Consider the following 72,089-nt stretch of genomic DNA (forward strand, 5'->3'; position numbering starts at 1 on the left):
GAACCCATCTTACATGTCTCTTGCTTCAATGGCTTGTAAATATGGGGGAATTATTTTAGAGTTTTCCTTTCCAGATTAAGCCCTTCCCTAGGTCCATTCTGGGGGCAATTGTTGATAAGAAAACCAACCAGTAAATTTGTTAATAAAACCTTAAATTACAGGTTTCTTTCTGAAAACTGAGAGCACCACAATGCAATATTTTTAATATTGATGAGCTCGATTGACAAGTAATGTTTTTCTGATTTTTAGCCCTATATGTAAGCACCATCAAGTCAACGTGATTTCTTTTCATCTCATTTTTAATAGAATTTTAAATTCTATTAAAAAGTAAATTCTATTCCAAAAGTAAATCCACACAATAATCATGAGGGTGACAAAAACAAATAGCCACCCAAGCAAGTTTAGTCAAGTTAAAGACCACAACTCTGTTTTCATATGGAGGCAGATTTGAGTAGTGGCTAATTTACCACACCCTGGTAACAATTTTAACTATGAAACATTTTGGTCTTCAGTGTGGCATTGACTTACAAAGTCTCTTCCCTTTTTAATTGCAGAGTTATAAAAATTTTTCAGTAGGAATGTAGCACATTTATGTATTTAGAATTTTTTTCCAGAAGGAAAAGTAGCATCCCAATATTTTCAGTGTCATATTAACAAAAGCAAGAGATAAGTATGGAAAACAAACCCCACCTATAAGTGGTTATGTTTATGTTTGCCTTTAGCATTCATTGCCCACAGTCAAGATAAATTCAACATAAATCAAAATTAGCAATTTACAGTACTGACTTATGGCAATCTAAGATTAACAACCCTGTAGAACAGAGATTAAATTCAACTATTCTTGAGAGATCATAAATTCAACTAGATTCCATATTTTATTGTGAAAAAAATCAGCAAAGTTTTCAAATCCTGGAGAAAAATTTAAAGATTAAATTGTACTGGAAATGTTCTTACAAGTCTGTGAATTGGTTTGCTTTTCAGCCCAGGACTTTTAAAATATGTTAATATGTTTGCTTATTTGTAAGCCTCATTTTGGCTTTGGTGAGGTTTTACGTTTGTCCTTCAGAAGAGTAGAAAATTTATAACTAAAAAGCATGAAAAGGTTAAGAGAAACATCCCCTTCCCTATTGCCTCCATCAAACCAGCATCCCAAAAATGTTGATGGTTTTGATTTTGGATGAATGTACCCAAGAAAGGAACAAGGAATAGGCAGAAAAAGTTGTAGCCAACAGTACCAAATCTTAGCAAAAAAAAAATCCTACATCAAAACATAAATAAATGTTTGAACAAGAAATACTTGTCAGGAGATAGAAATTATCATAATGGATAAAAATGAAAAAAACTTTCTGGCGTAGAAACTGAATAAAGAAATGAATAAATGTCATTACAGTTATAATACCTATAATTCAGCATGAAATATCATTTGAAAGACATGAGACTGAAAAAAACATTACCAGGATAAATTCTTTCTAGTGTTCTGGTTACGTTATTGTTAAATGTAAAAATTGAGTGGCAAAACTAAAACAATAAACATCATTTAATCACTAAATATCAGCTTCTGGAGGTCACTTTTGACACGCCTCTAACTTTGGTACAGGTACATCTCAGAAATCCATAAAACCAGCACAAGAAAATTCAAGCAGGTTAAAAGAGGCTATGAGTTAGTTTATTAATGTGTCATGTACTACTTTAACATCAGTTTCATGACTGGACACTCACGATGGTTTAGGCTGGTACAGAAGAAAAAAGAAAATCCTCAGTCTCAATATCTCTGTTCTGGTACTGAACTACAGGTTTGTGTTTAAGGTGTTTCTTAGCAGTTGTTTCTTACTAGCTCTTATCTCTGCTATATTTAGCTCCTGAGAGTTTGCCAATCATTGTTGGATAATCTTTTGGTTCCTCGATCAGCTAAATTTTTTAAGAGCAAAAAATCATAGAATCATAGAATCAATCATAAAATCATAGAGTCACAGAATCATAGAACATGCTGCATTGGAAGAGACCCATCAGGGTCCTTGAGTCCAACTCCTGGTCCTGCACAGGACACTGCAAGAACCACACCAAGTGCATGACAGCATTGTCCAAACACATCTTGAACTCTGTCAGGCTTGGTGCTGTGACCACTTCCCTGGGGAGCCTGTTCCAGTGCCCAGTCACCCACTGGGTGAAGAACCTTTCCCTGATATCCTACTTAAACCTCCCCTGACTCAGCTTCCTGCCGTTTCCTTGAGTCCTGTCACTGGTCACAAGAGTGGAGAGATCAATAAAAAAGATGGCAGAGTAGACATGAGATACTTGGAACTGCTCATTATAAATCTCAGTATTCGCAATAGAGTCTCAGTAGTCTCTTCAAAAGCATTTCCCATTTTTAAAAAACATTCATCCCTATCTTTTTAGTGAAATTTCAGTAGTCTACAGAGCCTACAGAAAATACTCTTTTAAAGACAATAAGATATTCAGCTGCAAATATAAGTATTTCTGTGATTTTCAATTATCTACAATACATTAAAACCATATGATTTCCATCAGCTTACCTTTATCTTTGTCTCCATATTTGCATCTGCCCATATGACAGTGAGGTAAGGAGTACATGTTGTGTTTTAAATCCTGCATTCTTTAGGCGTTTTCTAAAAAAACTGACCCATTTCTAATGGGTGCCTTCTAACTCTTACCTCAGAATTCTCACACACCATATGAAAGGTAAACCACATGTGAGAGATGATATCAAACTAAACATTGAAGGCCCACAGCATGCCACAGAAGACTTCAGGGTTACCCAACATATTTCTCCAGCCACCTCAATGCTCAGAAAGGTCAAAGTTTGCACATATGGCCCTTCTGAACTGCTGCATGTACCTACAATATATAGCAGAAGTGCCTGCAGAGGAGCCAGAAACTTCAACAAAATTATGCAGTTTTGAAGCTCCTTAAAAAAACAAAAGGAGTATGGCAAAGTAAATAACTCATCAGCATTTGGAGGCATAAACACCAGAAGGAGCCCTGAAGGAGTTGTGTCTTATTGCATTTTAAACAAATATCAATGTAGGTAACTTGCATGACAAATACACTGCAATTTGATTTCAGTAATTTATTAAATTAACAAAACCATATTTGTTTACCTCAATTACCAAAATTTCAGAAGTTGCCATGTTATTTTCAAGCACCATTTCAGTCTCAAACATGAATTAGAGAGGAGAATTTCAGTTGTATGTCAAAGGGTTTTGTGCCACAGTCCAACATACAGAATTTATGCTCCATAAGTTTTCTGAGCAGAATTAAGGTTATGCAAACACATCATTTAACATATTTTGTCCCATCATATGATAGATAATGCCTTACATTCATTTCTAGTAATAATTGGATTACTTACAAAAAACCCATCAGGTTTTAAATCATCAGTTCTGTTTTCTAGGAACCCACTTACCTCCATCCCATCACTGCAGTATCTGAGTCACACATGATTTTCTTATGTAGAAATGGGCTTTTACAGGCATTTTCTCTACCTCTCTCATAACAGGTCTTGGTTCACACTACCAACCAGTCACCATATACCCCAGGCTCAGAGCTCCTGTTCCAACCTTCTCATCACAGTCAGACCTATACCATGACCGTTTCTTCAACCAGCAAGAGATGGGACCATTACAGATGTCAAGTTACTTAAATCCTATAGACCATCTTTGTAAAGGAATCTGAAACAGCAGATACGCCTTCAGTGCTGCTTTTAAAACATACTGGCATCCAACTCCTCTTGGAGTCAGCTGCCTTAGCATTTCCAAATTAATCTTGCTTGAAACTACGTTGCAAATTTTGCCCACTTGATTTCTTTATCTCACAACAAATACCTGGGACAGTGTCTGGGACCAAGCTCCAGTTTTCTAAATGTTAGTTAAGGGTACCTGCAGGACCATCTTTCCAGTCTTGGAGCTGTTATTGCAGAGTTAGACTGTAAGCTTTGTAAGGGAGAAAACATTACCAGCTTTTTATTGGGTTTTTTTTTTTTTTTTTTGTAAGTGCCACAAGTATACTAATAACTTCAGCTAAAAGGAAATTTGGAATTCACAGCCAGTTTCCACCAGGGCAAGTTTCCCATGGATACTATTTATCTTCACTTTTTCAAAGGAAATTAACAGTACAGTGTGGAACAGAGCTAGCACCTTCACATTCATTTATGTCCAACATCCTGAGCTTTGGCATGTGATACATTGAAGTATGAATTTTTACACCATCAAGCCTCAGATAGATCAAAATATTTCCTTCATTAACTCTTATTAACAAAGCAGAGGGTAAAGAAATAAAGAACTGTAAAAAGAGGATAACTCCCTTCAACTGAAAGCAGCTGCTCAGGCTGCATGAAAAACAAGAATTTAATTTGTAGCAACAAAACCCAGACCGCTAGAAAATGTTCAGGAAGGCACAGAAAAATCTTCAAACAAACCTGAAAAGCCTCCCACGCTTGGAGAGACACTCATCCAGCTGGTTCCCTACTTGAGTTCCTTCTCCAGCAGAGCTGTAGCCCACTTTTTCTGCAGTGCTCCCTCATGGCTTCTCTCCTGTTTCGTGCCACTCGTGGCCTTGGGTATTGGGCCTGACACAGTAGGTGTGACACTGCCTAGGGAGGGCCCACTTTCTGAGGAACACAGCTAAAAGGCTGTGTCCTGCCTTCCCACCCTCTGGCAATAACATATCTTGCCCCAAGCCCTCCATGCAGATCATCTTCACCATGGTGTTAGCCATACCTGGGTCGCACATCTGTCAAGATGTGAGGTCTGTAAAACTCAAAAGGGAGTGCCAAAGGGTTTTGTTTCAATCAGAGATGAAGCCACTATCTAGGACAAGGGACATCCACATTTCAGTCCCTGAACACCCCTTTTCAACCATACCAAACTCTCTCTCCTCCTCTTGCTCATCTTCAGTAAGCACAAAGCACCTGAACTGCAGCCCTTCTGGAGGCTGTTGTGTTTGTTTTCACTAAAAAATTCACCCTAAGAAACCTCCCCTGGAAAAATTTTATTAGAGCAAAGGCATTGAGAAAGAATTTCACTTTTGACAATACAACAGTTCCCAGTCATGAGTACAACTCTCACAGTTGCATGCTAGGTCATCATTGTATGCTAATTACTGGGATGTGGTGAGCTCTGTTTGCTGTTTACAAAAATAAAAGCATAGGCAGGAACTTTTTCTGTCAGCTGTCAAAATTAGCAGTAAGCTAGTTTTCAGTGAAGAACTTTCTGGCAAGCTGTCAACCAGAAAATTGAAAATCAGAAAGAGAACATTTATCAGACATGAAAAACAAGAGTAGCATTTAAGCGTGCTTAATGCAAGGCTTGGTTTCACTGCATAGAGCTCATCTGTGTAGAGTGGAAACAAACAGAAATGTGTATCTGTTGAGAGAGAAGGAAGGGAAGAGATGACAAGGGGGAAAGTGCTGTGGGAATTTTCAGGCAGGTCTAAAGTATCCAGTTTAACTTGTTTATTAAGTTGGAAAATTATGGATATGGCTCCCTTTTTAATCTGCCTTTTTTTGCATATCTGCAAGGAAATTCACCTTATGCTCACTGCACGAGTGTATTTGTCTCTTCTGAGGAAAATGGAGAATGCTGAACTGGAAAAGATTTAATCAATACTTTGTAGGATTCACCATGTCAAATTGGTGGGCTGCTCTAGCAAGGTCAGTGTCTTTCTACCACAGAGGCAGTGACAAATGACTCTGTAGAGTGAAAATCACCACACTTCTGAACCCATCACACACATCAAACATCACATTTAACCTCCTAATTTCTCACTGACTTTTAACACCAGGTGCATTTTGAAGCATGATATCAGATAATAGTTTTCTAGAATTGGTAACTACAGCAAGAACATGCACTGAGGAAAACAGGTATAAAGAGCCTTCACACTATGAGCGTGGGACAAGTCAGGAATATATGCACAGTTTACAAATAACAATCCAGATGAAAGCAGTCTAAGACCACTTAAAGAAAAATTCCATTATTCCCATATGAATCCTTCTTAAATGTCTTAGAAACACACACTCATAGAATGGCTTGGGTTGGGAGGAGCCCTAAAGATTGCCCAGGTCTAACCCCTCTGCCATGGGCAGAGACACCTTCCACTAGACCAGGTTGCTCAAAGCCCCATCCAACCTGGCCTTGAACACTTCCAGGGATGAGGCATCCACAATTTCTCTGGGCAATGTGTTCCAATGCCTCACCACCCCCACAGAGAACTTCTTCCCAATATCTAATATAAACCTACTCTCTTTCAGTAGCCATTCCCCATGCCCATGTCATAAGTCCCTCTTAAACTCTCTAGTAGGCTCTCTTTAGGTACTAGAAGGCTGTCCCAGAGCCTTCCTGTCTCCAGGCTGAACAGCCTCAACTCTCTCAGCCTGTCCTCATAGGAGAGGTGATCCAGCCCTCTGCTCATTGTCATGACCCTCCTCTGGATTCTCTCCAACAGGTCCACATCCTTCTTATGCTGGGAACCCCAGAGCAGGATGCAGCACTCTAGGTGGGGGAAAGGGGAGAATCACTCTCCAGAGGGGGAGAATCACCTCCGTCAGCCTACTGACTGCTCTCCTGATGCAGCCTTGGATACAGTTGGCTTTCTGGGCTGCAAGTGCATCCAGAAGGTAAGGAGGGAACCATCTGGCAATTTCATACCAGACTAGCACCATAAAGCAGAAATTTCCTAAGTAGTTCATTTCCTTTGCAGTTTAACTGCTATTTCTGGAAAAGACCAACAGGGAAAAGACTGGTTGTCTCACGCTGCTAATATGTGTGCTCTCCTCTGTCCTTGCAAATAATATTGTGATTCCTCAGAGGTTAGATTGAATGGTTTTCAGATTTATCTTTTAAGAGACAGGTAATATTGAGGTTTCCAAAGGCACATTCCTCTTCCCAGAGGCTCAGTACCAGTATGTCAGGCTACCAGCAAGATACCATTTTCCCCCAAAACATTAAAAAAAAAGACTGTGTTTTCCTATCCTCTTTTTTTCCCCCTCCATCCATCATAATGTTTTTCCAAAAGGAAATCCATATTCAGATCAGCTCTATTAATAAACAAGGCAACTTTTCCCAGCTCCCTATTCCTTCCCTGCTAAGTAGCAAATTTCCATTCCTTTCCTCCATTTGTTAAAGCAATGACTCAGAGGGCCCTTGCAAGGCTGACACACCCAGGATGTGTGAAATGTTCATATCAATTCAAGTCAGCTCACAGATTCATAAAAAGCTGCTAATATCATAGTAACCCACAAATATGTCTCTCACTGACAGATTTTGACCCCTGTGTCTATTTGTAGCGGGAAGGAAACTCATTCCACAGAGCTCATCTCATGAAGATCTCTTTTCCCAAGCAACCACTTCTAAAAGATTACTCTCTAGGCCTTGTGTGAGTTTTTTCTAAGCTCTTAAGACCAATAAAAGAGGTGGTGGAGCTAAAATAAAACATATTTGTGTTATCTTTTGGAAAAAAGAAAAAAAGTCTAGCAAATAGGGAATATACATCAACAGAACAGGTATGCAGAGTCCGTGGTTTGTCCTAACCTTTCCTATAACATCTTCTGGCATGGCATTTGCTCCCAAACACACAGTGCCTTAGCTGGCAAACAGATAAGTCCTGGGGTGGGTTGACCCTGGCTGGACACCAGGCACCCACCAAAGTTGCTCTATCACTCTCCTGCTTCACTGGGCAGGGCAGATAAAACATAACAAGAGGTTTGTGGGTCAGGATAAGGACAGGGAGAGATCACTCAGCAGTTACTGGCATGGGCAAAACAGACTTGACTCGGAGGAATTAATTATATTATCAATCAAATCAGAGTAAGGTAATAAGAACTAAACCCAAATCTTAGAATACCTTTTCCCATCCTTCTTTTCTTCCAGGGTTTACATTCACTCCAAATTTTCTCTGCCTCATCCACCCCTCAATTGCACAGGGGGAAAGGGAATGTGGGCTCTGGTAATTTCATCACATGTCTTTGTGACTCCTTCCTCCTCAGGGGGAGGACTCTTCACACTCCCCTGCTCCAGTGTGGGGTTCTTCCCACAGGAGACAGTCCTTCTGAATTTTTGCAACCTGAGTCCTTCCCACAAAGTGCTGCTTTTCATAAACTGTTCCAATGTGAGCTTCCCACAGGGTCACAGCCTCCTTTCAAGCATCTGCCTGTTCCAGTGTGGGTCTTCTCCACAGGCTGCAGGTGGATCTCTGCATCCCTGTGGTGCTCCGTGGGCTGCAGGGGCACAGCTGCCTCACCGTGGGCTGCAGGGGAATCTCACCTACAGTGCCTGAAGCACCTCCTCCCCCTCCTTGGCCACTCAGGTGGGTGTTTGCTGGCTGAGCTGTTCCTCTTACATATTCTCACTCCCCTCTCTAGCTGTGGTTGCACAGTTTTCTTTTTCCCCTTCTTAAACATGTTACCCCAGAGGTACTTCCACCATCACTGGTGGGCTCAGCCCTTGCCAGCAGAAGGTCCATCCTGGGGCCAAATGGAACTGGCTCTGCCAGACATGGGGAAGCTTCTGGCAGCTTCTCAAGAAAGACACCCCTGTAGACCTCTGCTATGAAAACCTGGCCATGCAAACCAAATGCATACCCCCATCAATATCAGTGCTTTGTCTAGAAGGAGCTAAAATCTCTCAAAATTCGTCTACATTAAATTCTCTGGCTTTACACTTAAAAGAAGAGTTCTATTCCCTTCTCTCAATAACCAAATAGCTTGCTGCGTTTTCAGAAGGAAAAGAATTTCTACTCATTGTTTGTATTTTTAAAGTACCTTGGGATCCCTCCAAAGGAAAAGGGCTACAAAAAGATACTGTTTTATTATTTTAATTTATTTGTAAGCTCTGCACTCTCTAGTGAGACAAAATGCTTTCTAAGGAGCAATGTAATGCTTATCCAATTCTTTTAAGCCATGTAAATGAGAAATATTACTCAGTTAAACCTTTCTACCTTTTTCTATACCAATTTAGAAACAAACACAAATGTTGTACAGTGGTTGTATGAGGGAACCTGGCCTGTATGAGGGAACATTACATACATGTTATATGTAGGAGTCCAAATTTGTTTGCTTCTGGCCAGAACTTGTATGAAGCATGTAAGTTCATAAAAAGAGCTCTATATTACTCATCTGATGCTAATGGGGTTTGAGTTGCAGCTGTGATCTTCATGGGTTTGTCATTAGGTCTATGTGACTTAACTGTATTTTATTTTCTGTTTAAAATTCATCTATCAGGGTAAAATCAGAAATGTGGATTCTGTCACACATAGAGCAATTATTTTCAGTACAAAGCCTGTGGAGAGAAGGACCAGCTGTTCTTTAAAGAATAACTAGAATTTCACAGAAGTTTTTACAGCAATGCCACACTTTATTTTGCCCAGCTGCCATTTACTCCTACAGAAACCTAAAGGCCTATTCATGTCCAAATTTTTGCTTTGTTTATGACAAGCCTGTGCCAAATTCAAGCAACTCCATGCTTAGCTCGTTCTTTTGCCTGAGAGTTGTGGCCTGGAAGCCTCTTCCACAAGCTTATTGGGATTCAGCATCAAGTGCAGTTGCAGCTGCTACTATTTGGTGTTCAAGCAGGTGAAAATAACATTGTAGTAAAAGCATTAACTTGGGGAAAGAGCACTAAACACACACCATGCTCGAATGCTGATCTGAGTTTTCTACATAAAGTTCAAATTTGTATCAATTGCTCAGCTGAAAGCACCCTGAAAATGCACAATGAAACTTCTCTATGTAGCAGAAGGTTTGTTGAATGTGGAAATCACTGTTTTGTTTGGAAAACTTTTGTTTTCCGCTGTATAAAATCAAATAAAGCCCATGGCCATAATTGAAGTGCTCGCCTGGGATGAGAAGACTTCTATTCTTCCCTGATCCCAGAGACAGTACAGGCTTTTATTTTCAATAAGTGAATGAAATTACTCTAATGCCTCATTTTGTGAAGAAAAATGTTATTTTCATAACGTTCTATATGATCCTATTAGTAGTAGTATTATTACTTCTCACTTTTATGGCTGCCACTCTGAGGAATCAATTTGTATGTACATCTGGGTTATGGCACAATCAGCAACAAAACACTTTTTAAATGCACAAATGCAATTTAGAACCAACTTCAAGGTGCAGTAGATTGGCTAAATGTTACTTTGCCCTGTGAGACAAGAAAAGAAAAACTCCATACCAGGGAGCACTGTATGTGCATACTCACATATGGGGCAGAATTGTAACACCTCATGAGGTCTCATGAGGAAAAACACCACATTTTAATGTGATTCATATAGCTGGAGGTAATTTCTGAGTTTTAGGCACATATAGGAGTTGCTAAGATGGAAGAAAAAAAAGAAGCATAATATGGATTTCTACATAATTTCTGTGTTTTCTTTTTTTTTCAGTGAAGAAGAAGACTGAAGCTCAAGCAGGAGTTGAAAAAAGAGGCGGAATGATACACTGGGTAAGCCTAATTTCTATGCAGGGGCTGTCCACCCCAGACACTTCTTGCAGCATGACAAAAAACAGAGATAAGAAATATTATCAGAGAGAGGAAAAAAGTGCTCCAAGAGCACAAAATACCAGCTTACCACTACAAATGACAGCATATTCATGCTAGTTCTCAGCTGAATAAAGCTGTCTTTCAATAAGGGCATTTTTGGACATAAAAAATCTTCTTCAGGGAAGACAGAAGGAGGTACGTATCCCTAAAATGCATTCTACCATTCTTGGGGCTAATTAACAATGGTTTTGCCAAGTACATTACATCTTTACAACACAAGGGTATTTTCACTGATCAATCAAATGTTTGTCCAACAGATGCAGACTTTCAAAGCTGTGTTTCAGGTTTCTAGAAATAGAAGATAAATATAGTCAACAGATTTTTGCCCATACTAAGCATTAACTAAAGAGCAAGACTGAGTTGCAGGTCTATCATCAGACTGCCTTCATGACTGCTTCCTGATGTTGCTTTCTGAGAACCTACTCGTACAGAAAAATATTTTTAAAATTATAGTGGCTGTTTTGGAGTCAGACAGCTAAGTATTTTCTTTAATGAGAGACAGTCTGGAAGGAAATGCATCAGCAGTAATAAGCACTTTTATTCCAGGAAATGATGGCCACTACCAAGAAAGTCTGCAGTATTTTAGAGTAGTTTCCAACTCCTCCTTTTATCTTACACCCTTTTCCCACTTTGTCAATTCTTTTGTACTTAATACCCATCTTGTCTACTTTGTCTCCATACATTAAGGCCCTCTAAATTGTTTATGTTTTCAAACCTTTTAGAACACATTTCTTCTGATTTGAAGAGACATTGTTTGTTTTATTATATATAGATGCATAAATATATAAAATCAGGGTCTATAAATTAAAAGCAAAAAGAGATTTTGTACACCCAATTGAAGGTAGACATGTTCTCACAATCCCTATGTTTCACATCTCCTAGCTTTTATACTCTTTTCCTAAGCAACTGCTCTCACTGTCAATACCATATGAATTTCTCATACTTTGTACCCACTATCAAGTCTTCACATCATAAAATTGTTAAGAGATACTAACACCTCCAGGACATTCACTACCGGGTTTGCTGCAATTTTGCAGTGGAGTACAAAGCAGCAGGAATTTTTGATATTCGTTTTAGCAGGGAAGTAGCAAACTAGATTCCTACAGCCATCAGTCTGTCCCAGGGCTTGTTTACTGATGAAGGAGATGAGTATTTCCCTTCTGGAGACCTCTAAGCCCATCTGAGATGTTGCCATTTGTATAAACCAGTCTGGGAATTGAATAAAAGAACTTGTATTTGCTGCAACATTGGACGGAAAGCAGACCGAACAGGCTTGTAACTTCCATGATTTTCCATAAATAGTTGTCCTGGTTTCAGCTGGATTATCATTTATTTTATTCCTAGCAGCAGGTACAGTGCTAAGTTTTGGATTTAGTAAGAGAATATGTTTCTAAGACACTGATGTTTTAGTTGTTTCTAAGCAGGGCTTACCCTGAGTCAAGAACTTTCCAGTTTCCCATGCTCTGCCAGCAAGCAGGTGCAGAAGAAGCTAAGAGGGAGCACAGCCAGGACAACAGACCCAATATTGCCAAAGAGATGTTCCATACCATGGGATGTCATGCTCAGTGTATAAACTGGGGGGAGGTGGCCAGGAGGAGCCAGGCACTGTGTGGGATGGGGTGGGCACCGCTCAGTGGGTGGTGAGCAATTTTATTGGGCATTTTATATCTGTCTTGGGTTTTATTTTATTGTCTCCTTTTTATTACTAACAGTATTAGCATTAGTATTAATATTAGTTTATTTTACTTTGTTTCCATTATTAAACTGTTGTTATCTCAACCTACAAGTTTTTTGGAGGGGTGGGAATGGGCAGTGAGAAAGCAAGCCATAGTTCTTTGTTGCCAGCTGGGGATAAACCACAGTGGTGCAACATAAAGCTGAGCAATCCTTGAACAAGTTTTACTCAAGGCAGCAGGAGAAGCAGCTCCTGCTCTCAGCTGCTTCTCTCCAGCAAGCAGCTTCTAGTGCTTGCACACTCCCTTGCATTAGCCACACAGATGGACATCAAAACACTTTTCACTAAGTGATCAAAATCCGCAGTCTCAGATTGCTCCACCTTGCAGCAACACTTCTCAAGTCTCATGCAGTCCAACAAAAAAAAAAAAAAACAAACCCACAAACCAAAATACTTTGATTGATTCAGTCAGTTGAAATATCTTTCAGTCTATCGCTCTGGCAATGACTAGATGTACTCAATATATTGTACTACACACCTGCAAGATACAGTTAAAAATTATCCAGGCAAACTAATTTTTTTTATTTTACAGATTATATAAGTTATCACAAACTTAATCAATTTTTCCACATTCTTTCTGAAGAAAAAAACCCTAGTCGGAAGAAAACAGCCAGATTAACCATTATTATATTTGATTAAGAATTGAAAAAAATTAGGGAAAAAAAATCCCACCACAATCTTCCTGTCTTCTTTGTAAGAACTACATTAATTTACTAGCACCAAGAGAAATTCTGGCTCAAATTAATGAGTTTTCCCCTTGTCTTTCACAGGACAAAAATTTCATTTTCAATTTTCCTCTGAATTTGTCAGCATGTTGAGGTATTTCTCATTAACTAAACTTGGGGTTTCTCTGCATTTGAGCATCATTTGTCTGTCGTCTGTGGGTCTGCACTGAACCAGAGCACCAGGTATATTTTCCAAATAAAAGATTTCTCAGTTAAAAGAAGCAGGAAAACACAGAATGTGCCATATGAACTATCCACACTGGTTGACTGGAATTTAACCCCACAGGTTAATTAAAGCAGGTCCATGATCATGTTTTTGCAGTATCGGATTTTTGGAACCTCCAGAAAGAAGGGAGATGAGAGTGTCTGCAGGAAGCACAGCTGATTCCCAGGCTGCCTACCTGTGTCTGCCCCATGTTGCCTTCCTCCAGGACCCAAGAGATACCACAGCCTCTCCCTGCTGCCTCATTGCCTACCCAGAGCTATCACTGGGCCAGGCAGCTCTCACCCTGCCTTCACCACTCACTGCCACTAGAACCTACACTAGAGGGAAGGCAAGCCGATCGCCTGGAGTTACATAGAAAGTGAAGGAGTTTAATCATCTGGAAGCAGATTCCATGAGTAAAACCATAATATTATTTTTAATATACTTTCTCATGTGTTTATTATCTTGGCCAGTTTTCTTCTGTTGTTCAGTGAAGAGTGGTAAGCTGCCCAGTTTGACAAGCAAACTTCCAAGACACCTTTCTGCTGCATCCAGACTAATTTGGCTGTTAATGTTCCCTGATAGAAATAAACCTCCAGGACACATTCTTATACCTCTTTGCAAGCTTGTTAGGATGTTATACTTTCCTCCAAATGTGATAGAGGTGATGATTTCCTTACTAAAAACATAAAACCAAAAAAAAAGTATTATTAGAAATCTCCTTTTGGCAAATTAAGAACATTGGTTTTTCATTACAATGCAGAGCATTGCACATAATTCATAGAACAATAACTCTATTCAAGCACAGATATACATATGCAAATGGCAAGTCATGAACAAGAACACGGGCTATTTTGAATGAAAATAGTTCATTAGAGTCTAGTTCCTTCCATTTCACTTGCTCCTAACTTGATAAATACCTTGAATTTTCAAATTTTACCTTAAACCTTCTCTTTCTGTGGCCATTTAAAGGTCAGGACTTAATTTAGAAAGGTCTATGCATGCTAAAAAAGTTATTTAATGAGGGAAAAATAGGTGAGACTCACTTGTCAGTTGTGTAAACATGATTCATTTCCCCAGGTAAAGCAAACATCCTGAGGTCGGCTATTCATTCTTCATGTAAAAGAATCAGAAAGTGCTAGATTTGTCCAGAAAAAGTTATCTTGAACATTTCAACAACTGCATTAATCAAAATACCTGATATTAAAAATATTTGACATACATGATTGTTTTAAAAATAAAGCATGTGGAATCCTGCAGAAGGCTGAATTCCTATAGCACTTCCATAGGAACTGAATTGCCAGCTACAAGAAAAAAAATCTCATAATTTATACTGGTGTGCATAAAGAACTTTTGGTCTGATAGGACCAAATCAGATTGTGTTTCTGAGAGAATTTGCCATGCAATGAAGGCACACACCTTAGTCATTATTTGGTATAAAGAACAAAATTAACAATGTATATGGTGTGTATGTTCAGGGTGAAGATAATGAGAGCATTCCTCCAAATTTCAGCAACAGTAGTGGGAGTCATAATACATAACATCAGGAAGACAAAAGACTATAGACTGGAGGTTAGGCTCAGTTTTACCATAAACTTACCTTCAGCAAGCTAGTAACTTATTTATCTGTGCCTTGACATTTCCATCTTCACAGGAAAACAGAGAAAATTTCTGAATTCATGGGAGTGTATCAAAGAAAATGTATCAGCATCAATAAAACAAGAACTTTTTCAGTCAAATGCCATTAAAGCATCCAGTAATATTTAATTTCCTTTGTATCAATCCAGTTAGTTCATGTGCTATTTCACTAGTTTCTGGTTTGTCAAATATTTATTCCAGTCTGCTTACAAATTGTCCAGAAAAACAAGTTACATGTGAGAGTGCTTCCTCTATGTAATGAATGTAACACAACTTTCATCAATTTTATAACAAGTGAAGCATTTGAAGTTTTCTAGCCTCTTGTTCAATATACACTCTGAAAATGCATATTATATTATTCAGACTCAATAAAGAAACAATCACCTTGGAAAATCACACATACAAAACACTACACACAGGTGATTAAACATGTGCTAACAATTCTCCTTAAATTTCAATGATTTTTGAATGCCAAAAGTCTTTACCATACAGAGACACAATAAAATCACTTTGGTGTGTAGGTAGATCATGCTTAAATTGGATTTTCACAGCACAGACAAGGGTTACAGATATATTAATTGAGAACAATATTGATTATAGCTCTGACTTTGTTCAGAGAAATCTAACACTCTTCACTGTAAAAGAGGGTCAAGTTGTCAAACTCCATACTTTAGAAGTAATCACTGTTGGGGCAGAAGTTTCTGGTATAACTCAGTTTTATGACCAAATGTTGCTTAATATAGTACTACATGTTGTAAAGAGAAGAGCCAGAGCTTTTCTTATCGAGAATCACTTGGTGCAACATTATCTCTTCACTCCATGAAAGTGCTCAAGCACAGCAAACATGGTGCTAAAACCTGACCATCAGCCAGGTCCTTTTCATTTGAGCTCATTTTCAGGAGGTTCTTGTTTATCAATAATAGATTTGCTTAAGTTTAAACTGCTGGGATTTCTGAAATATTCCCAAAATGTCTGTCTGGGTGAGCTGAGTTCAGACTGCGGTGGTAATCTGTGTCAGTCCTAGGTCGTTGGACTCCTCTCTCTCTTGAGGACAGTAAGATGACATTTCCACGACTAGTCATACAGGTTTGTTTGCACCACCTGCCTCCCTCATATAAGCTGGGTCTTGCACAGTGTTTCTGACTCTGGTGGTGCTCTGCCTGTCCATCCTCATCTTGAAGGGGAAGCAGAAGTCCTTGAAGCATCTCTTGAAGTTTTCATCCAAAAACGCATAAAGGATTGGATTGAGGCTACTGTTGGTGTAACCCAAAGCAATGCAGAAGTAGTAGCTGGAAATGGCAGCAGTGCTGTGGGACACATCTCCTAAAGCTTCAACCAGCACGAAAATGTGGATAGGAGTCCAGCAGATAATAAAAACTGCCACAACCACAAGAACCAACCTGGTGATGCGACGCAGGTTTCGATCTTTTTCTCGAGACCCTGAGAGAAGTCGCACGCTTTTCAGGCGCAGGATCATCAGAGTATAGCAAACAATTATAATGAGAACTGGAATAACAAATGCAAAGACAAAGACACAGATTTTCATGAAGATGTCCCACCACACATAATCTCTGTCTGGAAACTGCAGGGAGCATTCAGTGCTAGCAGTATCTAGGAATGAAGCAAGAAGAAAATTGCTTTGTTATTAGATATTCTAAACAATGCAGTTATCATAGCATAAGCTAGGAAAAGTGATTATCATGTACTGTGATATTAATAAACGGAGTTATCATTAAATCATTCCAAGGAAGCTTTCAGTTACAATTGAAACTGCTTTTATGCAGCTGTCTCTAGAAATTACTGAAGTTTGGGCTTTTTTAAATACAAAATATTGTATGATATTTCTTTCCCATGGGAGGATCTAAAAAAGCAGTGCCCAAAACCAAAACCTGTGAAGTTGTTTCCATTTGAATCTCACTGAGATTTAAAACCAGACTGAGTACCCTGTTCAGTGAAGTAGAAATCTCATCATTATTATCAAAGTATATATGTTTTTGTCTGTGAGTGGAGAAAGATTTTTGATAACACGAATGGTAGAAGCTGAAGGAAGTTTTGATAGTATGAAAATTTTGCCAATGTATGATAATATATATATAGCCAATATATGATAATTGTGTAATAATCTTTCCACATGTGCCTTTTATAGCATAAATAGAATACATATAAATTCTTACATTCAGAAAACCTCCTGGCAACAGCTTCCTTTCTGTTAAATAGAAGCAAATAAAAGACGTGTCCATGGAATCAAATGGAAGCTACTCTTTTTGCAGATCATGCCATTGAAAATGCAGCCTGTGCACAGAATGCAGGATCTGGGGCAAAGAGATCAGCCCACTCCTTTTCCCATTTCCCATGCCAGGATTTGGAGCCACAGACTGTCACTTGAATATATGTTACAGAAATTCTTCATCTGACAGACAGCAGATAAGGAACAATATATTTGAGGTTTCATTTGCCAACCTCATTGGAGCCTTCCAGCATATAAAATATATGGGAAAACAAGCAATGAGATAAATGAAAAGGCAAGAGAAGGGATAAATTTACAACTACTATCAGCAGTTAAACTCCATTGAAGATAAGTCAGGGTAACGCAGGGATTTTTCATTCTGAATCATAGCTTAGATTTTATCCTGTAATGCACTGCATTGTTCTTTGGATTTTTATAATTATCCCTACTGAATTTGTCATTCCTCTACAAATTATTATGTATTGTCTTTCATCGTTTCAGATATAAGAGTGGAATGATTCAATACACTCCTGGACATTACTTTTCATATTTGTCTCCATCAGGACAAGTCAGAAGAAAAAAAATCAGGCTTTATTTTCCTGCTATAAAAATGCTTCCCAAATCAAAAAGATATTGCAGAGAATTTGTTTTGAAGAACAGTTAGGGGAGGAAGTTATCATTGTAGCATCATACAGACATTTCCATTGTTAGATATCAGAAAGCTGTTACCAGACAATATTTAATAATGAAACATTTCAATAAAAAGGTTACAGCTAAAAAAGCTAAATATTTTGAGGTTTTATTTTAAATAATATGTATGATTGTAAAAACTGAAAATTGAAAAGACATTTTTCAAGTCTGGTGCAGGATACTCAGATGACAGGTCTTGACTCTCAGTGAACTTGTCTAAATCCTTTGTGATGGTTTTCATAAGCATAGTTGCTTTTACTTAATTTCATTCTGGAAATGCCAACAATTGTCTTCAAAGCTTTCATGTCAATTATTACTTTATTTGTAGTATATCAGGCTTAGCAGCAGCAAGAAAATCAGGATGCAGCTGTATTATCTAAACTAGCAAAGCTGCCTCCAGATGTGTGGGACAAAAATGAAGTGTGATCATGTTGGCTGCTCTGGATCAACTACTCCACATCCAACTACTCACTGAAACCCACTCCCAGGTGAAACAGCCTCTTCAGATCTACTGACATATCTTCACATATTTATCAAAATTATTAGGTCATCCTTGTTATATTTTGCTATATTTTGTGGTCAGCAATGGTATTTTAGAATTCCAAATTATCAAATACAAATTTAATTATTATCTTACATCTCATTGGAGTTTACCTTCTATGGAAAAATCTTATTCTAAATTCATTAATATCCATGTATTGTACTTGATATATGCAATGCCATAACATAGTACTTTATGGAATCCATTTACATTTTTCCAGCTTACAGGTAGGAAACAGTCAATAGAAATTCTGGTCATAATGCACAGTACTGTATTAATTTTCTGGAACTTTGGAAGTGTAACAGAATAAAATCCAATTTGTATTTTATTTTTACTGCCTGAGAAGGTGCAGAGCTATGTATAATGTCATAAACTTAAGATTTCTTACTGATGTTTTCCAATTTGAAAGCCAAATATTCCAAAGACATTGATATATTTAAGGAAAAGTATTGCATTCTATTTGGTATTTTGTCGTAAATATATTTCATAATGTGTTTGATAAACTACTAGTTAAGATTAATATTAATCTTGACATAGTAAATATGTATATTAGATATATAATATTGATCATGTCATTTTCATACCCTTAATATCCTTACTGGCAATATGAATAGTTAATTTTACACCTTTACTTTTTTGGTAGCTGAACAATTCTTCAGCAAGAAAAGCTCCATTAAGGCCAGAGCAGGAAAATTTACACAGATGTAAAATTTATTCTGCAGGAAAAGTGTATCTGAAAGGACACACCTGGGAGCAATTCTGGACTGTGATAACAAAATGGATTAACTGAGCACGGTGAGGGAACTTCAAATATAATCACTTTCCATTTGCTGTTTAGTTGTTCCTTAAATCTGAATCCAACAGAGGCCCTGAAGCACATAAACAACAACTGTTTTGCCCAACATAACATAAAGTTTCAGGCCTGAGCTGCAGCTGTCAGGCAAAGGGAGCATCCTCTCCTTTCCACTTCGGCATTTATCAGCACAATTCATGAACACACCAGACAAGGTAATTGACACTAAATGTTCAGGAGAGACCTTAGATCAAACGAGCAGGGAGGAACAGCAGCAGCTAACAAGCAGTTGCCAATATTTCCAACCTCATTTAGCCCAGCTGTGTTCTGTATTACCAGCCTCTGTTTCATAAGTGAAAAAAAAAAAGGGCTGCCTGCTACACGGCATGGAAAAGGCATTTAATCATTGCTGGCCTCGGAGGACCCCTGGATCTAAAAGCGCTGCTGACAGTGAATGACAGAATTATTCTGTTAGCTGAGCATTCTCCAACAAAACACCTGTCTGAGCCAATGTCCCATGGCCTTCAAGATCTCTTGTATGTAGCAAGAGATTCTTCCCAAATATGCCTGAAGTTAATGTTTTCCCCAGCTAGACAGTGTTTTATAGAGCCTGTCAAAACTTTCCTGAGGAGAAGAGTTACAGCTCTGCACACCAGGACATGTGATCCCCCAAAGCACTGAAAGAAAAGTTTCCAGAGGACTTTTCTGTCACATACATAACAGAAGACCAACAGCAAGAACAAAATCTATATATCTTCAGCCAAATATATCAGCCCTTGAGCATCTGTTACTGGAATGATTTTTCACATTGATCTGTGTCAAAGAGCTTAACATGAGCATTTATTATCTCTAGCAAACAAAACATTGTCCTTAGGTAAACATAAACCATTCTGAGCAGAAAAGGTTGTTAGTGCAGAAAATTATGAATGATTTTTCAAAAGGTTGTTTACATCTCAAACAAGACTCCTACCAAATAAATGCCTTGTATTTTATCAAGCCATCTATTAATTGGATAACCCCAGCCCAAGGACATCATTGGAACTCTCTAGCCTTTTGAAGACACCGAGATGCTCCTGCACTGCACTTATGCTTGTGGGTATGAAGTACGTGTGTGTGAAAATGCTTCTTCCCCTTCCTTCTCAAGGAAGATCTCAAAATCAGATTAACCCCATAGCAGGGTAATGACTCAGGAGCTATAGGGGCTAAATCCACAATCCTTCATGGAATACAGTTTTCAAGCAAAGCCTACACATGGTCTGCATACAGTTTTCATTGACTTTGTGTTCTTTTAGCTGTTTTCCTGCTATGGCCTGAATTTCCATTTCTTCTGCCAATCTTTATTCTCAGTTTTTCCAGGTTCCTGTATACATTCCCATTCTTTTTTAAACAAGACCTTGAAATATTGCCCTACACAATTTATCATAATTTTCTCTCTCCAGTTACTGACTTTTCCATTCTTCACGATGCCTTCAAGTTCTGTGATATGAAATTAAATGGCTGGTGATTATAAACTCCCAAGAATTCTATTTTCTGCTCTTGGGACTTCATTGGAACTACTCTCACAACACCTAAGAAAATAATCTTAAGCCCACATTTCAATTTTCAGCCTAAACTGATCCTAGATTTGTCCACTGTGATGAATCCTGATAATTTTCCCCTGCTGTTTGCTAGTAGTTTTTGATGGTCTCATTCTAGCATGAACAGAGCTCCAAAGTGCATTTTTTTCTTTTATTTGGCCACAGCATCTGAACTTAAATGATTTCCATGATGTATTGTAATGTTCCACAACATATTTCAAAATGTCTAGAATTTAGATATACTTTGAAGAAGGAATAACTAAGGTTTTTTCAATATTTGAACCTACATTTTATTGTCAGTTGAGAAATAAAAAGACTGAATTTTGAATGCTCACACTCACCTTCCCTGACTTTGGTGCCTCCAAGAACTATTGCTGATATACCAACAGATGAGGACAGTAGCCAGATACAGATGTTGATTATCTTTGCTTTGAGAGGTGTACGGAAGTCCAGAGCCTTCACAGGGTGACACACAGCAATGTATCGATCAACACTCATCATGGTCAGGGTGAAAATGCTGGTGAACATGTTATAATAGTCAATAGAAATCACTATTTTACACAGCATGTCACCAAAGGGCCAGGAGTTCATCAGGTACTCAGTGCTTTGGAAAGGCATGGTGGTGGTAACAAGTGCATCTGCCATAGCCAGGTTGAAGATGTAGATGTTGGTCGCTGTCTTCATCTTTGTGTACCTGCAGAACAAAAAAGTGAGGCTTTATTATTACAAAATATGATTATGCCCATTCAGACATGCAATGGTTTATCAGTCAGGCTTTGCTGGGTTTTTTATGCCTTTTCTCTTCTGTGATAGAAATGTACAAAAATGCAAGACCCTTGGGATAAAAATGAGCACACTTTATTTAGTCTCTCAGCCACTTATATTAGCAGTTAGAGCTATTTACCACAGGCAAACCAAGTATATGAATGCATTTAATCTAGTCAGATAAATGCTGATTTCAATTCTATTTTCTCAAATTCCTCTACAAGAAAATATCATTGCTAAATTTGGAAGTGATCAAAATGCTTTTTGTTTCCTTTTCTTATGGCTGTTAGTGATTGTGAGGTTTCTGAGTTTGTTTTGTGGAAAAAAAAGTTATCCCATTCTCCAGTAAGAATCCAAGTTAATTGCTCTGTCTGCTGGGCCAGATTGCTTCTTATATGATAGTTTGTCTTCCTTGAATTCCCACAGTGCCAGCTGATACAAGTCTTAGTCATTTCCCTTCCTTGTTCCTTTCTAGCCAATTTCTTCTCCTTTCTTATCAGCAGCATTTTCCAGTCCTCTCATTTATGACTGATAATGTAAAAATTGACTGTTGTTTTAGTAGGACACCACAGTGGGGAAAAAATTGTCAGCAGCATTTTTTTCTGCTCCTTTAATGTCATCAAAAGTAAGCCCTTGTTTTGTCCAGCTGGTAGGCACCTCAGCCTACATAATAAAATAGGATCTGTTTTTGAGGCGACACCCTGCTTTTTTTCAGCCCCAACTACAGTTTTAGAAGACAGCCTGTGGAGGATTGCTTCCATTTCTCTGATGGGCACAAAGGATGACAGAGAACCTGCTAACATGGGAATATACCTAGCACTCCTTTCTGAAATGCTTCCCCTCAAATACTTGTGTTTGTTAATTGCTGTAAATTTATTATTTGATTTAATGAGATTTTCTTTCTCAAAATTGCTTCAGCCTTGTATTATGAGTGTGTTTCCAAACTGGAAGGTGCACATATAACACACACAGAAATACATGTAGCTATATTTTGCTATATGTCACTAGTAACTTACAGTGGAAATACAAGATTCAACCAGTTCAGTCAATGAACAAATAGGCCGATGTGTATATTTGCCTTTAAAACTTTGATGTGTAGAATAAAAAATAATTTTAAAAAGAAATTGAACCGTGTTGTCAAAATGTGCCCAATATGTAAATTAGCTATTAAATACAATGTGGGCAGAAATTTCACTTTATAACCAATATGAAATGTTAAAAATAACATTGGCTTTTCTAAAACACTCTAATTAGGACTTATCGATGAAATAAAGCCACATGGTGGTTTGAAGCACAGGGAAAGAACTGCCAGGGAAGAGAGACTAAATACTTCTCAGCCCCATACCATCAGTCAGAGCTGAGCTTCTGCCGCCCACTAGATCAAACTCCTCAACAGACCCTCCAGCAGAGGAGGCAGTCTGTCCTGTAGATCACATTATAGCCCTTAAGACACAGTTCAAACACAATTATGAGTGCTTATGGCTAGAAAAAGCAAATATAAGACATATTAACAGACAAGGAATTCTCCTCCTCGTTTAAAGAAAAAAAAAAAGAAGTAGAAAAGATATTATTTCCAAGTGTATCACAGCTCTAAGACTGAACAAAGTTCACTAAACACTCAACAATCTCTGCTAAAATGGACTAATTTCCATTAAATTATGTAGAATAGTAGAAGGGTGATTTTACCTCTATGGATATCACTGATGATATTTAGAATTACTGAAAAAAAAGGACTATGGAAAGTTGGAATGGTTGCATAAAAAGCACCAAAAAATAAGTGAAGGGACTGAAGAAAACTCTTTCTGTGAGTTACTTAAAGAACTCAGCACATTTAGTCAAAAAGAGCACCAATAATTGATTTGATTACAGTGTCTGAAGACATTCACAAGGAGAAAATAGCAGGTACCAAAGAGCTTTTTCAGACTACAAAAAAAAGCAGCAGAAGAAGAAATACGTAAATCTCAGACAAACTCAGCTTAGAAACAATGACAGCTTTTTCCTAACAGCTAAGGTGATTATTATTGGGAAAAAGAAAACCATCATTTTTCCATCCATTGGTGCCTTCCAATCAGGTCTGCTTCTATGAAATACAAGCTACCAAACTCAACACAGGAACATTAAATGAAATACAATGACCTTTGATATGCAGAGGTGACACAACTAATCATTATTCTGAATCATTACTGCTGTAGATCTTTAAAAACTTCACCAAGGGTTTGGATAGGGAAAATTTGCTTTCAAAATATAGAAGAATTAGTGTGATCTTTTTTCTTTAAAGAAAATCAAAAAACTGTGGAAAAATATCTAAGAAGATGTGATTAGCTTTGAAAAAGCAAATATCTGAAAGACTTTATATCTCACATTTCCCATTCCTTGCTACCTTAATTTATTTCTTTTGTGCGTGTGCCATTACAACCATATATACTATATTTTCCCAGTACCCCTTTCCCTTTTCCTCCTCCCTAGCCTTCCATTGGAAGAATAGGAAAGAACTGCTGTAAAATAAAACTAGATTTTTAGGCATCTTCAATATCCAAATTTTTGAAGCTGCTGTATAAAGCATGTTCTCTGTATATGCACTGCTTATGTTCTGTATGCAAATTGAGCAAATTTGATTTATTTGGACTATGCAACACATGCACATAAAAGAAAATTAGTTTCACCATTGCTATTGATCCAACAGGAAGGGTATCTTAACATTCACAAGTAGGAAGAAATATATAGTCATTCCAGCATCAGCATTTAGACAACTTCCAATGTAACCAAGTCAAAGCTGCATATGGGAATGAAAATTTAAAAGGGAAAAGAAAAACCCACAGCATGCCATTTCTCCCAAAAAGCTTTGTGAAGGATTTGCCCCATTTCAGGGGTAGATATGCACCTATCAATCCTTGCCTTAATAATCTTACCTGGTGTGCATCTAGTCCATCCCACAGCTCAGCTGCCTGGCAGTGCCATGACTAGGTGACCTTGGCCAAACCCACTCCAGTTCACAAATCACAGATGCCTCCCTGTACCACTCATTCTGCACCAGAATAGGCACCTGACCCCTTCTCTCACAAACTTAGAACAAGAAGATGGGAGACAAAAAAATACTGTCCCAACAAATACTGCATTTAGGCAATCAGGCACTGCAGAGGGATCATGCAGACCTAACTCAGGGATGAAGGGTGCACTGGAAACTTGAGAAATGCTAAACACAAGCATGTTTGACTGATGCAACTTTAAAACTCATTGATCTCACATTGGTAATGTAAAGAGCTTGATTACTTTTGCCTGGAAACATTGCCTCTGTGTAAATGAGGTGTTGGCCTTTAAAGTTATTAGGCAGTATAGATTAAATCATATATTCATTTAGATGTTCACAAAATTCAAAAATGCCTTTGAGAATCTGGACCCAATCATCCAAGCTCCTTTGAATATTTTTAATTAAACACCTAAAAATTATTAAATGCCTACATGCCTCTGAAGACACATGTTTGCAGGCTTAATCAAAAGTCCAGATAAAGTAATGGAGTGACTGCTGATGCTGTCAGACCCTTTGAAGCAGACCCTGAGAGAGGGTCACCACAAATGAAGGATTTGCCTGCTTTCTCACAACTCATTCTATTGCACCAAAATATAGAAGGAAATATTTTGTCTGGTTTAGGGTTTTTCCACCATATTCCCTGGTCACTTGAACAAGGCCAAAACAGTGATTGTGTAAGGGAACCTTGTCTTCCTTTGCGAAACTATAATTCTTGATCAAATACCTGAATTCATTTAAGTTAAAAATGTTTCTACCTGCTTTAATTAGTTTAGCAGGACAGATAAGGGAAACCTGGACATAATTACAGCACAGATGGCACAGTGGCAATTAATGACAAACATTTTCTTAGTGTCTGAGAGACAAGTTTCAAAGATTATTATAATATTTATAAACCATGGCTGTATAAACTGTTCATGGGAAATCCTATGTCTAGAAAATGGTTGGTTAAATACTGGGACTTCTTGACAGAATGGCAACTTTTCTAATACTACCTGGGAATAGAAAATCCCTCTTTTAAACCAGGTGCTAGGATCTAATTTCAAGTCGCAAAAAAACTCTGATCACTTAAACCAGTGGATCTCAAGACTGCTTGTTAAGCTATAAGCAGGCCTCAAGTCTCTGTAGACTAAACTGGAAGATATATCAAAACTGCAGTAAAAATAGTCAGGATGAAACATAACACTTTCATTTGGATTTTTTTTTTTATGGGTATATGATGAAAGTTTTTAAGGAGCAAGTTTTAAATTATGTCTACTTATGAGTCAAAAGTAAAATCTCAAAACTATTACAATTTTGGCATCTCTCACCATCCAAAAATGGAAAGTTCTTTGAAGCTGACTTTAGACTGACCCCTAGAAATTTTCCCATTTCTCAGTTAACTCATCATTACTGTTCTTTTCCCTCTGGAGCAGAATATCATTTGAACAAGTTTTAAGACCGTAAATAAGAAGAAATCACACCTCCACCCTATGCTATCAGTGAAATTGTGATAACAGAAGGTGGAAGCATGCGACTAAGGATCTGGTGTGCTTTCAGGATAAAATCTGTTAGTAGAGCCCCTTAAAGTTATTATCTCAACCAGAGGAGATGAGTGTGATTCTAAAGTACACTGTAGCATTAGAAAAGCTGATAAAAGGTGAGAAGGAGGCTCTGGTCAAACCTTTTTCATGTAACTGTAACAAGATGAAGTGATGAATTGTTCCCTGCAGTGTGAAATAATGGATGGGAGAGGGCAAAACTAACAAATATACTACAACATTCTCCAGTTGCAGAGGGAAAGTTCAAAAGCATAAAATACAATGAGGAACTGCAAACACAGATTTTTCACAGATACCTGGGTAAGTGAATGAAAATGAAAGCTAAAGCACATCTAAAGCAAATTGCAAAAACACCTATCAGCAGGATGCAGGCTCTGTTCCACTAGGTTCCTCTGAATGAAGTATATGGAGATCAAGCAGCTGAAAAGCTTAGTCAGGAAAGCTCTAAATCTCAAGGCTATATTCTGAGTACACTGAGTATAATATTGCATCAGAACAGGAAGAAAAAAAAAAAACAATCCAGGAGGAATTATTACCAACCTATAGCATGTCGAAAGGGTGGCTCAGCTATCTCTTGGATATTCATAATCCAATATAAAAGGCTTATGCCAATATGACATAAAGTCTAAGGTCATTTAAATAATATAAAAATTAATATGCTACAGTTTTCATGTTCATATTGCATTATATGACATTATCCCATTTTGAATGACAACCAGAATTCAGCAATAGAGAGGACCTTGGATAACACTTAAAATGAAGACAAACATTATTGGTGCACATATTTAAAGGATCCCTGTCTTAAACATAAGATATTTTAGGACCTGAAAAAAAAATTGCTGTCTGCAAAGTTATATCCTAAAGTGGAATTCTCTTTACTAATAAACATCCAAAGAAACCTCTTTTAAAGCAGCTTAAAAAAAGAAAAGCATGATCTTGTCTTTTATTCTCCCCTCAGGGAGCATAATCTATGTGAATGTCAAGAGGTATAATTAAAATCCTTACAATTTTCCACTACTCTTACTTCTCTGCACTAGACTTAAACTGAGACTGAGCAAGATCTTTCAGATTTAGATTAGATGTGGAAGATTTTTTTCCTGACCTGAACAACTGGGTTCTGAATTAGATCAAGTCTACATATGTACTGGTCGAAGTGAAGGACAATTCACACTACTTAACAAAATTTGGCTAATTTTTCTCCTTCTGTGAGAAAGACTTTTAATATTTTTATGTGAGCTCAAGAGTCTCTCTTTGAAGAAACTATAAAATGGTAGGAAAAAATACGGTGAAATTTTTGCTTCTATAACTTTGGAGGGAGAGTTCAGAGGCAGAGGTGCTGTGATTTACTGTGACTTAAAATGAATCAGTAAGAATGCAGAATTTCACTAAATTGGTACCTTATCTGAAATCGTTATGTCTAATAATGTTATTAAAGAGCCTGGACAATTAACTTAGACTTTGTACCTGATTTTTTGCTCTTTATTGGTAAGTAGAGATGAATACTGACCTTGTCAAGGAAATTATTCTATCTCTTGGAAAACTTCACGCTGTTGAGGATGTTTCCCAGTGACCAGTTTTGCTGCAGGGACTTCCCAGGGTGTTACACAGACCATCCTAATCCTTCTTACTTGTCACAAGTACATTGCTCTAGTAAATATTGAATCTCTGTCTCTGGTAACATCCACCTTTCTTATTGTTCATTTCTCTTAGAAGAATTTTTTTTTTTTAATAAAGGACATGAGTTTTCTTGGCAAAGTGCTCCCCATGTGTTTATGGGTGAGGGAACTGAGTAGGACATAGATTGACCGACAAAGAGAATAAATCTCATTGCTCAAGGAAAGGGTGATAATAGCTCTAGGAAAAGATTTCTCAGGGTCTTACTCTTCTTGTTATTCTTTGAAGAGGCTCTGATCTCTGTAGGTAACTACATATGCAGAAATTGGTTGGAAGCAGACAAATGCTGAATGTTTGCTTTCCCTAGATGTTTCTGCAGGACAGAAACAAGGAAAGAGCTCAGAAAGCACTCACTCAGGGCCCTTGGGGTATGGATATCAACTTGTTCCCAAAACAAAGCACCTGGTCTCCATTTTGCCACAGGGATGAATAACAACTCACACAGCTGGAAGTGTAGGACAACTACACACTCAGATGTGTGGAGACCCAAATCTCTAATCAACACTCTTGTAATAAAGTTGAATGGGAGACAAGGGAATCCCCTCTATAAGTATAGGTTTATGTGGTAAGACAACAATTGCACAGAAAAGTGCACACAAAAGTGACCCAGCTCAGGGAAAAGCCATCAGTTCCTCTTGGGAGGCAGCTGGGAGGCTTTCTCTGGACTCCACCCATTTATCTGTTTTTCTCACCTGCCTCAGGGAAGCCCACAGCACAGACCAGGTGAACACATGCATTCCCAAAGGAGATGATTCCAGTGAAATGCAGAAAATTTTAAGTCACAGTCAACTGAAGAGCACAGCTTGTAGCTTCCATGGTGAAAGGATTCTTCTCCTGTCCTTTAACAAACCAGTCTTTCTGAAAGGTGTGTCTAACAGTAACTCCTGATGCAGTCCATCATCCAGCAACACGGTAAAAAATACTAATCTTACCATGCAGCTTCCCACCTGTCACTACCCAAGGAGGCTTTTGCCAGCTGCCCAACAGGAGCCACAGTGGACTACTAACAATGCAGTGGGAAGTGCACTTGGCAAATATAAAATCCTCTGTTTCCACATGCAGCACAGCTAAGCTGGGAAACTCTAGGTATTCACTGTTAATGAGTTGCTGAATTTTGGAGGAGAGGTGAGTATCTGTGTGTTACAAAGATGGATTGATATAAGAAATGGAGAAAACAGGAAGGTTCTGCTCACTTTCTTGCCATGTATTTGCAGAAATTTGTACACTGAAGAAAATTGTGTTCTTATACTCATGCAGTGAACACAGAGATTTCATTGACAACGTCTCAAAACTGAAAATAGCAACCCTCCTAAAATTAATTTTCACTTCCGTGGGGATTAGAAGGTGAATCTAATAAGCTGAACCCTCTAGCTTCAGGAGAAATAAATATTTCAAAGATAAATTCACAGGCTGGCAAGCCAACTTCCCAATAGAACCATATCAATTTAAAGCAAATTATCAAGTAATCTTTTGATGTTATAAAAATTTAGTATTATTTTAAACCAATATCTTAAATCAAATTCATTTTTGTGTACCTTTTTTTCAAATGTGCTGTGCACCTTTAGATATTCTTTATTTGTATCTTTTTTACATTTTGTGGAATGCCAGCATGGTCAGACATCCCTCTTCCAATATCTTCATTGCATCTGTGCACATCCCTTTACCACAGCAAATCCAGTTTTTGCACTCATGCCTGTCTGTAGATAAAATGATATTCCTACTGCCTTTTCCTCATATCTCTCTAAATTCACAAACCAAAATAACAATGAATCAAACACAAAGTATTCCTTAAGGAGAATAGCACAGATTCCACACTTTGCAAGAATTATCTGATATTTAGAGATGGGAGGACTAAAACAGAGACATGAAGTATCCTTCCTGGAAGTAAACTCTATCAAGGTTTTTCTGGATGGTTTTTTCTTCAGAAAGAAATATGTAACTAGAATCAAAACTCTTCTTGGGAACTCATCTGTTTCAGAGAATTTAACTTAAGGGACAAATTAATCACACTTTGAACAGGCAGTGAGAGATGGCAAGACAGGAACATTATCTCCCCTTGTCCCTAATGTTTCTCAGGCAATCCAAATCACCCAGTTACGAATTTCCTTTCACAACACCCTTTCAGAAAATCCAAAATCCTCTCTCAGAAAAAAACTAAATGAAGGGTCCTCACTCTTCCCTTATTTCATCCTCTCCACCAGAAGGGCTCAGCCAGTCTGCCCTCCCCAGCACCATCTCCACACTGTGTACTCTCCTTATGCTTCCTGCAGGATCATGAGCTTCCCATCACTCTCCCATCTGACAATAGGCAAGTTAACTCAAGCTTTCTGCTTTGCCAGCAGCCAAATTGCAAAGTTCTTGTAAGTTTTCACTTTCTCCAAGTTTGAAAAGGTTCTCTGTAATTCATCGTGCTTCCAGACACTGATTCCAGTTATGCCTTTCTCTGAACTAAATGATTACCTGGCTGTTAGCCCAGCGGAAATGTCTGGATGGATACCAAATTACTTTTCAGAAGCCAAACACATTACTCACTATAAGCTATAGCCTCTCTTTAATACTGTCTGTAGTAAATATTCCTTTCAAGCCTTTCCTCTGCTCTCCCTGCCTATTTTCAGTATCAACTCTTCTTATCACAGCATGACCATGAGTTGGGTTTCTTGTCAGCTTATAAATCCCAGGTCTCAGTTAGTCACTGTCTAGCAAGGCTTTAAAAGTATTAGAAGTATTAACATTTTGTTTAAATGGTCTGTTCTTGTCAAACTATCAATACTCTTTTGTATGGCTGTCCTCTTTCATGTTTCCAGTTGCCTTGCTCTTTTTACCATCTGTAAAAGCTTTTGGCAATGATCAGTCTTCAAAGTTGTGATGGAAATTATGTCACATTTGAACTAACGCTGCAGAACTTATCAAAATTACCTCCATTCAGTGAGGTAAGGCTAAATGCTCTTTGAAATCCATGATGAATTGCTATCAATTCATTTGATGCCTCTCTATTGGTAATAGTTAGGTGTCATATTTTTGATTAGCAAAAAAAAAGGTTAAAAGTCATAAACTTCACAAAGTATAATACAGTTCAGCCTTTTGCCTTTAACAGTCAAACCCTTGATTTCATAAAAGAATGAAATCATACAGACTGCCAGAGATAGAGAACAGGTAATTCAGTTAGGTTGACTCTTCTGGAGCTTAATTTTTCATTTCAGAACAATATTCTTTCCAACTATAATTTAATAAAATTAGAACAATTATTTAAAGCAAATTAACAACTAATTTTTGATGTCGTCAAAATCTATTATTAATTTAAAACAGTGTATTGAATCCTATTCATTGTTGCATACTCTAAAAAAATATTTTCATTCGTGTTTACAATGAATGATGAAATTTTAAAAACAATCTAGAAAGGAGTCAATTTTATATGACATTTCTTATTACAATCTTCCTGTTATGTAAAATGTCATTCATTTCAATGAATATAAGAACAAAAATGTATTAGTGGCTAAACTTTTTACCGTTAGACTAAGCAGAGGATTATTAGGTTTCTCTTTTCACTTAGGAATCAACCTACGTATGTGTGACACAACATCTTTAAAATTTTTGAATGTAAAAAATAATTCAGTTCACTGGAAGCTTGGAAGATAATTTTAAAAGATATACAGGACTGGCTCATTAGGACCCTGTTGATATCAGTAGGTCTCAGTAAATTACTTTAGAAACAAAGAGGGTAAGATAAATACATAGAAAAAATGCATCTGGAATGGGTAAGAGACAGCATCTCCCAGAGTTTTACAAGAGTATATTTATGGTTTTGATAAGTGCAAATCCATTGTTAAAGCTGTAGCTTTAGTCAGGAGATTTCTTTTTCCTTCCATCTGTCACAAGAAACTATCATTTTGTTTAAAGCCTGCATTCAATTTTAGAGCAAAAAGTCATGAGGGAAGAGGAATGGACAAAAAAGCCATTTTGCTTCCAAGGACAGTTTTTTCTTTTTATTACCTTCAGCCAGCTATTTCACCTCCCGAAATATCTTCTAACCCCTTAGAGGAAAAGCTAATCTCAAAAGAGAAGGTTTGGGGTTGAGGTAGCTTCTGGGCATGCCAAGAGCCACACGGCTGTAGGAATTTCCTCAGATGGGGTCAGATACCTTTACCTGGTATCTGCAAATGCATTTCATGGTTCCCCTCCTCCTCCACAGGGGAGAACTGTGCTTCCCACACAGTGCCTGCATTTCCCACCAGTGCAAGAGGCAATGTGATGCCCTCTTTCTCTATTACTCTCTCCCCAGGAAAAGCAGCAGCCACAGGACAACAGTACATGCCATGTGCCAAGGCTGGGCACAAGCTAGGCTCTGTCCACCCACCCAGCTGTGGCTGGCTGACAGCAGAGCCCTGGGCATGGCACAGCTGATCCAAACATGGGGACAGCTCCTGCACCCACCCACACTGGGAGAGCTGACTGCCATGGGCAGCAAGAGTGCCAGTCCACTGGATACTCAACAGAGAGCTTCTCCTGCACATTAAAATGACCACTCTGTGTGTGTCTGAGGAGCCCAGGGTGTTTACAATAGTCTCTATTACAAGTTTTATTGATTGAACTTTGACTTTTAAACCTAACTGTTGCTGTGTTTTTAAAGACAGTGAATGCCAGACCATCTGCTTTTTACATGTGAGGAAACCACGAAGTGACCTTGTCAGGACAGCAAAAAGTGCTGAAGCCTGATAACAAAACCAAGAGAAGAATCCAAGTCTCCTGATAAATGGTTTAAGAAGATGTGCTGTTGACACTGTACTAAAGGACTGTTCCCAATCAGACTTCCACACAAATCTCTCCTCACAGGAACTGTATCAAACTCAGCTATTTTTCTGTCAGGAGTTTGTACATGTGATTGAAGTGACATTCTCCTGTTATTTTTCTCTCTGAGGAAACTCTGAGTTTTCCCTCTTAGCAGAAAAAGACCCCACCAGACCTGTAAGAGATTTCATTCACCCAGCACTCTATTCACAAGCTGCTGAGATGCTGACTCACTGGTCTCCATGGGCTTCTTTAGCACCCCTTGGGCAGAAGTAGCAAACCAGTCCTGCAGTGGTATTAAAGCCAGGAATTGGCCAAGGCCTGCCTATACCTCAGGTTATGGCTGAATTTGAGCCTGTTTCTGAGGCGTCTCAAGACTCTGGAGTCTCCTAAATCTACCACAGCATTGACACTTCAACAGTTTGACTGAAAGTCCCAGAACAAAAGGGGTCCCTTTTTTGGTCACCCAAAAGGTGACCCAGTGTCAGGCCTGAAGTGTCAGGCAGTTGGACTAGATGATTGTTATAACAATTCCAGATGATCTATTCCAACAATATCAGATGATGTTTAAATGAGCAGAAGGAGGAGTCATGCCTGCCTTGCCTGCCTGTCCAGAGGGGGTTAGGAAGAGGAGGGCAGATCTAAAATTCAGAGTTGAGAAATGGCAGCAAAGGGCATCAGACAAAGCCTGTACTCAGCTGGAGGGTAAAGAAGAGCCACAGTATGTCGCCATCCCCCTTTAGAGTGGTGGCAGCTGGAAGAGAGGTACTGTGGGATGGCTGAGGGACAGGATCTGCCTCCCCCATCTTCTGTCACAAACTTCCCACAGACCTTGGTTTTCCTCACAAAAGAACATCACTGCAGGTTGCATTGTTCACGTGTCATTAAAATCCATCCTAAGACACAATCATGCGAAGAGTATATGTGAGAAAAAAATGAGAGGTTAGTAAAAATGAAGAAAATAAAGTTCTTGCATGAACATTTGAAATATTTCAAAATCATAAGAAAAGTTTGAAACAGTTGGCTTGTGTACACCTGCACTTGAGCTAATGATTCTAACAGTGGTTAAATCATTTACCACAGAGAAAACCTGGGAGAGAAGAATACTGGGGAAAAAAAATAAAAGATACTAACAGAAGTTTTGTCATTTTTTTAATTTATTATCATATAATTGAGAGATGGACCAAAAGAAAATTCAAGGAAAGGCTAATGTAGGGACTAGTAGGAAAGTGAGCCACAGTTACCTAAAGTCTCACAAAAATAGTCTTAGGAGGGTAAGAGGAGAGAAAAAAGCAAATACATATGTACCAGTATAATCCATACATTCTAAATTTTAGGACTAAGTTTGGAGGTATTTCCCTGACCAGGCCAGTTTATCAACTGTCTTTGTTACTGACTGATGACTCAGAAAGCCTCTGCCTTTACTGCTGTGTGACTTTCAAGTCTGTAGTCTCTTTTCTTGCAGGAGAAATATAAAACAAAATTAAATCTCCACCCTGAATGAAGGGCAAAAGAGCATGCAGGGATATAAAAATCACAGCATCACAAAACTGGAGCCAACCACTTTTTTTAAACTGACCAAAGGCATCTTTCTTTATTGCACTGGCTGTTAAAGGGAATTTCATTTTTCTTATTCAACAGTATTTACCTATAACTCATCTTTTTGAAGCTCCTCATCAACAACTTCAATGCTTCTCATCACTGCCCCTTATATCAAGTCTGACAATTACTGCATCATCCTGCAATTGCTTGACCCTTATCATATCTGATTTACTAACAAGAATCCCTTCCAACACCTCCATTTTTCCCATGTATAAACTGATTTCATGGAGCAATGAATACTCCACAATTTTGCTTTTTTTTTCCCCAGAAACATTATGAGAATTCAAATGGGATGTGGAGAAAGAGTACAAAAAGTCGCATGATTTCAGTCCCCTGGATTGCTCATTATCGCCCTGCTGAACTGCATGCCTACAGATTGTGATTGAAAAGGACAAAAAGAGAGAGGAAGCATAGTTCAAGCTAAAATATACACCAATACACAAGTGTTAGTGCAAGCATACATATCAGTTCATTTTACTAAGTGGTTTAGTTTGAAACATTCACTAACACAGACACAGAGCTTTCTCCTCTTTCCTGAATAACAATGGAAAGGGTATTTCAGCCCCTTCTCTGCTTTCCTCAATCCAACACCAACAACCGGAGTTAAACACTGCTAAACAGAGAAAAAAATCCCTTGCTTTACGTTAAGCCTTTCCTCCTATCTTTATAATTTCCTGGCTTTCCCTCCTTGTTAAACAAACCATTAGGTGTCAAGGCAGCAATATGTCAGTGTCCACGTGCCTGGACACCTAAACTGTCCCTCGGGGTCTCCTCACAGTGGAAAAAAAACTGCCTTGTAGAAGTTTCTTTCTTTCACTCGAGCTTTTTTCCCTAGGATACCAGCAGCGTCTCATCCCTAGAGGGCAGCCAATGAACACAGCTCCAGGCACAAAGCGCTTTCCCTCAGGCTGCAGGATTTATCACATTTAACCAGATTGTCCCTTCTGTCTCTAACACAAGTCCAGGCAAACCACTGTGACTGACAAGGTTTGGGTCATTTGAGTTGCTTTTTCCCAGTTCGTGGTAGAGCTTCCATAAGCCGCCCTCTCCCCCACCCTGCCAAATTGAGGGACAGTCTTTTGCACCTCTTCCAACCAGTACCCCAAACCTCTTACCTTATGATGACAAACATGACCAGGGAGTTTCCCACCAAGCCAACAACAAAGACCACGGAGTAGACAGCAGTGATGATGATGGGAATGGCGGGGGAGATGCTGGTGTGGTTGTGCTGACCGTCTCCAAAGGTCCCAGTGGCATTGCTGTCATAGTCTGCCCAGCCCTGGAGCCAGCTGCTGCTGGTGCTGGGGGGTCTGCAGGGCCGTGGGGAGCAGGTGGAGTCTGGCTCCTCACGGAAAATCTGGATGGGGGCATCCATAGGGGTGCAGTCCCCACGGGCACCAGGGAGACAAGGAGGAGAGTGCACACAGCAGGAGGCAAGTATGCTGGAAACAGGGAAGAGAGAAAAAGAAAGAGAAGTGTTTTCACAGCCATGGAACAGTAAGACCTCTGAAACTTGTGTGTGTTAAGGGGAGCTCTGCTGGGATGGGAACTGCAGTTTGCCAAGCAGAGATTTGAGCAAATCACATTCATATTAAATAATTGCAAGTTTTGCATCTTTCCATGTAATGCTGCTTCTCCAAGTGCACAAAGAAAGTTTTCCTCCACTTTCAAAGGTTGCATAGTGAAGTAAACCAGATGGGAACAGCTCAGATCCACCCCCACACTTTAACCCCGTCTTTCCCATCTTTCTTATTTTAAGTCAAACTGTATCCTAACAGGGGCTCCTCATTGCCTAAGCTCTGCTGTATGGGGGAAGGAGACGGAGAAACCCACCACCTTTCTGCACACCTGCTTTAACATCCTGCCCTGAGTTATTTTTTCCTGATCCCACACCCGCTTTCAAAGAAAAGACACATTAATGACAAAAAAATACCTCTTTCAGTCCAGGAAGAGAAACGGAGTCCTCAAACAGATGCTCTTTGCAGGAAAAGAATCAAGCAGCTGTGCTTGGCTCCTGGAAGTGCCACTGACCACCTAGGACTTTTGAATGTGAGGCAGCTGCGTCCTCGGAGAGGCGTGCTGGCAGCAGAGACAGCTCCCGGGCAGAAGCTGCACCGTGCAGCAGCAGCACTTGCTGCTGTTCCAGCTCCCACCACTTCGCCTTTCTCTCTCAGGCTCCCTCTGCCTCCCTCTCACTCTGCCAGGGCTCCAGCAGCACTCTGCACTGATGCACACGTTCTCCACTGTCTCTGTCCCTGCAGCTCAGAAGCTCACATGACTTCCTTCTAAACACTGAGATGCAGATAAATTAAAAGAAAAGCAGGAAATAATTTCTGCTATGAATGAATGCTTATTTTAATACACTTTTCCAAGTTGTCTTTTCTCCATTCCCCTGCACTCCCAGGCCTCAAGCAATAATCCTCTCTGTCTTATTGAATTCCACAGGATTCCAGACTAGTAGACACTGAAAAAAAGAGGAATTTTAAGTTTAGATGCCTTGCCTGGTCCATTGGCTCTTTCATGCCTCAACTCCACAATTGTGTGTCTAAAACTTTTCTCACTGGGCAATAGTGCAGCTGTTCTTTTGCACCTGCAACTTCAAAGAAAGTCAGAAGCTGTCTACCAAAGAAAAGAGGGGCACCCCAATTACTATACAGTTTTTTCAAGCTGCCCCATACCACATGAGAGGCCAAGAATTCCATGTAGCACTGCCAGAGCTCCATTCACTCAGCTGCAGCCAAAAATGGGGAGATGGTGTGTACAGAAATCACATCCCTTAGAGCTTATCCCTAACGTAGTCCCTCAAGCAGGAGTTGGTAAGGCACCAATATGTGTGTTCAAGCGTCCCTTAATTTGCACAGAGACCTTGAAATCACCACCAGGAGTCTCTCTAAATGACAAATTGGGAGAGAAGAGGCAAGACCCTGAGTTATTCCTACTCCTTTGGAAGAGGCTAGGAACAGCCAGACTGGCTGCATCTAGAAGTGTGCAGGAAGAAAAACAGTCTCTGGAGAGAGAGAGAGAGAGAGAGAGAGAGAGAGAGAGAGAGAGAGACTGTGGGTTTCCTTCAAGCTTTTCCAGTCTTGAAACTTTACTTCATGCTCCTCTTGTTGAGTGTCTGTGATCAGGATGAGTTTTCTTCTCTAAAACATTTTTTTTCTAAACCTATAATCAAGAGAATATATTTTGTCAGCTCTGAGTGAGAAGTCATGTAGGAGGCTTAAAAGGTACAAAATCTCCTCACTTAGAGAAAAAGGCTTGTTCAAATGTGATGATGGCTTTGATTGCGGTCACTGTGTTCTCCAGAACTTCAGTAACTGCTCACCATCATGTGTAAAGAGCTGTTTAAAAGTTTCACATTTAATGACTATGCATAAAAATGCAAAACAACAAATATGTAACAAAAATGTCCCCGAGCCGGGGACACAGACCTGAGCAGTAATCATTTCTTTGAAGATAAAGTGAGATCCTAACATAAAATGTTCTCCAATTCTGTTTTTATCCTCTGCAACCCATGATCTCCTGCCCATGTACTGACAGGAATTACTATTGCTATGTCTTCTCATACATAACTATACTGGCCTTTTTCAACTTCTTGTTAGCATCTTCCCCAGACTTTTCCATATTCTGGAATTAAAATATACAGGAGAGATTTAAGATAGCAATATTTTAGCATTCATTGATAATTTAGCTCTTATAACAATCGTTTTGTCACTGTCATTGCTACGGGGGTCTAGAAATTTCTGTATGGGGAAAAAAAGCCTATTATTGCTCTCAGTAGATCTACAGCACAGATGATACAAGTAAGTAAGATAAATAGCAGACCCACAGCTTTTTCAAGCACCAATGGTTAGACAGTAAACTGCTCATTCTCTAGCTAAATTCTGTGCTGAAACCCTCCACTGATCTTAGAGTTAGCACAAAAAGGATGTGCTCACTGTTATAGTCACTGACCTTGCATTTTGCATTGTAACTACATGGGTCTGGAATGAGGTGGAGTTTGACCACAACACTGCAAGTTACAGGTTGAGCCAGAGGCAATGTTCAAGCTGCCTGATGCTTTTTGTCTATGTGTGTTCCATGTTGGTGGCCCAGTTTGGCTCTTGGTTGCTGTAGGACTTTGTGATACAGCAGAAAGATACAAAGCTACTTGGATTAGGGAAATGCATGGTCTTCTGAAAGTCAAATCAAAATCATATGCACTGTTACAAAATAATATTTGCATTTCTTGTGTTTGCTTTCTTAATGAAAACCTGGATATCTGGATTTTCAGCTGTAACTGGTCTCACTGCAGGTACCAGAAACAGCTGCCATGATAGCCAAAGAAAAGCTAAGGGCAGAGGGAGAACCACTGTTCATCACCATCTTCCCTTTCTTCCACACCTAACTGCTCAGTGCCTCTGTGCCCTTCCCAACAGCCCTGTGGAAAACAGCAGGAGTCTCTTAAAGTCACAAGGGCAGAGAAAGTCAGGATTTGCAGGTGACCTGATCCAGACTGCTCACACACCAAAGGCAGAAATCGCTGTTCCCTCTAAGGGCTGCCATTGGACAGGAGGCTCTACTTTCAAAGGAAAGAAAGGAAATATTTAAAGAAAGACAGCATGAAAAAACATAGTCTCACCACTCAGCTGCAATTCTTCTTCTTACAAACATGTGGCTTGCATGCCCCTCTATTTTTTTGCTATAATACTTCAGACCCAGTAGTTTTCACATCACTGGACTTTGGGAAACACAACAGAAATCACTTGGACTTTTAAAAATAAGAGTACAAAACTATATATCAAATTCTATAATTATAGAAAATTGTTTAAGTTGCAAATTCCAGACCTCAAAAGTGAAAAAAAAAATCACCTTCAGATGCCTGATACCTAGGAACTACAACATGTGAATTTGCAGAAATTTTTATTTTCCCCAGGCTCTCTGACTCAATCAAAAATCAGCTACACAATGTTGCTAAATCTAAGTGGAAGGGCAGCCCTAAAATCGGAATTTTGTATCTGTAAAGAGTTTTCTTTTGCAATCCTAGTGAAATTCTTTCAATGAAGAAGAAACATGGGGCGGGGGAGATATGCGATATTTAACAATAGTAGTTAGGAAGGGCTTCAGCACTGTCTCTTTTCTTACCAAAAGCTAAAGAGCTGCCCCCATCAGCACAGTGCTTTAAAACAATGTAGTGGGACATTAATTCAGCCCTGACTCAGAGGTAAGAATGAACCACGTTGAATCACTGGCACGACGCTGTGCAGCATTGTGCCCTCTGCTCACTGTGCTGCAGCAGAGACCAAGCACCATCACCCCAGAACATACAGGCTTTGAGTGAAAGCTGTTTAGTTCCTGCTATTTTTTCCTAGAAAACCGTGACACTTTATGGGTTTAAGTTAAGTGTGCAGAACAGGACAGACTTTGAGGTTCAACCATGAGCTGTAACACTGGATGCTTTGGTAAAGGATCATTTGCAAAGATCACTTTCTATTCTAGAGGCTGGAGAAGAGACCACATGAGTTAAGTGGAGCACAATACCAAGATGCTTTTTCAGCTAATATTTGTATTTACTATGTGATTGATCAAAGGCTACAATGATAGTGAGCCTGTGTAAAGGTAGGAGATGCTGGAAACACTTTCTGGTGGCTCCAGTTGCCAGGGAAACAAAGTTCTCTTGTCTCTCTGCATCCAGAAATGTTAGCTCTCTGTGTGAACACAGCTCTTGGGAAATGCTGTGTTTTACACTCTTCAAAGACCTGCAAAGGAGAGAAAGGGGAGAAAGAGAGAGATGAGAAAATATATGTAATGCTACCTCTAATCAGTTTTTGTACACATATTTTGCTCACAGCAGACTAAATATTCAGCATAAGGCTTGTGCCTTGCTTTTACTTGTCTATAACAAAAGTTCATGTTACATTTTTAAAAAATTACTGGTACAAACCTCAACTGTGACCTTCAGAAGCCAACCCAATAAAATACTGAGCACTGAGATAACTTTTGTTCCAAGACATGTCCACCTTCCACAGAAAAGTCCCTAGGCAGGTATGAACAAAGCAGCTGCCCTCAAACTGCAGGGAGAGACTGTAGCAGCTGTTGAAAGGTTTCTGACCCTAGGATTTTTAAAATGAGGGGAGTTATACAGAGAAGAGATAACTGGCAGTGGGGAGGTCAGTGGCTGGGATTAGGAGTTCAGAAGATCCGAGCAGGAAGCCATCTGCTTCGCTCTGCTGTCACTCTGCCTCCCTCCAGCAGCACTTCTGTCACAGCTGGCCATGGCACACATGCCAGAACCTTGGAGCAGAGACAGAACTGTCAAAATAGGTCACCATTTTGCCATCTTCCCTGCATTTGATTTCATCAGGATCCTCAGCTGGAAGTTTGATAACTTCTCACTTTCCTGGAGCAGGCTAGAGCTGTTACTCCAGAGGAAACACAAGGATACCTAAAGCAGCTAAATGTGAGCTACAAAACAACTTTTAAGACTTCTCTTTAAAGGAGAAAATTGTGGTACTCTTCAGATGCCTGTATAAAGATACAGATAGCTGATCTACAGAACAGCTCATCTGATACAGATTTTTTTAACAAAGAAAAACAACTAAACAAACAAGCAAAAAATCACACAAACGAGCCAAACAAAAAGAAACAATGACAGAACAAAACAATGATATCTACCTAATTATTATTTACAGTTCTCCTGTGGGCATTATCAGTTAATCATCTTTCACAGCAAGTTGGCTTCCCATCATGTGGAAGCACAGTTCTGCTGGTATGTGGTTACACTGTTCCAGTGAGGGAATGGGGATCAGGTAACACAACCTGAACTTCCATTCAGTTTTGATTCTGACAGGAGATGATGTTGATGCCATGCATAAGTTTTATGGGAGTAAATAAAAGCCACTTTAAGATTAGCCTGGTCGTTTCTTTTTAGGATGATCCCAGTGGATTGTGTGGGATAAGTACTGACTTTTCCTCAAAGAGCTCAAGATCCTGCAGAGTCTTCTCTTTACCTTTTTAACAAGAAGGATGATTCATTTCCAGGAAGGGTAAGAACTGTGTTGATTTATATGCCAATGATACCTAAATCTTAATCTTCTTTGCTTCAAACTTAGAATTGTTTGTTGACTTATTCAAGTGCCTGGGAGAAGTAAGACTGAAAAACAATGTAGCTGAAGCTAGAGAAAAGTACATTTTTCATAAAGCTCCTAAACCTTGCCCCTCCCACCTCCTCTGCCTCCTGTTTTTGGCACCTTCATTCATACATAATTAATGGCTTAAAGACAAGTGTTGTGATTAAAGAGGGATGAATTTAGCTCTCTGAATAAGGGTTGTGCCTGCACCAGCTCACTAACCCAATCTCTGCTGACCCTGGGACAGAGTAGCTGCTGACTCCAGGATGGAGCTGGGAAGGCTAAATCCCACTTAGTCGTTGCCCCTTCCCTTTTCCCAGCTAATCAAGTCCTTTCAGTCACTCAGTGAATGCTACAGGGAACCTAGAGCTGCAGAACAGTGCATAATAGTGGTGCTGAGTGGACATAAATAAGACAAGGCCTGGAGGACACAGTTTTCCTCAGTGCAGGAGGAGGAAATGACCTTCCTTAAACACATTCCAGTAATGCTCACAAAATAAACCCTCAATTACGTGAGGTTATTTGCATTTATTTATGTTACACCAAAAAAAGGGCTAAGAACTGACAAACTCGAACTCGAACTCAAGGGTCAGGGTGAAGCCCAAAAATTGTCAAACTGCCCAGAAAGCCCATTTAGCCAGAGCATGCACAGAAAGAACTGTCTGTGAGGGGGGATGAGCCCCAGCAGATGCTCTGGTAGCAGGGCTGAGGTGACCCTTCACAGCCCTCTCCACCCCTACTCTGCCTGCTCTGTCATGTAGCCATGCTCAGTTTTCTTCCTGCCTACATTTTATCGAACCACAAAAGGATTCAGTAAGGATGGGAAAGACCTGTAAGATCACGTATTCCAATAGTTAACCCAGCTTTGCCAAGCCCACCATTAGACCATGTCCCCAGGTGCCACATCTACACATCTGATAAATATTTCCAGGGATAGTGACCCCACCACTTCCCTGTTCCTCTGTTCCAATGTTTGATAACCCTTTAGAAATTTTTCCTAATATCCAATCTAAACCTCCCTTTGAGCAGCTTGAGGCCATTCCCTGGGGTCCTGTCATTTGTTACCTGGGAGGAGATACTGACTTCCATCTGGCTACAACCCCAATTTGGGTAGTAGGAGTGATAAGGTCTCCTCTGAGCCTTTTTTTCCCCAGGCATAACAACCCCAGCTCCCTCAGGCACTTCACCACCTCTGTTACAGAGGGACAATCACTGCTCTGGTCCTACTGGCCACACTTTTGCTGACCCAAACCAGGGTGCCATTGGCTTCTTGGCCTCCTGGGCACAGCTGGCTCATGTTCAGCTGCTGCTGACCAGCACCCCCAGGTCATTTTCTGCTGGGCAGCTTCCCAGGCACTTTTCCCCAAGCCTGTGGCACGGCCTGGGGTTGTTGTGACCCAAGGGCAGAATCTGGCACTTCGCTTTGTTGAACCTCAGGCAACTCATGGATCCAGCCTGTCCAGATCCCTCTGCAGAGCCTTTCTACCCTCCAGCAGATCAACACTCCTGTCCACCTTGGTGTCAGCTGCAAACTGACAGAGGGTGGACTCAATCCCCTCTTCCAGATCATTGATAAAGATATTAAACAGGAATGTTCCCAAAACTGAGCTCTGGGGAACACCACTTGTCACCAGCCACCAGCTGGATGTGATTCCATTCCCCACCACTCTTTGGGCCCAGCCACCCAGCAAGATTTTACTCAGAAAAGAATAAATTCATCCAAGCTGTGAGCAGCCATGCTCACAACAGCTTAGCAGTGTCAAGCAAAAGCAGGGTACATATTTTAAGCCTTTCACAATCATTTGCTTCAGCATATTTGGTAAAATATAAAAAAAAATTAAGCTCCTGTATAAATGTCACAAGGAGGACAAATGGCCATTTTATGCTGTCTTGTTTGAGGCTGTTACTAAAACGTAGATTACAAAGCGTGAAAATGAATCTGGAAACTCTTGCCAATGTTTTGCAGCATATGGAAGTGCTTCTTTTGAGACATTTGTTTAAATAAGCAATGCAAGAAGAAAATTAGCCAGGAATCAATTTGTCAAATGCTTATAGCTCAGCTGGGTATAAAGCTGGAAAACTCAGGCTCCCCTTAGAAAGGTACTTAGTGGGACATATAAAATACTATGTCCAATTTTATTGTCATTACATACTGTGTATAACACCACTAAATTCAATGATACTGATCATGGAATAAAAATACCAGGCTAAAAATTTCGTATCTAAAAGACAAGGAGGAGGGGAAGGAAAAGAAAATCAATAGAAATATAACAGAAAATTGCACGAGCAACACAAGCTGAACAAAACCTACAGAAGGAGAAAGTGTTGACTAGGCATCAGTGCAACCAAGAGGCATCAAGATGAAATATCAAGTGAGAAATAACAATTTGGCAGGAGAACAAAGAAAATCGTCAAAGACTTAGTCATTACACTGAAGTATGTCCCATGATTGGGTTGTCTTGACCTTTTTTTCTGATTTCACCACTTTTACTGTTAGTATAACTGCCTATTATAACAAATTATCAGCATATTCATAAAGTAAATGGCACCAAGGCAGTCCCTTTTTATTATAATAAACTAGAATCCCATACCAGATAATTTTCCAAAGTACTTTTCCATTGTGGTGAAAGAAGATTACTAATTGCTTCAGGTTGGTAATTGTTCTACATACCAAAAGATCTTTTTAGTAAATGCAAAGATCCTTTGAAATCTCAAGAATAGAAAGTCTTTTATTGCCCAATGGCTTTATTTTCACTGTTTCAATAGTATGACTTAAGTGAAGGCACAAGTGTGTCTTTACTGCCTGAGACTTCATACTTGCTCTGCTACACAGTGACAGAAACTGATGCTTTCTACCAGTAAGGAGAGTTGGCCAATCAGGCATCTTACACAGATGGTTGTTAAAGAAAATTAAATAATCTGGGGTTTATCCATGAAGCCTATTGAAGAGCAAGGCATTAGACATGCATAAAAATGCTTAATTCCAATGACAAAAAACCCCCTACTGATTAACTTTAGAAAACACAAGATGTGCATATAGCCAGTCATGTTCCTGGCATGTAACCCATGGTTCCATTTTCCTCCTACAGACAGAAACTCTCCTAGAAAACATTCACCATAGAAGGACTGAATCCAGCAGCCAGTTTCTTATGCAGATATACAGTTTCTAAGAAAACCTGCTTCATAATTAAAACCAATGTTACTCCTAAAGTTTACCAAAATGTAAATACTTCTTATAAGGTACACCACTAAACAACTTTGTACAACAAACAGACAAATTCCCTGAGTCTGTCCTGTGATCAGCTGGCAGAGATACTGTCTTGCATAGCAGGTTTTCATCAAGCCAGAAAACATGTTGCCCAGAGAGGTGATAAATGCCATATCCCTGGAAACACTCAGGGTCAGGTTGGACAGGGCTCTGATCACCCTGATCTAGCTCAGAATGTCCCTGCTCATCTCTGGAGGTTGGACTAGACAGCCTTTAAAAGTCTCTTCGAAATCAAAGTATTCTGGTGGTTCTGAGGTCTGCAAATAACTCGTTCCTGAACAAAATAGCCATTTATTTCAATGGCACATTTTTACTACCAAAGAGGGGAAATGGCTGCATACACACAGCAAGATTGAGAGAGGGGGAGCTCCAGCAGCTGAGGCTGGCAAATGGCACTTTTTGGCTTTAGCCTTTTCTCCTGGAGCTAGTCCATTGCAGATATACAAGTATTCAGAGAAAGACAGATTGCTGCTTTAGTCTATTAACCAAAACTTTTGCTAGACATGTGGAAAGCCCAGGCTCACCTTCTTGCTCCAAACCAGCTAATACAACAGCCTTGATCTCCCACACACTGACCAAGTGAGCCTGTTCTACCAGTAATGTCCTTCATTTCATCCAGAATATTCATACTTAAATTTCTAATAGTAATTCAACCCATAAAATCTAGGAGTAATAAAAATTATATATTTCAATGTAAGTAATAAAATCATCTCTATATTTTTAGGTGCAAATTTGAGTGTCTTATTTAGGTCACTCAAATCTGAATTTCTGACTGTATATTTTGATTTATTTTTACCAAATGTTTATGGGATATTGTATACTTCAAAATTTTACATTATGCTTGTAGGATGCTTGATCCACCTCTTAAATTAATGAAAAGTTAGGAAAGTGACAAAAACTACTCCAATAAGATTTATTGGTTCAGCTAGTCAGCAATAAATTCAGACAAAATTATGGGTCCTCTAGCAAGATATGTTTGTGGCTAGCACAGGTCTTTCTCGTGAGAACATTCTGTTGTGTTTTAAAAACAAAGATAAAGTTTGGATGTTTTTTAAACAGTGTCTCAAGATTTGGACAGTTCAGGCCTGGCCAATCAGGCCCAGGGGGAGGTTTCTGGCTGACCAATCTGGGTGACCTCTGAAAAGTCTATATATATTGAAATCAAAATAATAAATTCTCTCTTTCTTGTTACACTGAGAACTCGAGTCTTTTCTCTGCTAGCGGCTCAACAGCAACATATGTTTACTAATTATGATGTTAAAATTGTTACATAGGATACTAAAAGTCATAAAAATCTTATTCAAGGAAAATTATGTCCTAGTGTTCTGGAACAGTCATATGAGTGTAACAGGATTCAAATATTTATTTGATAATTAAAAATGCTGAATCCATCTCATGCTGCCTATCAGTGACCCACACGGTATTGTTTCAGAAACCACAGTGTACCTGTCATCTCAGAAGAGAGTTTCAGAGGTCACCTTAGATATTTTCAGGGATGAATCCACATTGTAACAAAATGAAGCTCTGGGTTATATACACAGGTCCACTGAGTGCAAAGGATCATGATGAGGTGTTCTTTGTATTTTTCATAACAATGAAGGGTACCTCTGGCAATTAACTTTCCCTCCATTATTAGGAATACTGAAAAATAGGACCAGCTTCTAGGAACAGAAGAAAATGAAAGAGACAAGAGCTATTCTACAAGAGAAGAGACACTCTAAATTTTGTATGTAGCCTGGATAATAGAAGAACAAACCATTTGAGGCCCCTGCTCTTTTACCTTTGCTGTCTCTGAAAAAAAAAGCATTGAAGGATCCTAAGGCTGCTGCAAAGAGATACATTCCTGGGTTTCTATAGGTGTCATGGGGGGAAAAAGCACATTAGCTCTTCCTATAATTAGATTTCACTTCTTTTGAAGGTCCATGGCAACAAAGCAGTGAGGTCTCTTCAGAGTTCATGGGCATGCCTGCTGTTGAGCCAAGCCCCATGAACCAGATCAGTCCCACTGCTCTTGGAAGTGCTTCATGCAGGCATGCCAGGTTTTAGGTGAAGGCCCCCTTTCAGTGATGTTGCCATGGAAGCTTCTTAGTAACTGGGCTCTGATAAGCTTTTGCTGTGCCATGACCAACTGGTGGTTTGGCTCAGAGTGCCTCCAGACCCCCTGCACTGTGATTAATCTGAAGCCCTGTGGTGTGTTTGAGCTGACACTGCTATTATGCTTCTGTGGTTTGCCTTGACTTTTTAACCCTCCTTATTCAAAGTGCTGGTTTTCCTGGTCACCTGTTCTCCCTGTAATTCCTACTCCATAGCTGCTTGTTTGCTCTGTGGCTAAGTACATTTTACCAAACAAATATATATTAGGGGAAAAGTCATAAAGGAATAGAATATCTGTTTAATGATAAACTGTTGCAACTCAATTATTTCTGCATATCTAAGGTAAAAGATGGTGATAACAAGGTGAAATAGTAACCTGACCTACATCATGTGAGCTTTCTACAGACTTCAATTCTGTAGCAACTTATTTCGAGAAATTGAACATCAGTTTTATTTACTATTTTGCAGACTATGTTCATGAATATTGTTCTTCTACAGATTCTGTCACTTGAAAGAGTAAGTAAGATTTTACCATTTCCAGATTAATAGTTCCTCCTGGAGAGAAGGTGCTTCTGAGAAAGGATCCAGGTTCGACATTTTTGAACCTCTGCACCATATATACTCGTAGGTACTTCTTTCTCTCTGTGATTGCCCCATGTTGCTTTAGAGTAATGCATTAACAGATTTTTGGGTACACTCCACTGAAACAATTTGAATCATAATTACGTATGAATGGATACATGGATCTTCAAAGTGGTTTAGCATTATGATCTTTTCAGTACAACAAAGGAATGAAAAAAAGAAAAAATAAGAAAGGATAGAAGATCATAGAACATAGTATTATTAAGTTTGGAAAAGACCTCTGAGATCTTTGAGTCCAACCACTGACCTAACACTACCAGATCCATCTGTCCCCAAGAACCAAACCCTGTCCCCAAGAACCACACCTACACACCTTTTAAACACTTCCAGGGATGGTGATTCTACCACTTCCTTGGCAGCCTGTTCCAATGTTTCATTTAATTCTGACACAAATTTATCTATAGGGGCAACCACCACTGATATGAGATACATCTGCCAAGTTATAATTTTCTCCTCTTGGGGAGGATTCAATTTTGGAGACTTTAAAATTCTATTAGATATTAAAACACATTTCAGAAATGGCTCCAAAGTAATTCATTCCATTAAATACTTAGGTCCATAGCTATTCTTCTATGATAGAAGATACATGTATTTTGCTTCTAAAGTACTATACATGGACATCCCCCCAGAAAAGAAATGAATGTACCTTCCCCAAGATTGTTTGTAGCAAGTTTTTTTTTTTTTACTTTCATATTTTTTCACTCGACAGGAAAGACATATTTCCTTTTCAATCAAATCTGCTGCAACTACATTCTGGACATATAACTACTGATCTCTTCACTGTGAGATCCAAACTTAATTTCTACTACATACATATTTGCCTTTTGAGATACAGACATAGATATGTTCAGAAGATGCAATGTGAGATAAAATAGGATACTTCCCTGGCTAATTTAGATTTTCTTACTTTCTGAAGTACCAAATTTATTTTATCCTGATAAGCTTAGTGACTCTTCCTAAATAAAAAAACCCAAAATTTCTACACTCACCAAGTATTTCATTTAAGCAGCATAAAGAAGTTACATGAAAAAAAGAAAATTTTAAGTGATATTGAACATTTTCTGAGAGTTGCATAGCTTTACCAAATGTCATGTATCATATTTACTATTTCATGTAAAGTCAAATTGTCAGTAGTTGAAAATCATCAAACTCAAAAAACACAGGTTAAGCCTCACTAACAAGGAGAACACTTCCAGAATGAACAATATTTGAAAAGCTTGCTTAACCTACCCTCTCCTAAGTATATTTCCACTGAAAACTGGAAAAACAGAATAAACATTAAGAAAATACTCTTCCTTTGAAAAATGTTCCCAATGGCTTAGATGGCTGTGAGTAGTTGTTGGGATTAAGCCACTTTGTCAAATCACTAAGTTCAGCAAAACAAGCACAAGATTGTGGCCCCCACTGCCTTGCCTCACAGCAACCAGAAAGGCATCATCCAAGCCCTGGGGAAAAATGAGTGATCTCCATCTACAACAAGCAAAGAAAGTCTCCCCCTGCCCTTTCCCATATTCTCCAGTGAAGGGCTATTCCCAGAGGGTTTAAAATCAGCCTTTAACTTACTACTGCAGCAGGAGGAATTGCTCAGCTGTTGTCCTCTCTGAGACAACAGAGGCAAACTTTTTATAGTGGATCTGCTTGTATTTCTTTTCCTTCATGATAATTTTCAGCCTTTAGTTTAATGGGTTTTAGACAAACTGGTAAAGAAGAAAAGGAAAACATATACAGAGGGTAAGGACAGAGAGGAATATTATAAGGCTGGGGAGACTGGACAAAGAAAGAGGCAGAGGTGAACAAAAACAGATGGTTGTTTGCCTGTTGCCTCTAGACTAAGACATAATTGTAGAAACTACATGAAGAAAAAAGATTTTTGTATTATAATCTCTGTAGAGAGCGTCTAGTCTAAGAAAATAGTCTGTGATTATTTTTTAGCTTCTGAACAGCGACAGTAAACATAATTCTGAGCACTGGAATAGTTTTTTCTACCTGTTCCACTTTAACATTTCTCCTATAATATATTCCATCAGCACACAAATCATTGAATGACACAGAATAAAAGTAGCTGAAAATGTAAGGATTTGAGTGATATGCCCCCACGTTTTTCCAAAATCCAGCCACAAGACAGTAGCTTTCAGAAACTTTGATTTGTCTGGCCTGCAGCAAACACAAGTCTCAAGGCTCTCCAAGTCAAACAGAGAACTACTAGTACAGAGAATTACTACTACAACTATTTTACTGTTTATTTTACTGCTCATCTTTTTCTTCTATGAGCCATGTTCAGCAGGACATCTTCCAAGCAAAAACATTCAATCATTCTGTTCATGTTTTCCTCCATGTTGCCTTTTTACTTCAGAAGTCCATAGGAAATACCATAAAATTACTTATTTTCCACCTCATTACAAGGTGGATGTGAAAATTAACCTCCTTTACAATCACATTTATTAAGTCTATTTTTAAAAAATGCTTTGAAGTAAATCACCCAAACAAATTGAAGTTAGGCTTGAAAAAAAACCCAGATCCTCTGAAGTTCTGTGATTTCACTGCTTGATGTCTGCAGGTATCCAGCCCTGCAGCTGGTGAGGTCATTTTGTTGCTCTTTTTGTTAGATTCCTTTTGTTACCTGCTGTTCTCTAGTCTGATATGGAGAACCTTCTAGAGGCACAAGAGCAGATTCAGGCAGGACCATAGGCTGATAAATGTTTGTTGCCTTCAGCTCCACCACTGTGAAATTAACATCTTTTTGGAATTGGAAAAACAAACCTGTGCTCAAAACAGCAGGAAATTTACCCTGGGTTGAAGGCTTATTCCCCATTTCTCTGCCTTTCCCTTTTAGTTCTCTCCTGTAGTCTTTGATGAAGGAATGTATTTATAGAACAAAAACAGAAACTATTTCACAAACCACCGAGGTACTTCCAATAGGACTAGCTAACAGGACTAACAAATCTGAGGTAATAAAAAGTAAAGAAAAAGTAGAGGCAAAATCCTGAGCATTTTCCAGAGTAATTACAGAATAAAACAACCATTCATTTCTTCACCATTATGACTGTATCTGACATTTACAGTGTTTATGACTTTTAGAAAACATACTAAAGGAAATTTTGGGTACACAAAAGATGGAAATTTGCTACACTGAATTCTTCCTAACTGCATATCCTGTCTTCTTTAAAAATCTTTTAACAGACTTCTGTCTAGCTTTCATGTGGAAAACCTTGCATATGAGTTTTCATAAGAAGGATTTGGTGAATTGCATCTTTGCTGTTAAATCAAAAAAAAAAAAGAAGAAAAACTACTTGAAAGGACAGTTATGCTGTCATTTGATTACATCTAATTAAATCTACATAAATTTACCGTGCATAAGTGTCTAAGAAAAATAACAGTAATTTGGTATGAAAGCATTTTTACGAGCTTTTTTTGATTATGAACAAAATTAAATAAAATATTTAATATTTGAAAGGGGGACCAAGGGTGGATATCAAGTGGCATTTCTAATATTAGAAAAAATGTAGATGTGACAAACTGCTCTTGCAATGATACTAACACAATCTTCATGGCTAATGTATAAAGCAAAGCTATAATCCAGCATAATAGTCTCTCTTGTTTATATATATTCTATCCAGTTTATATATGTTTTGCAGAGATGACACAATTCTAGTCTAGAGGAAAATGTAGAAGAACATGTTGTCCCTGAAGTTAATCAACATGCTATTCCCAGAGAACCACTCAATCCCAGACCTACAGACAGTAAGAGATTGTCAAAAATGCATTGCTCCCAGTGAATAAATTGTGCTCAAACTGGCATTTGGAAAACACAAATTTATAAAACACTTCATCATATAGTACATTTTTAAGTGTACTTGGTTTGGAAGGAATTAGGCGTACATCACTTCTGTTGGTTTCTGCTTTCCTGATATAAATAATAAAATAGTACACTGTGCCCCAGACAACTAATCTAAGGCATGCCAGGTCAGTGATCACCATGGAGATTTTTAAAAACTCCTAAATGCTTCAAAAATAAAATGAGCTGTCCTAGAGGTACTGGAGCAATTCCTGTCCTGTTTAAATCCATCTTCTTTATCCTCTTCTTAGCATGGGGCTCCTGATGTGCTCTCTCTTTGCCATCCAACCACTCCACTAAACATATCTCATGAATTAAGCACTTTTGATTATTCCTTTGACAAACTGCATTAAAATTGGCCAATAACTTTAAAAGCCATTAAAAGAGAATGAAAGAAAGAAAGATACAAGTGGCATTTAGTTTTATTAATTTTACCTAAAAACAAGAGATGCAATTTGATACCTACTGAACTGTAGGCATTCTGTATGTAGCACAAGATCATCATGTCAGCCATGGCATACTTTCAAAACTGACCCATTTCCTAAGGCTATAGATCAAAAGAAAATAGAACTCTGAAAACACTATTATCTGACCCTCCAGTCCAATATAGTTGAGGTTTTTATAAGTAGGGACTGGCCTCAGAGAAGTTAAAGATACACAGAAATGTCTCCTGTTTCAGGATAAATGCAATACTTAAAAAATGAGTCTCTATAGTGGAATGCATCGGAGATCTGGATTGTAACAACAGCAGAAAGAGGGAACTATCTTCCATAAATGACTGTCTAATCTATTTTTTATAGTTAAGGGGAAAAGAACCAAACGAAAAAAAAAACAAAACCAAAAACAAAAACAAACAAAAAAAACCCCCACAGAATAAAAACTCTGAAGATGAGCTCCTTACAAGGAAAAATGACAACAAAAATAGTTATATGTGACAACAAATCCATAAAGAATTTTTTTACAAGACATGGACCTGTTAGGGCAGCTTAAACAAGGGTCAAAAAATTATCAGAGAACTGTAATATTGATCTTACGAAGAAAGCCTGAGAGGGTTGGTGTTGTTCAGTCTGGAGAAGTCTCCAAGGAGACTTCACTGGAGCCTGTCCATGCTTAGAGGGGGCTTATAGGAGAGATTGAGAAAGGGTTTCACAAGCACCTGTAATAACAGTGCAAAGGGAAAGGTTTGTGCTCAGTTTTGAACTGAGAGTAGGTTTAATCTGGAAGGAATTTCTAATGGTGGGGGTGATGAGACACTGGAACAAATCACCCAGAGAAGCTGTGGATGCCCCATTGCTGGAAGTGTTCAAGACCAGGTTGGACAGGGCTTTGAGCAAACTTAAGTCTAGCAAAAGGTGTCCCTGCCACACACAGCAAGAAGTTTGGACTAGGTGATCTTTAGAGATGCCTTCTGACCCAAACCATTCTATAGTTCTACAATCCTATAATTTTTATCCTAAGTCTAGTTTAATAATGAAACATACTTGCTCAGTATAAATCAAATATATTATCTAAAGTTTATAAGATTAAAACTTGCTCCTGTAATCAGGAAATATCAGTGCAAACAACAACTTGTTCAGAAAAATCAGTTTCCAGAAGAAAGGAAGAAAACCACAAATATTTTTCATAAAAATTGATTTATCAGAAGAGAGGAGTTTCTGTACCCAAGCCCCATCTGTGGTTCTAAAGAAAGAACTCCTCTCCTCAGCTCTTGCAGCTACCCTGAAATAAAGCAAGGGCATCGAAGAAGAGCCAAATGCACATTTAGTGAAGAAACAGAGATGCTGACTCAGGGTGAAAAGATGAAAATTAGGCAGAAGATAACCATTAAGTATGGAAAAGACCAGAGGTTTAGAAATAAATGCATTCTTTTCTTCTGGAAGAAGATTGGTTAACAGGAACAGGAAGTGCAGTAATGAGAATACTTTTGGTCTCTGCGGTTGGGAAATAAGTGACGATCTATGACATGTAGCTGAATGATTTCAAATAGATGAGAAAGCAGAATGAGGAGCCTTTCCTCCATTTTAAAGACAAAGATCACCACACAGACATTTCTGGGGACAAAATTTTCATTTAATTAAAAGCAAGTTACTGCGGTGTATATCTCCTCGAATATATATCAACTCATTTCACTGTCAGTTTCTTATTTGGACTAACATTTCAGCTACCAATGAGTACTGTTGGAGGGCTGTGCTGTTGCAATGGGACCCCAGAGAGTGCAAACCTGTTTCATCCTAAGTAAAGACTGATGAGGAAGGGCTGAAGCTGGTGGCCATTCTGCTGTCATGAAAGAAGATAAACATCATAAGCAAAGTATGACATGTCCTTGGCAAGCACTTCGCATTGAGTGACCATTTGCCTTTGAACCCATTTTATGAGTAGGTCAGTCACAGCCCATTTAAAATGCCAGTTTTGACAATGTGAAAAACAACACAATTATCAGACCATTGGCTTTACCTTGATTTGAAGATAAAATTTAAAAAGAGGAGCAAACTATTAGAAACATCACTTACCCTAAGGAAAGGTCATGCCTTCATCATATTTTCATAAAGCAGCATGAGGTTGATTGCTTTCAATTCAACAATTAATTTATATTTGCCTCCTCTTTTAAACCATAAGTATTCAACATCATGGGTTCATTTTTTTAAACATAAGTTGATGGTTTTTTCCTTCCTACTTACTTTTGCATCTTTATGTTTCTACAATTGATAGGACTGGCTATACTTGGACTAAGATGACACCCTACTTTTTACTTTAGTTACCTTTATCATAAATTATATTTACTAAATCTCTTAAAGGCTTGCAAAGGATACTTTTAAAAATTAATAAATACTTTGTGAAATTAAGTTTCAAAATCAGTAGGAAACAGGAAGCGAAGATTTGAAACAGAGAAATAATTTTGGCAAAGTAGATTACTGTTTTTCTTTGTCCATCACTGATAAAATTGTAATTAGCAACATAACAGATTAGTAAGACAATTTTCCTAGTTATGGAAATGAGTATAGATTGGAGCTTTTTTAGCTTTTTTAATAAAAACACATTTCAAAAGCAGGCAGAAATCTTGGGGTATTCTTGAATCACAGGGGAAATTGAATAATCCTCTAGAATGATGACTGACTTACACTAAAATTTTTCTTTGTAAAGGGTAGTGTATGCAAAACAAAACAGAGGAAATAAAATGTATAAAATACTCTGGAAAGTAAATTGTCAGACATATCCGATACCAAGACAACAAACCTGCTTGGTTCCAAGCAACTGGATTGAAGTATCCAAATAGCTGAATTGGAGAGCCCAGAAATTTCTCACAACTCTACTAGATGTGGCCACCTAGGTTCCCCAGAAAACCGGACACCCCAGAGAGAACATTTTGCTGTGACTAGCACTGATTGAGGTCCTGCCCACTTGCCCACGTGTGGGGCAGGAGTACAGCTTGGGAGATTCAAAACAGCAATTCCCATGAGATGCCCATGAGCAGGGCAGGAGGAAAGTTCAGTCCAGTCCAGCAGCCTAGAAATAGCTGTGGCATGGGGAATAATGCTGACTTAAAGTGGGTAGAGCAAACCTTATAGTGATCTTATGGGCAGAAGTGACCTTTTGGCATTTGATACATCATGGCTCTAATTACTGGATTGGAAACAGGAAAATGAAGAATACCCATCTCTACCCACAAACTCTTTTTGCTGCACTTAGTGGTAAGGAACACATTAGAGCCAACCAGATAAATTACAGGAGCTTTCTCCCTAACCTGCTATTTTATTTCCACCTTGTGTGAATTCATCCCACAGCTCTTTTTATTTTTTTAATCAAGGTCTCTCTGATATTTCAGATCTTTTCTCTGACATTTATGTGACAGGAACACCTAAAATTACTTTGTGCTAACCTGTCTTCCATATTGTAAATTTTCAATCAAAAGAGAAATGCAGTGAGGAGCATTTAATATTTGTAACAGTCCACCCTGCTGTCCTTACACAAACAACAAGGAAACTCATTATCTTCTCTTAGCATACTCTGCTCTGTACAGCACAGGGTCATGAGTCACTGAGACAATGCTTTCCTGATTTAGGGGAATTAAATAACTCCTAAATTTTAGCTCCAAATGAGTTATAAATGCTGATGCCTGTTTCCTAAAAGGCAGGAGTGCCATAGGAGACACATAGGGCAGGTAGAGACTCATGGTCATTGCTGTTTTCAGCACCCACAGCCAAGACAGCCACTGCACTGAGTGCTTGACCAGTTGTATTCACAGGAGCATTTTGAACATTGCCAGGTTCCTATTCTGTATCCATTGCATCCATCACTGCTTGCTGGCAGCATGCTTAGCACAAACCAAAATTAAGATCCTTTATAATAACCTTCCTACACACAGTGGTAGGCCATGTCTGCTGCAAATTTCTTACTCTCCAAAGAGACCAGGCAGCCATTCTCCAGGGCTGGGGCTCCTCCAGGGCACTGGGCACTTGCTATCTGCTCAGTTAGTTCTCCAACTTCCCCCTATAGTCTGTGAGAGAGACTCGCCGCACGTGGTAGGGACACAAATGAGACTGGGCTGGTCTCAGGCTCAGAATGGCCACTAGATCAGGTTGTTATTTTGCCTAAATCTGAAACAGCAAACTATGACTATCTCCAATCATGCAGTTCTCCTTGAGGATGCTCTCCATAGATTAATTCAGTTCAAGCTTTAAGTCTCTTTGAAGAAAAGCACAAATCACACTTATGGCTATTAACAGAGTAAATGACACTAACTTGTCTAAAAGAACGTATTGTTGCTAAACCCAAACGTCCAGTAAAGCATTCTCTGAAGAATGTTTGACTTACCCACACTTCTCTAGCCAGGAGATCAATAAAATGCTTCATAACTTCTGGGACTGCTATTAGGCCTTGATAAATAAATTAGTTTATAACCGTGTAAGCAGGCTTTGTTATTTGCTTCCTTTAAAATGTTAATAGCCAATTTTAACAACCACATGGTCATGCCTAATGCCATTCTTTAAAATGATATTGAAGTTATTCTTAAATACAAAGGAAAAAATTATTGCAACCTGAAATCTTCCCCCCTGAGAAATCCATCACCTATTTGGTATATGTTAGACTCCAGTATTACATACAAAAGGTTCAGAACATTTTCACTGCTTTAAGAAGATTATAGTCCTACAGGGATATAAAAATATTTATTGGAGTTTCACAGACAGCTATTTTTATCCTATTCTGGTTGGCTTATATTCTGTCCAGAGAGAATGAAGAAAGGTCTCCTGACCTTATAAAAATGACTGGGATTACTGGGTTAAATCCCACTCTTATTCAACAGCATGGAGTATTCTTTCTTGTTTCTGTTTATTTTCCCTAAATATCCATCTTTATATCCAAATTTTACTTTGAATACTTTGAAACATTTTATTTTTCCACTGTGTCAGCACATAGCTACACTTCCGTGTAAAAAAATAGAATTTTAAATGAATTTTTTATTATCCCCAAGAGATAAAAATTATAAAATATCTCCACAGTGGTTTACTTTTATTGTATTTGGAATACTCCTGTGTCTCACAGGGTACTGCAAGAGTGGCATCACTGATTTTCATGGTGACGGTCTCAATACAGTATACATCAATTTAGAAATAAAAAGACAGTTTTCTAACCACCTGCGCCTTGAAGACTCAAAATCACATAGAAGAATAGGAGGATTTTATGCTGGTTTTTGTTTTTTATTCCATTCTGATCAGAAATAAACATTTTTTACACCAAATCTTAGCCCTGTTTATATTTCAGTAATTCTAAAGTCTTTACCACCTGATCTTGGAGACAGCTGTAACACTATCATGCCTTGTACAGTGAGATTCATCAGCCCATGATCTCCTTCAGCAGTGGGTATATATAATTTCTTCAGTTTTGCCAGTATTTCTTAGGCATGACACTGTGGCTTTGTTGAATGAGAACAGTCCTGTTTTCAAACGTCATCAAAAGTTTATTTCATTAACCAAGGTTTCCCCTGTGAGCTCCTGGGTTTTCTAGCTCTGTGAATTTCTGAGGAAAATAAAAGGGATAATTATAAACAGTTAATTTGTTTCTGTACAACTGCCATTATCTAGGGCAAAGGCAAGGCACATTTAATAAGCTTTAATAAAATGTTTTCTCTAACTGATGTTTTCCTTCTTGTAAGATGGCCTCAAGTTGAAATCCTGGCATAACTAAATCCAGTCTGATTGTATCCAAAATTGTCAGTCATAGTCTGTCACTTCTGCCACTCTCTCAGCCCATTAAGAATGAAAGAATGAAAGGGTATGAGGAAACCAGGCTGCATTTCCTCAAGCAGCCACAGAGCTTAGGGAAGTGCTCTTTGGAGAAGCTGCATAAATGTTTTCACTTTGATGTTCCCCAGCTATGCTTTTTAACCTTGTAAACAGCATGTCTGCAGCACCAACAGACCTCATGTTTTTCTTCAGCATTGAGCTGGTTGTACACCTGTACTTGAAATAAAAATGTTTTTCATTTGTATTGAAAAAATGATTGATAGATGTATTTAGACACACAAGGGCTGTAAAATCTTGACCAGAACTCTCTCAACTACAACTTCTTCACATAAAATAGGTAAGATGTTGGTCCACTACTGGTTCAGGATAATACGGATTTAGGTCAGTGCTATTATCATTATACAAATGTTTCCAAAGCTAGACAAGCTGTTTTCTGACATTTTGTTTATTCTTGAAATTTCAAAAATCAAGCCCAGGTTGCAGATTAACTTCTCCTTCAAAATGCATAAAAATGTCTGGCTTGTGTACTATATATATCAATTTCATTTTGAACAAATGCCTGATTTAACATTTGTCATAGAACCTTACCACAGCACTCATTCAATCCAAACACCAGAAAAAAAATCATAGGGCATGAAGGACATCACACATCTTGAAATGTCCATCCATATTTGTAATGAACACCAAAAAAATATACTTTGTCTCAAAGATCCTTGAATCTCATCAAAATACTATGAAAATATTTTTATAGGATTTTTTAATCTTGATTCTGGTATCCAAATGGTATTTCAAATGTTATTGGTAAACAGACACTATTTTTAGAATAGTGTCTAGTATTTATTGAAGGACAAACAATTAATAAAGTATTTTTGATCTGAGACAATCTCATATAAATTCTGAAAACACAATATTTTCTATGTACATACACATGTATGTATATGTAAACATAAACATAAATATGCAAATGTAAAACTGTAACAGTTGATTTAAAAAATTTTAAGCCATTTTAAAAAGCTATTTTGTGCTGTGTTTAAGTCCAGCTGCACTTTTAATGTTACTGAGGAAATATTATTTGCCTTTAATTACCATGGTTCAAATTTACTTATTTAAATGCAACATTTTCAATGTGGGAAACTCCCCAGGCTAGGCACAGAAGAGCCAAGAAAGACAGAGGGGAGATTGCTTGGTTTTAACTTGGCTTTATCTGTGCAACTCTCCCTCCTGTGCATATGCATTACCATGGAGATTTTGAAGGAGAGGAACTGTTTTGTTATTACCTTCAGGATTTCTGCTACATGCAGGGAACCCATTCAGGAGAGAGATGTAATGAAAATATCAGTATAGCTTTATTCATTATGATTGATGTGAGCTGGTGCCAAGAGCAGCTCAACACCATCATTACAGCTGTGGGATCCTGCAGGAGTTCAAGCTCTAGTTTAATCTCAGTCACAAATTTCTTTGTAATGTTGATCAAGTCTTGCTGGGCATCACATTTGCTAAGGGAAAGGCAGCAATATTCCTCAACCTCACAATGACAGCTTAAGGCTGAATCAAATAGCATTTTGTCACAAACATGTATGTGCTCACAACAGGAAAATTATAAAATAAGTTCAAGTCTTAATTCAGTGCTGGGTGAAAAGAAGTTTCATGGGCTGTATGACGACATCTCTCTTCACTCTGATCTTGGGATACTCATAAATCTACAAAGCCTGTGGCCTCTCACTGCAGACTCTTTGATTTAACTATCACAACCACCTATTTCCATGGTTAGGAACACAGGTAAATGAATCATATATACATTCATCACCCATTCAACATGCACTCACTTCTAACCTTGCTCAGATCAGGAAATCCTCAATTCAGAACCCTGTTGAAATTAGGTTTATTTTCAAAATTTTTGTCTATTCTTCACCCCTACTGATTCAAAAACAGCACCTCTATGTCATTTGAGTTGATCTGTGCTGAATGCCAGGTGCTCACCCAGCTGCTCTCTCACCACCCATCCTCAGTAGCACAAAGGGAGAGAATAACATGGAAAAGCTAGTGGGTTGAGGTAAGAACAAGGAGATCACTTATGAAGGACTGCAGTTCCTGCCAGAAAAGCTGCTCCTGTGTGGGATCCTCTCCACAGCTGCAGTTCCTATGAGGAGCCTGCTCCTGCATGGGCTCTCCATGGTCTGCAGGGGACAAATCCACCTGCTGCAGTGCAGAATCCTCCACAGACTGCAGCAAGGATATCTGCTCTGCTGTTCTCCTCCACGGGCTGCAGGAGGAACCTCACTGCCTCACCGTGGTCTTCACCACAGACTGCAGAGGAATCTCTGCTCCAGCACCTGGAGCACCTCGTATTCCCCTTCTACACTGGCCTTGGTGTCTGTAGAGCTGTATCTCTCACACATTCTCACTTCTCTCTCAGAGCTGCTGTACATCATTTTTCATCCTTACTTCAATATCTTTTTCAGAAGCAACAGCAGCTGAAGGGTGCAGCTCTAGGCAGTGATGGATCCATGCTGGATCTCACTGGAACTGGCTTTTAGTGACAAGGGAGCAGCTCCTATGCTAGTCTCAGAGAAGCCATCCCTACTGCCTCCCCCATACCAAAATCCAGCCACATAAACAGAGTTCCACAGTTTTTCTTGCATCTTTCTCACTCTATCTGAATATCAGTTCACACTGTGCCCAGACTTTGCGGCACTTCAAACTCCAGTGCATACATGAGAAATATGAGGAAAGAAGCTGAAGATTCATAAAAAGGTGCTGGAGATTCATAAAAAGGTACTGAAGAATTCTTTTCATACTTTATAGAAAAGAAAGAAACATTTCATCAATCTTCTTGAGAAGTGCTGGGTGAAATTTGCCTCAGTATCTCTGACATTTGCTAAAGGCAATATTTATCATTTTCCTCTATAACACTTCATCGTTCTCTTTCAGTACCACTTGAATGACATGACACTTTTTAAAACCCACTGTGAAGTCTGTAAATCAGTTTAGTGCTTAGAACACATGAAATTCATTATTCAAGCACCAGTGCTATTGACAGTATATCAAAAAGGTCAAATGAGCAGATTAAAACCTTGCAGTATGAATTAAACATATCAGTCGATCTTTATGACACTGAATACATTTCACACAGGCAAAAGAGATTTGTACATTTCCTGTTAACAAATTTGGGCACGTCTTTTGCACTTTCTGCTTGAGGAAGTGCAAAATATGTTTGGAGAGAGGCAGATGACAAGCAACAAGACAATAAGAATGAGAATTTTTTCCCATCATTTTAAAGGGAATTTTTGGCTGAGAGTTGTAATAGAGCATAAATGTCAATCCTCTTAAATAAAAAAAATCCTTCTGACTAAAGAGATAGTCAAAATTTTGTGTATGTGAATACCACATATACAAATGAATCATTCTTGATTTTTAAAGCATCCTATAAAGAGTTTACAGCAGTCAGATTCACTTTGTAGGCTGTATGAAGTCTTTGCTAATCTAGGAAGCATAATTCTGAAAATAGCACTTAAATCAGTCCATTAGACTAGAAAACCCAGATGTTGGGAAAAAATATCCAGGTGCAGAGAGTAATGCAAATTTCTAATCATTATGCTAAGGAGTTCAGTCTGATCTGCATTAAAAAATAAAATAAATTGAGGAAAAGGTGAACTTAAATATATACAAATATTCTATGCTGGATATTTCTCCTGGTCTCTGAAAACAGCAAGCTCCCAAGAAAGTAGCTGTGACTTATTTTTGTCACTGACCTCTTTCAGATAAGAAGTCATCCCTTTATATTGGGGGCACCAGTATTTATAGTCAACACTCCTTGAGACAAGATTGGCTTGAGAGAGTTTTATTAAGAAAAGGCCATTCACAGTCTGCATGGGCCACAGTCACAATTACCACAATTTTTGACACACCTGACATTTAGTCTAAATTTCCAAAACAGTATAACCACTGGCTGCCAAAGCTGTTGGATACCACTGACCAAGAATGTTTTATAGTTTTTTTTTGCATTTCTTGTGTTTCCCAGCAGATGTCTTTGGTCTCCATTTAGTTTGCAGGTTGCCATGTGATAGACACTGCCTCTCCAAAAAACTGCAGGAAAATTCAGATTAGAAGGATCTGCAGGGATCCAGCCACCCACTTGAAGTAGCCTGGGCAATGAGCTCAGCCCAGACTGCTCAGGGCTTAATCCAGTCAGGTCGTGAAAAGCCCTGAGGATGGGAACAGTACAGCTGTGTCTCTTGACAGTCAGACTCTCCTCTTGGAGAAAATGTTTTTCCTTGCATGCAGCCCAAACCTCCCTTATTTCAGTGTGTGCATGTTGTACCTTGTCCTCCCACTTTGCAGTGTTCTGAAGAGCCTGGCTGCCCGTTCTTGATGACCTTTCCACAGATACCTGGGGTCTGCTCTCAAGTGCCCCCAAAGCTGTCTCCAATCCAGGCCAAAACAGACCTCACCCCCAGCCTTCCAGTCCCTGACCACCTCAACAGCCTTTGTTGAGGTTGCTCCAGTTGACTGACCTCTTTTCCTTTTCTTTTTTTTTGGTTGACTGACCTGAAACTGAATGAAGAATTTTGCTGTGACCTAAAGATTGCTGAGTGAAAGGGGCTCACCATTTCCCTGGTTATATGGGTGTGCCTCTGCTGATAGCACCCAGGATGCCATGGCTCTTCTTTCCAACAGGGCACACTGGGCTTGTGTGACAGTCCTTGTCTGCCACAGCCCCCAGAGCCCCTTCAGCAGAGCTGCTGCCCAACCAGTCCATCCCCATCACATCCTGCTGCCAGCCATCCTTCCTTCCCAAAGGCTCGACTTTGCCAGTCAGTAATTTGTCCTTACTGAATTTCATAAGTTTTCTGTTGGCCTGTGTGGCTAGCACAGGTCTTTCCCATGAGAACATTCTCCTGTGTTTTTATAAACAAAGATAAAGTTTGGATGTTGTTGAAACAGTGTCTCGAGATTTGGACAGTTCAGGCCTGGCCAATCAGGCCTAGGGGGAGGTTTCTGACTGACCAATCTGGGTGACCTCTGAAAAGTCTATATATATGTTGGATTCAAAATAATAAAGCCCTTTTTCTATGCCACGCTGAGAATCTGGGATCTCCTCTCTGGTAGCGGCTCAACAGCGACAGGCCTGTTCACCAGCCTGTCCAGGAAGCAGCCCTGCCTTTGGCACCCTCAGTTTGGTGCCATGTGCTCATCTGATGAATGTGCAATGTTGCATCCTGCAGGTGATTGATAAAGATATAAAGATCCCAGGACAGGCCCCTGTGGTGCTCTGCTCCTCACCAGCCTCTGGGTAGAATAAATCCCATTAACCACCAGCCTCTGAGCCCAGCCATCCCACCGGTCTCTAGGGTTTGGCAGTGACAGGGAAACTGTCTGATAAACAGAAAATTTTCTGCAAACACTGCTGTTGTTCATGCTAGGCCTTTTCTGATGGAAGGATTTTTCCTGAATGAGTTTTCTTGCCTAAGTAGCTGCACCTTCCAGATGTCACAGAAAGAGAAAAATCAAACTAAATGGACTTGTTTTTTTCACATGAGACTATTTACATTGTGCCAGTCCATTAAAGTGTTCATGTCTCTAAAACAATAAAATACACATTCAGACAAAAAAGAGAGACAAGTGACCAATAATCCATGGGAGACCAGTGCTGTGAATCAGCAATCAAAAAAGATTACTGAGAAACAAAATAGAAAGAAATACCAGTTTGAACCCTATGGAGTAGTTGGGCTGTTTCTACTGCTGGTGTTTCAGTCTTTAAATTACCATTTTTCCACAGCAAATTAAAGGAAAAGAAAAACAGCTTTGGTTGCACTTGCAGCTGTCTGTGAAGTACAACAGCAGAACCAACAACAGCACTACAAGAATAAAAGTTATGTTTGGCCAAACAGAATTCATCACAAACAGAAAACATCAGATCACTGGTTAGAGCTCTGTGACTGTTTCAGTCAATTGCTGTTGAAACACATGGATACCTCCTGATTTCACAGCAGAGCAGTAGCTGCTTTCTGCTCCTAACAAGTTTCAAAAGTACTATATAGTGATGATAGGCCTGCTCCTACCATAGTGCATACACATAGTTTATACATTCTATAAATTTGTGCACACTCTGTAAAGGTAACTTGGGTAATGTAAGTTTCTCTGTGTCAGTGGTGATTAGATATCGTCAGATATTCCAGTCCTTCGAGCTAACACCTACCACAGCCAGAGAGAATACTGCTGCTCATGTCCAGACCTTTCTTTCAAAAAAAAGCATTTATCGCCATGACCTTATCATGCCCCAAGCTTCGGAAGAGAGTGCACCACACCAACACGCGCCCTTAAAGGTCCTTGTCAGTCTGGGCAGAAGAAACCAGCCAAAATTGATACCTGGATACTGGACTAAAGCAGAGAAATGAACATCCACACCCACACATAGCTTCAATTCCTCTTCAAGAAAGTATGTGAAATTTGGGGTTTTATAAATCGGTATCTCTGGCTGAATATGTCAAAATTTCATGTCAGGCAGAGTTCTCATTCCAAATTTCCAGTCCCAAGGCTTTTTTCTCTCAGCTGAAAGAGCAAACTGGTATCATGGTGCTATGAGTATGATGACTTCCTTGGAACAGAGTGCCATCTCTCATCGCTCAGCATCACTTGCTATGTAATTTGTACACCCAAGCATCTCAAATGAGCTGCTCTGTTGCTCTCATAATAAAACTCTGCAGTTCCTGATTTGGATTGGTTTCTTTTAGTACTACTCATGTTTTTCCTATTTAATGTAGAACCTGGATTTAATCTGAACAAATTCCCTTTTAGTTGCAAAATTGATCAAGCAGTAATCCATTCACCCAACAAAGTTCTTCAGGCAGGATAATTCTCTGTAATATTTCACTGCTCTTATTTTAGAAGCCTGAACAATGCAATTTCCACCATATGCAGCCCTTTTGAGATTAAACACACATTTTTTCTTTTAGTGGTAAACAGCTTACCACTCCTACTTACATCCACATATAATAGTAAAACCAATGGGTCTGGCTCTGGAACTGCTCTATGGCTTTCCTTGGTGTCTGGAGAAGTTTCCTCCCACAGACTCAAGACATCCCAAGGGCCAAATTATTGAGCACAGCATCTCTGGCCTAGTTCCTGTTCACCGGAAATGTGGCTTCCCCAGAGCCAAAATATCAATTAACTGCTCTTTGCCCAGGCACCCCAGGTTGCTAAGACTTAGAAGAAAAGATCTATAAAGAGAGGAGACATTCTTTCTGAAGCAGGCATTTCATGTCTCCAATTGTACATCTGTGATGCCATTACAAGCATCTGAGACTCAGGGAAAGCTAAAAACATACTGTAGCCTAAATTAAAATAATCATCAAATGCTATTACAGATAATGCAGTGCAAAGCAGTCAAACTACAGATGGCATTTGCATTTTTATCGTCAGAAGAACCAATCCAATTTTAACTGAAATAAAGCTGTTACCATAAAGTTTTAGAATCATAAAATCACAGAATTTGCAGAGCTGGAAGGGACCCCTCAGGATCATCTAGTCCAACTCCTGGAATAGCTGAACATGTAATAATGAAGATGGTTTGTACTTGCAAATTAGTCCTTTCTTCCTTCCTGTTTCCTAAAAATATTATTTTCAAACTGTCAAGTGTACTGCATTTGCAGATCTGTTAAGCAGAAAAAACATCTATGTCCCTGATAGTGTTTTCCTGTACACGTAGACCAGCAGAAACCTGTCTGGTTTTTCTCTGCATTTGTATGATTTGCCATAATCAAGTATCACAGTATTACAAAGGGTTAAGAATATCACCATCTATATATAGTTAAACTGCTGCCCACTGTCACAGTGAGATTTTTTGACATTATATTTTTCAAGGTCTGTGCTTCATGTGAAACTTTCCAACCTCTCTTCCTCCTCCTTTTGCGTTTTTTCAATTTAAATGCGATTTTAAAGTGTTTTGTCTCCAGCTCTAATCTGTCTAGGTAGCACTAGAGCTATTATTTTGATTTAAATGCCTTTTGCATATTGTCACTGCTGTGGATTTTATTCTACTAGCGGAATATTTCCCAAAGATCTGTATGTTCCAGCTTTGACTTAAGTTTATATAGATATAGATATATAGACATAGACAGAGATAAATTTTTTTTAAAAGGAAGCTTGGCTGGCTTTTTCCTGCACCTTTTTTAAGTTAGCAGACTCCAAGATCTAGGACTATCATTCTGTCATCTTCCACAAGTCTTGCATGTAAAGTAATCCCATAACACATCTAATGCATCAGTTCAGATAGCAAAGGGGTTTTAAATTAACCAAATGTATTTGGAGACTGTGGAACTGTCATATAAACTACAGGTATCACTACAGCTATGTCACCTCAGATCACAGCTACATAAAGCAGGTGCTTAGACCTTGTGTCAGTGTGGATTTCTTTTGTATGAATTTCTGCTGCATTTCTCTGCCTTCTCCTCAGAAACTAGATAAAGCTAATGCTTTTAGTTGACCACAGAAAACAGATTTTCTCCATGTCATGCCCAGGGGCTTTTAGCAGGGTCCAATACCCTGCACAGAGGTTCACAGCAAGTAAGGCAGGCTGCAGGCAATTGCATTGCCAGTCCAAGCTCCTGAATCCAGGGTGAGTCCATCTGCCTTGGGGCTAAGCAGAGCTTTGTGCAGCATCAGCCCTTAACACTGTCAGGACCTCCAGCTCTCAACCAACTACTCCCTGAACAGCCTGATCACAGGGAATTGGGGTACCTTTTTGGGCTCTGACTCTTCAGATGGGTTTCAGGAAAATGAAGAAAGTTGTGTTAATTCCCTGTTGGATAAGTATCTCCATTACTGTAGCTCTGTCAATGTAAATTAAACATTCTCATTCTGATAGGCACAGTGTGTCGCTTAGAATTCATTATGAATATTTGATAAGGTGTTGTTTATTTGTGACAAGTTGATTGTTTATGTCTCACCCACAGATACAGTTTCAAGAAGTTAAATAACCAAGATATGCATATATATATATAAAAATACATAGTTGAGTTCACTCCAGGTTCTTAGGCCACAGACCCAAATGTAAGTAACAGCAAATTTCTTTGAGTGATAAGGAGGACACATAGAAGTGGTTCTGGACAACAAAATGTTTCAAAATCTTTCACCCACCTGCTTTGTAAAGTCTGCATTTCTGGAGAAGTTCAGAGGTGCCTTTAACTAATAGGTGAAGAGCCTCTCAGGCTGAAGTGCAGTAGAAGGGGTCAACAAAAAATTATTTTGTCTGAAAACCTAAAATCTGTGTTCTGACTATAATAGTCCTTGAAAGATCTAGATATTACAAAACTGGAATAGAGCCACAAACATAAATACCAAGCTTTTGTTATCACACAGTATTTTCAGCTGAAGCACTTTTCTTTTTTAACCCAGCACTTGAGTGAATAAAACAGAAGTGATAGTGGATAACCTTCCAAACATTAAATATACTGGTCTGTAAATTCCCAAGAGGCAGATTCTTCTTGCAAAAATGGGTTTTATCTGTTTCTCCAGGTTTCTTTCTAAAACTCCACACCCACTCACATAGAGAATTAATTACAATCCATTGCTTTCACCTTTATTATTACTGAACACCATGTTCAATTTCAGAGATAGGTCTGTCACTTTTGCAGAACTATTTCTCCTTGCTTCTAGTTAGAAGAATGCTGAAAGGGAGGAAATAAGGTAATTAAGATCATTCTCCTCACTCATAAGAGCATGCATAACATTCAACTAAATTTATATTAATATCACTGAGAATTGTAACTTCTTAGGACAATTTGAGAGCTAGTGTAAATTGAAGTTGCTCATTTGAAGGCAAGTGAAGCTTTACTACAGGTAGCTCCTTAGAAGTGACAGTGTTTTATTCCATCTGAGAATCCAAGCTGGAATCTGGAAAAATCAATGTTACTGTAAAAATGTCAGCTTGTATAGGACCTGCTCAATAAATAAAATGCTTTGGCTTTAGAACAAACAGGTTTCTAAGTGTTTTTTTTACAGAAGTACCTAATCTGCACTGAGCAAAGCACCAAATTCTGAGTCTCAGATGATCCACAGAGCTTACTGCAGTCTTCCCCCCATGCAATGGACTTCTTGCTCAGCCTCCACTTAGAGCGGAAGCAAATTTCCTCCTGTCCTTGCCCAGCTTCAGGCCATTCTGCACTGCAGTGGTTTTCTCTAAGGAGCACTGGGCCAACACTGAAGATGCACCACTAAAAGCACGAGGATCACACTCACCATTTGCCACACAGTGGGGCCCAGCTGGGCCATGCTGGGCATCAGCTGCCCTGGTCAAACACAAAAGTCTGGTGTGCCACCAGCAGAGATCTGTGAGCTTGTCTCCTTCTACTGCTGATGAAAAATACTCCCTTTTAAACTGTGGGAAAGCACAAAATGCCACCCAAAGTTCCTTTCATACATGTATTATTCATCCCACATACGTGTTTTTCTCTGACTGAGCACAATTTAGTTTTCCAGGGTCAGTGTCTGCTGCTTCTCTCCCATAGGCATGTTGTGGAGGGTGATGGAAGGAATCTTCCCCACCTTGACCCACTAGGACTTGGGCTTTTCTGGATGATCACTGGTCTGGAATCTGGTTGGATATTCCCTCAACCACCTTGTCATTATTTTATCTAGTCATCACTGGCCTCCAACACCTCCACACCTCATATCCACCTAGTGTTAATTTGAAAAAAGGGCATTTAAAGTCAACACTTCGCTTTTGAGTTGTATTCATTCCTTACAGCTCACCATTTGGCCTTGTAGCTGTCTGGCAGGCCCTGGATTTCAAAGGAAGGCTGAGTAGTCTCCTTCACACAGGCCAGCTTCTTAAACAGCAATCATCATCTGGAAGGAGCTCAATATTTGCATTTTCTTCCTTATTTTAGCATAAATCTGTTCCTTCCCATCTTGAACAAGACTACACATAGGCTGCATAAAATGGAAAGTGGCACTGAGAGAGATTGTTGCTATCCATGGATTAATTCCCAGTCTGCCCAGCTGTACATGCACCTTTCTGACTTCAGGTTAATAACTGAAAACAGTAAGACATTCCATGACCAGATGCAACCAGGGCAAAAAAAAAAAAAGTGTAAAGGATCAGTGCCCAGTGTCTAGCCATTCTATTATCATCTCAGCAAGAACTGGAAACTTCTGGGAGAGAAATTGAAAGCAATAAAAGAAGGAATTGTATAGCATGATTTCATGAACAGGGACAGTCATTTTCCCAAAACAGACTTTCTCTAATAGGATCAAATATAGTGAATCAATACTTTAGCCCAGATGGGGTTCGTAGTTTCCAGAGGAAGATATCTGGAGGAAGGTACACATTTCCTATAAATATAACTGATATTTTAAGGGACTATAGCTGAAGAGAGCTATAACTCTTTTTAATTTTGTTTTAATACTGTTAACATGGTTTGGGGGAAGAAGAAGGGAAAGAAGAAGGGGAAGAAGAAGGGGAAGAGGAAGGGGAAGGAAAGGTTTTCTGTCCTGACATACTACAGCACAGACCAGGTGTACTGGGATATGCTGCTGTTTCCCTAGAAATATTCTATCTCTGTGTGCAATAAACCCAGGAGGTTAGTGAGCAATAAACAAAAGTATGTTTGTTATTAGCTCATGTCCTTGCTTTTATTGAGTCACATGTTTCTTTACCAGAAATATCATTAGCTTTCCTGCTTTGCCTCCAAAATTTATTCAGACTGTACAAATGGGGGGGGGGGGGTTATCCTTCAATTACACTTTCAGAGCATTCAGAGCTGCTGCATATCTCAGAGTTTCACTGTAATCCAGTAACCTGTGACTGAATTTCCTGTTTTCACAGTTCAACTCACTCCTTCATTTTCCTTCACTTCTGTTGCTATGAATAAGGAAAACTACAGCAACCTCTCTGTAGGTCAAAACTACAGCAAATCTAGAGCTTTTCTAGAGGTCTCCCATGTAGTAACACAGTACAAGTGCTCACTCTTTAATATTATGACAACACAAGCCCCCTCCAGGTTTTATTATCTGGAACTGGTGAAGATTTTCTGGCCAGAGGAAGAACAAGGTTCTTAGAAACCACCATTTTATGGGCTCCTCACTACAAACAGTTAAAGAGCTTAGTTTCTCAAGAAGTTTTCTTTTAAATTGTTGTGTATTATCTGTTCTCCTCCTTATCCACCTGCTGACCACTCTCATTCATCTTTGCAAACAAGGTTTAATGCACGATTTTTTAAATTTTTAGCCTCTATATAAATATGCCCTCAGAAATCCATTCTCAGCATGTCACTCACATACAGTTTTAATTGTATAAAATATATATATTTGAAAAAATAACAGCGAACTTTTTCAAATTATTTAGCTCATTTTATTAACTGTGGGAAGCAGCAGTAGAGCAGCCTCTAGCAAATAAAAAGGAGCAGATGTTGCACTGAGGAACAGAGATTATTCTCCTTTTTATATTCAGCATCTGCTTTACTCTCCTTTGACCTGTTGAAAGATTAAGCTCCAGTGAGACTGTTTGCACTTAGATCTTCCTGAAGCCTCCTCTTACCAGGAAGGATTCTATGACTATTAAGAAGGATTTGATGATCTACCTATTCAATTTTAATTCAATATTAAAATCCTTTGGACAATTCTGGCACTCCTTTGTTTCAAAAATAGCATGTTCCCTTCCTGTCACCTGGTCACTGTTTTGCGTAGAACAAGCACTGTGCTGGCCATTAAGGCATTTTCCCTTTGTACAGCTTTTGCTTGTAAATTTGGGTCAATAATAAAAGCAGTCAAAAATATACAAGATGGAGTACAAAGAATAGATTATATGTCTGTTACCACTGGACAGTAGAAGTTTTCCATCTTGAAAATGGTAATTGAATACTAGTGGCAGAAAAGTGACCTCTTGTGACCCTTCTGGTTCCATGCATCAGTTTTGTCCAGACTGTGCTTCAAAATGCTGGGAGATGCAATTATTGGTGGATGCAGATTTTAATGACTGAAATAGAGACATACAGAAGATCTCACTAAAGCTGGAACCCTTGGCCTAGAAAACTCAGTAATGACATATTAAACATAATCAAAAAAATAATTTGTTCAATGCATCTTATTTCTTTTTCCAGTATATGGAATTTTTCTTTCCAATAAATACATAAAAGCAGAATACAAACCAGCTGTTCCTCACAGCTGCTTCTCTGATGCTACAAACAGATGAGCTGACAGTTTCTAGTCCAATGGTTTCACAGAAACATCCTCTGTGTCACACATTTCATCAGTTAAAAACTATGGACTCTTTGGTACCATTTAGATGACTCTAGGTTATTGGTGGGAAAGGAGGAGGTGAAGGGAGATCATTCCTTCTAATGCTGAATATCATCCATTTCCACAGAGCTGTACCACCTTTACTAGGGTAACAGTCTGTATCTGTGTAAGCATGAATGTTCATGGAAGACTGCTACAAACCTATGTTACAATGGAAATTCTACATTTTAATTTGAAGAAATTGATAGCCTACTCTTCTTTCTGTCTCATAAGAAAACATAAACTTTATATACTTTGTAAAAACAATGACAACAAAGAAAAGAAAAACTGGAAAAAGACCCCATACTGAAGAACCTTGAATCTTGTCAGAAAAATTTTGGGGATTTTTTTATGATGAAAGGAAAATATATTGCCATGCTCTCACAGAGCTCATTCATTATTTGTGTGGTAACTCTTGAACTAATAAGGTCCTGCCTATTTAAGAGAGTCTGAACAGGCAGATGAGGAAAGACAGAGAGGTCAGAGGAAGAGCAACCAGCAAAACATCACTCTCAGGATCTTCTTTGCACTGCTCCCTTATTTTAGATACCTTTAGCTGATCCTTTCTAATTTACTGATAAACATCAGAAAATGCATGTTTTCAAACACATTTCTGCAATTCCACACCTGCCAGTTTGATGAGGTTCTTGTAAGAAGAGACAATAAGGGGTGTTATTGCACTACCCAGGCTGGCAGCTCCTATTCAGAGCCACTCAGCACCACCCTGAACAGCTTTCTGCATCAGAACAGAACTCAAGGCAATCATGGGATGCAGCAATTGTTTGTAGAAATTCTCATTTTAATTACCATCCTAGTGGCCTTGCACAATTCACTTTCCTTACACTTTGTTTGAAACAGGAGTCCTCATACAATTATTGTGTGATAATAATGATGATTATAATGATGATAATAATAATTATAATAATGATGATTACAATAATAATTTCATCTGGTCATTGCAAGGACTGAGTGTTCTCGTATGGCTTGAACACATTACACATCCCAAAGATAGGGGCTTTCCCAACAGGCTATTCTGTATTTAAGAAGTGTATTAATAGCATATGCCACCATAAGGTTTTAATACAGAAAAGTTATAATTAGCAGCAAGATGTTAGTTGGTATCTGAAATAAAATTAGATATTGTTTTCATATTCAGTCACACATGTATGGATGTACCTAATTTATTTGCATTTTTTCAGGAGGACAACTATAACTTTTCCCTTAAAACATCACATTATTTCCTTAAAGCTTTAATGATTCAATAATTATATCCCCCTAAAATAGCAGACACAAGTGTCTTGAGTATCTTACAACATCAAAATAGTATCAAGGTTTTAAGTATTCAATAATTATGCATGAAATTTTCATTAGACTTGAGATTCAATGATGAAAAAGTGTTTAAAACAGATTATCTTAACTGTGCAGCTGAACCCTGAAAGCATCAGCACTGTGAGGGATTTTGTTCTCCTTTGAAAATGGGGAAAACTGTTTTGTGCATGGTCAGAGTGATCATCAGAGAAATTGGATCAGAGCAACCAGCTTACTATG

The 72,089-nt window shown here is 38.9% G+C and overlaps 1 protein-coding gene and 1 long non-coding RNA gene across 2 annotated transcripts in view; both read right to left on the reverse strand.

Moving 5' to 3' along the window:
* Positions 1-14,954: 14,954 nt before the first annotated feature.
* On the reverse strand, positions 14,955-37,098 carry OPRK1 (opioid receptor kappa 1). Its single transcript, XM_085052836.1, has 4 exons — positions 36,007-37,098; positions 35,189-35,515; positions 21,023-21,375; positions 14,955-16,464 (listed from the first exon to the last, which is right to left on the reverse strand). Exons 2-4 carry the CDS (start codon positions 35,446-35,448, stop codon positions 15,932-15,934), a joined length of 1,146 nt encoding a protein of 381 aa, XP_084908962.1. The 5' UTR covers positions 35,449-35,515; positions 36,007-37,098; the 3' UTR covers positions 14,955-15,931.
* A 28,932-nt stretch (positions 37,099-66,030) lies between these two features.
* LOC146441995 (uncharacterized) overlaps positions 66,031-72,089 on the reverse strand; it is a 10,219-nt gene continuing 4,160 nt past the window's right edge. The window contains exons 3-6 of the long non-coding RNA XR_014849547.1: positions 68,016-68,195; positions 67,043-67,157; positions 66,842-66,931; positions 66,031-66,575 (exon numbers count right to left, since the gene is read on the reverse strand). This is a non-coding gene — a long non-coding RNA (uncharacterized LOC146441995). The remainder of the gene's footprint in view (positions 66,576-66,841; positions 66,932-67,042; positions 67,158-68,015; positions 68,196-72,089) is intronic.

This window comes from Lichenostomus cassidix, chromosome 2 (genome assembly GCF_008360975.1).
Source record: "Lichenostomus cassidix isolate B80296 chromosome 2, HeHo_3.0, whole genome shotgun sequence".
NCBI classification, from domain to species: domain Eukaryota; kingdom Metazoa; phylum Chordata; class Aves; order Passeriformes; family Meliphagidae; genus Lichenostomus; species Lichenostomus cassidix.

Excerpts from the sequence above, each read along its gene's own strand:
- OPRK1 (XM_085052836.1), bottom strand. The coding sequence starts at position 35,448 with ATGGATGCCCCCATCCAGATTTTCCGTGAGGAGCCAGACTCCACCTGC. Across the intron at positions 21,376-35,188 it reads GTCATGTTTGTCATCATAAG|GTACACAAAGATGAAGACAG; the intron begins GTAAGAGGTTTG and ends TTTGTTCTGCAG. Across the intron at positions 16,465-21,022 it reads AGGCACCAAAGTCAGGGAAG|ATACTGCTAGCACTGAATGC; the intron begins GTGAGTGTGAGC and ends CTTCATTCCTAG.